Source organism: Ursus maritimus, unplaced genomic scaffold (genome assembly GCF_017311325.1).
Source record: "Ursus maritimus isolate PB19 unplaced genomic scaffold, ASM1731132v1 scaffold_10, whole genome shotgun sequence".
NCBI classification, from domain to species: Eukaryota; Metazoa; Chordata; class Mammalia; order Carnivora; family Ursidae; genus Ursus; species Ursus maritimus.
Window position 1 is genome coordinate 65,991,371 of NW_024423344.1, and position 64,563 is coordinate 66,055,933.

The 64,563-nt window shown below is 43.0% G+C and overlaps 1 protein-coding gene across 1 annotated transcript; it reads right to left on the reverse strand.

Annotated features, from left to right (window-relative positions):
• Positions 1-36,749: 36,749 nt before the first annotated feature.
• Positions 36,750-37,763, reverse strand: OXGR1 (oxoglutarate receptor 1). Its single transcript, XM_008685011.1, has one exon. The coding sequence runs from the start codon at positions 37,761-37,763 to the stop codon at positions 36,750-36,752; it is 1,014 nt and encodes a 337-aa protein (XP_008683233.1).
• Between the last annotated feature and the right edge of the window lie 26,800 nt (positions 37,764-64,563).

Sequence of the window (64,563 nt, forward strand, 5' to 3'; positions counted from 1 at the left end):
GATTCCATCCTGTCTTTGACTTTCAGTTACAAGTGTCACTTACTGATAGAAGAAAGACTGTGGGATATATTGGGAAGGAAAGGTGTTTAGTAACCAGTTAGATGTAAGAGTCTGGCATATAAAAGATCTGCATATTCACAAATGTGAGACTTTTTATCCTATAAATGACATTGAAATGAGATACTTGACACTACCTAGGGAGAATATGGTTGGGAGGAGTCCCAGACATGTACCTGGGAACATTCCAACATTTAAGGGCCAAGCATAGGAGCAAGAGTCAACAAAGGAGATAAGAAGGAGTAGCTCTGGGGGCGCCTGGGTGGCTCAGTTGGTTAAGTGTCAGCCTTCAGCTCAGGTCATGATCCCAGAGTCCTGGGATCCAGTCCTACATTGGGCTCTCTGCTTAGCGGGGAGTCTGCTTCTTCCTCTCCCTCTTCATGCCGCTCTGCCTACTTGTGCTCTCTCTCTCTCAAATAAATTAAATCTAAAAAAAAAAAAAAAAAAAAAAAGAATGAGTGGCCACAATGACGTAAAAGGGAAATCAGGAAAGTGTGATACCACAGAAGCCAAGGGGAAAAAGCATTTGAAGAAGGAGGGAATGTCTGACTGCATCAACTGTTACTTGGACATCAGGTAAGGCAAAAATAGAAAAGGAATATGGCAAAGTCGGGGTCATTAGGGATTGTAATGAGCCCTGTTAGTGAAGTCCCAGTGTGTAGTAAAGACAGGAACTCTGGACAACTCTTTCAATAATGTTTGCTTGGGGAGGTGCAGAAGATTAATAGATTGGTAGATTGTCAAGAGAGGATCCTATGGTTCTGTCTTATATTGTATGAAAGATTGGAGGCATTTTTGTTTCACATTAGAATGATCTGGTACAAACTGGAAAATAACGATGCAGGAGAAAGAAGGGATACTTACACGATGACGCTCTTGAGAAGGAGAGAGATGGTTGACATGTGGTCCACAGACGCGGAGACAGTTTATTCACTACCCTTGAAGGGAAGAGGCAGTGCTTAGGCTCATGGTGAATTTAGTGGAGGGAAGGGGAAGGAATTCCTATTTCATTGTTTCTAGTTTCTCTGAGAACTTCAGAGCAAGGTCATTTGTCCCAAGTGGAGGGGGAGGAGGGGAAGCAAGATGTTTGAGTAGAGAGGGCAATGTGTTAAAAAGTCGCTTTAGGGAATGGGAAAGAGACCCCTAGGGATCTCTAGTAAGATTAGCAAGCAGCATCGTACGCCCGTTTGAAATGTAGGAACGTGAATTAAAGTGAGACAAACACATGAAATTGTGTGCTTTGCTAAGCCAACGTTTGGCTACTCAGATGCAGGAATGGAATAAGTGGATATTTGGTTCCTCCAGTATTGGTATCGACCAGGCTGGTAGAGAGCTAGGGAATTAAAGGTGTTTGCAGAGAAGGTGGGAGCAATGGGGACGTGGTGGCTAGGGCCAGATAAATATCCAGTAAATGAATGAATGACTTAGGACAGTGAAAAATTTCAAAGTGGAAATATGCATCATTATTGAGTTACTAATGAACTCGATATCAATTTGCCTTTTCTACTGCCATTGCTACCGAACACGGGCAGTCTACACCCGGTGGCCTGATGCTTGGGTTCTCAACTGCCCCCTTGCTGCATGTGCTCGCCAAAGACGCACATGGTGTCTGGATGGCTTGGAGTAACCAAGGAGACCAAAATGATTCCTGCAAAAAGCTGGAGTGACAGTTTCAGGGTTGGAATCCTAGCTTCTTCCTAAAATGACTCTATAAATTACAGGTTTGCAGGCTCAGAAAGCCCATCACTAAAAGGTCTCAGAGCCAGAGTGTGGGAGTTGGGGAATAAGGGAGGCGAGAAGACAAAATTTAGAGAAGGTATCCGCGAATTGTTTCTTCAGCTTTCTGAGCCCACAGACAGAGGGAAGTCGGTCTGCGGCTCCTCGCAGGTTCTCCGTCTTCTTCCCTGTCCCACCGCCCAGGAACACTGGCTTAACTACAGCTCTCTTTTTGAAAACACCTTCTGGTGTGAAACGCGCGAGACTCCAGATTCCTGTCTATTCTAAAAATGCGTAGTGCCTTCTGCAATCGTCAGGAGCCTTTCATTACTCTCAACCGATAACTTTGTTTTCTGGGGCCCCTGGGTGGCACGGTCGTTAAGCGTCCGCCTTCGGCTCAGGGCGTGATCCTGGAATCCCGGGATCGAGCCCCACGTCAGGCTCCTCTCCTGGGAGCCTGCTGCTTCCTCTCCCACTCCCCCTGCTTGTGTTCCCTCTCTTACTGGCTCTCTCTGTCAAATAAATAAATAAAATCTTTAAAAAAAAAAACAACAACTTTGTTTTCTTTCCCCAACAAATGCCTCTTTGTTGTTGTTATTTCAAATGCCCTCTGCAGACAGGACACTCACAAATAAAAACAGCGAACACACAGGCACTTGTGTCTCTATTCAGAAGTATCATGAGTGAGAGGAGGGTGCCCGCTGCCTGGGGCCCCTTCTGGTTCCACTTAGCCTGACTGCTGAACTGGAACGTGCAGGTACCAGCTTCCCCCGGCGGCTCCGAGCGCGTGGCTGCGGAATGTCGGCTCCGGTTGGAGGGCTCAGAGCTGCCGCACGGATGCGTCTGCTGTTCCTGAGGAAATGGCACGTGAGGTGGGTGTTTTGAGTCCAAGAAAGAGAAGGCTAAAAGGTGCTTTAATTTACAGGCTGCCAGGATGTGAAAGCGTGGGGTTATTTTTTCCCCCTTAGAACGTTAGCTTTGAATGCATACAATGAAACGTGACGTCTTCGATGTAACGCAGGAAGTCCTTGCATTGGGCGCAAGAAAGCATCCCCTAACCATCAGTCCTGTGGCAGCTCTCAAATGGGCTACTTGATGTGGGAAACAAAGACAGAAGAAAAAGTATTAAATGTCCTCGCTACCTAGATCTAGCCCACTGACAAGTCCTTACAACAGGCCGAGCGACATTCCTCTAGGGTCTCAACTGCCTCCACATGGACACTTTGCTAAGGGCAAAAGACCATCCTAGCCCAACCTCCCCCCAACCCCACCCCCCAGGATCCTATAAGTCTACTTTAACATATAAAAAGTCCTTTAGACATTTCCTTTATCTCTACCCCCAGGATACATGTTGGCAATCAGCCCCCAAGCATAAGGCCCACCGATACACACCTGGAGGGGCTCCTGACGAAGGTTTTATTAGACGGTAATAAATGATCTTTTCCCAACAACAGCTAGTCCCCTCAAGGTCCTGGAAACCTTGCTTCCAAAACTTCTTTGAGACTTACACTATCCCTAACTCTGTCCCAACTTGAAAGTATATAATGGGCCACTCCTCATGACCCCAGTGCAGCTCTTTCTGCCCGCGGGTCCTGTCCCCGTAGTTTAATAAAACCACCTTTTTTGCACCAAAGACATTTCAAGAATTCTTTCTTGGCTGTCGGCCTCGAACCCTAACGTCTTTCCTACATCACTACCCAGTAGATTTGCAATGTCTCCATCTCTGGATATAACGTCCGTGTGCTTGATAAACTTAGCCCTTCGCCTTTCTGAGCGCAGGGAGTAGGGCCTCTTCCCAAGCCGAGTTCCACTGTGCTTGTCCGGCCTTTGGAAATGACTGCCCACCTCGGTCCATCCAGAATGACTTGTGCGTCCTCTTCTGGGAGGGGGAGACAGTGGGATGTATATTTACGGAGCACTTACCCTATATTCGGCACCACGGATGGGAACAGCGATTCTGAGGCAGGAGTCACCTGCTCGAGGGTTCTAGCCCGCCTCACTCCAGACACCAGCATCACCACCCCGCGCGCATTTCTGAAGCCTTGGAAATTCGTCGCCTCCTGCTTCTCAGAGACTCTCTCTGCCTGGCCGATTTGTTCCAGCTTGATGGCAGCTTTATTTAGGTGATAATCGAAGAGCCCTGCTGTTTTATGAGGCGGTAATCCAAGCCCTGTGTGGGTAACAATTCTTTTAGGTTGAGTGGTTTATCCGTCTGATAAAAAGAGGTAGATTATTGTTCTGAAAATCCAAAGTCTTCCTTTCATTCTTGCGTGAGATAAAGACACTTGCCTGTTTACTTTTAGCCGAGGCACCAGAGGGAGCCCCAAGCTGAGATGCGCAGGCCTGGCCGCCCAGCAGAGACCAGACACGGGACCGTTCTTCCTTCACTGTTCGCTGAGATTTGAGGAAATCACCTGCCGTTGTTGAGAACGGCTCCTTTTCCTTTTATTTGAACTTTTAAAGGGGTTCCAGGGCCATCAACTGCCTCATTTGGGGGTTGGGGGTACTGTCCCAGTTTTAGCACCAAAAGTCCTGCATTCCAGAAAACCCTGGTCCTGAGCAAACCAAGATGGTGAGGAACCCTAGTTAAAACCTCAGCCAGGGCAGGGGTGCCCCTGTATGGCTCAGTTGGTTAAGGGTCTCCCCCTGATTTCTGCTCAGATCGTGATCTCAGATTCGTGAGATCAGGCCCTGCGTTGGGCTCCGTGCTGAACATGGAGCCTGCTTAAGATGCTCTCTCTCCCTCTGCCCCTCCCCCACCCTTAAAAAAAAACAAACAAAAAACAAAACCTCAACTGGAAGAAAGGATAGAAAGACAGAAAGGACTGGGAAGCAGGAACTAAAGCAGATATTTGTTAAAAAATGATTTACCATCCCTAGTGGCATTTGAAGCCACTTGCCTGTTTTTTGCCTGGTGACAGAATGGGATCTTTTGAAGGCCCAGGAGAACAACCTAGAAGTCCATTAAATAGTAAAACGTGGAACCTCCATCACTGGACTATAAGACAGCCTTAGAAATCAGGACAGTAGATGTATATATGACCATGTTGAATAATTTCTGAGGTTGGAGCAAAAAAAAAAAGTCGAAATCTTCTGTACATGTTTACCATTTACGGAAGGGAGTACTGTCACACGGCTGTTGGCAGAAGCCCCCCCCCCGCGCCCCGCTCCTAAAGGATGCCCAAAGTTTTTTGCCACATGGGTCTTCCTAGCAGAGCTGTTTGCTTCCTCAAAGCCAGCAAGATAGCAAGAAACTCAAGCAAGATGAGTGACAGAACCTTACATAACATCATGCAATCTGGCTGGATTCAGTTTCCATTCTTTTTCACCGTTTAATTGTTTTCCAAGTGCGTTCATTACTTTTTTATTAAAATAAAACACATACACACACACACGCAAAACCAAAATTTCACTACCTAGTAAAGAGAATAAAATATCAGACAAGGGAGAAAGCATTTTGTTCACTTGGCAGTCATCGTAAGCCCAGGCTCCGGCGCTGTGTGAGCCCGGTGACAGCTCACTGCCCGTGCCTGGCCAAGGCTTACACGTAATTTCACCTGCACGTGAAAACTGAGGTGAGTCTTACGGCAACATTAAGACGTTGTAAAAAAACTCTTTCATATCTCTTAAAAACACTGTTACGGTATGTTGACTTGATTGGAGAGAGTATATCATAAGAAGTGGTCCATTCAGCATTAAAGAGCAAAGCAGGCCAGTTGCGTTTATAGTGCACGAGGACCCACGGGTGCGGGAATGTCCTAGGAAGCTCCCTAGAAAGCAAATGGTTCTTACCATCTCATAAATCCCCAAGTGGTCCACAGACCAGCAACACTGGCATCACCTGGGAGCTTTTTGGAGAATTCAGTTTCTCTTCCCACCCCAGACCTACTGAACCAGAATCTACATTTTAAAAAGATTCAAATGCAGAGCCCCTGGCGGGCTCAGCTGGTAGAGAATGCAACCCTTGATCTCTGGGTTGTGAGTTCAAACCCCACACTGGGTGTAGAGACCATTTCTAAAAAAATAAATAACTACATTAAAAAGATTTGAATGCATTCCTTCCAAGTTGGGAAGTTTTGAGCTAGACTATTCCGGGCTAGAGTACCGTACATTCCCAGAAAAACTCACCCGCGTCTTCTAGGAACGGTCCACACAGGAAAGCTTATTGCCGTATTGTTTATAGTGGCAAAAACCAAATAAACCCTGGAAAAAATAAAACTAACTGATCCTCTGTAGGGGGTTGAAAAATAAGTTGCAGCGTATTTATCAAAGGAACACTCTAAGAAGTTAAAATGAACAAACTATAGCCACATCTATCATGGACATATAGAGAGGTGGCTATATGGATAAATCCCAAAAAGATAACAAAACAAAAACATCCAAGTTCCAGGAAGTAATGTACAATATAAGATCGTCTACGTAAAGGTCAAATGCTTGGTGTGTGGACGCATATGTGGGTAAGTAAGTATCAGAATGACAAACACCAGGGGGGCCTGGGCGGTTCAGTTGGTTAAGCATCTGCCTTCAGCTCAGGTCATGATCCTGGGGTCCTGGGATCGGTCAGGCTCCCTGCTCAGTGGGGAGTCTGCTTCTCCCTCTCCCCCTGCTCTCTCTCACTCTCTCGTTCTCTCTCTCTCTCTCTCTCTCTCTCGTGCCTGCACACACTCTCTCTCTAATAAATAAACAAGATTAAAAAAAAAAAATGACAGACACCAAATTCAAGACAGAGGGCCTCATCTGAAGGCTCTTCCCCGTGCATGCTTCGTGCTGGGCGGTGCATACAGACATTTGTGACATTTTTCCTGCCTTTTTTATATATTCAAAGTATTTCATCATAAAAAAGAAACAAATACTCAGCTTTTCCAGATGATACAAAATTCTCCTTCAGAATGCGTATACTGATTTCTAATCCCACAAGCAGTGAATGGGGTCCCCATTACCCCACATCTCACCCAGTCGCGGTTGGTCAGACTTCTAATTTTTGGCCAATCTGTTAGGCAGGTGTGAAATAGCATGGTAGTGCTGCTTACCCTGCTTTTCTCCCTTTATAAGTGGGATGTGCTTATTGACCATGAGCTTTCCTGTTCTGTGAGTAGCAGCTCCGCGTCTCTTGCACATTTTCCTATTTATTTGTTTCTCCTTATTGATTTGTAAGAAAGACTAATTAAGAGCACTAGGAATGCAAGTTGTTGTCCTTGTTCTGTGTAAGTTGCAAGTAACTCTCAAGCTGGAGAGAGCACAGGCAAATGGGAGATGTGTAGTGGGATTCTCCACACAAATTGGGTCCCTTCTTAGGTTACCCCTCAATATCTGACAGTTTCAAGTACATGTCATTCTTCCTGCCTTTAAAAATATAATTAAAAAATCAATTAGCCAACTAAACGACAGGATTAGCAACTCTTTACATAGTTCTCCATGGTAACTTTATTTTAACTTGCAAAGCTTCCCAATAATGCTTATTTTTGCTGCCATAGTTAGAGGGAAAAGAAAAAAATAATAGTGACATAAATTAGCAAAATTCAAGATTTTCCCAGTCCGTTAAATTTGTATTAGTCTTTTTTTTTTTGGACTTTAAAAAATGACAATCTCTGGAAATTACTTAATGAAAGAAATTCTTTTTGTGTTTGATATAGTACTTGGGTAACTGTCACTGTTTATATCTGAAAAGAGAGACACATTGTCTTATGTAAACGGAAGGGAATCAATTTCTTCAGAATGCTAGAAAATCCTTGTGCTTAAACGATTACGAAATCTCATTTATGTGATGGATGTTCCTTAGAAAATTTTTGGTTGCAGTCCAAAGAGAGCTGTACTTCCATTTATAATGGGAAAGGTAGTATCGCCTTGGTGAGTGAGACCTATTGCTCTAAGTAATAATGTACTTTCTCTCAGACCCGGAGCGTAAATGGGATTTTTAAGCATTGCAAAACAGAAACCCCGCAGACACGTGCGACATTGCTCAAATCTGAGGTCTAACCCTGTCTCCAGGACTGGCTGTCTTGCTTCGGGATTTCAGGTATGTCTAAAGCCTTCAAGGACCGCAGATCACCAGATCAGTCATTCTCATTCTCCAATACCAAGGAGTGAGGCTTTCGTTTTGTTTGTTTATTGGTTTGTTTTGGTATCAGTATGAGTTCACAGCTTTAAACGTATTTCCTGGGTGTTCTGGAATGAATATATTCACACACACCCCCATTCGCATGTTGAAATCCTACCAGCTCGCAGGATGGGATTAGGCGGTGTGGCCCTTGGGAGGTGATTGGCCTTAGATAAGATTATGAGGGTGGGGCCCCCATGAATGACATTAGCCCTGCTCTCCTCCCTGTGAGGCACAGTCTGCAACCCAGGGGACGGTTCTCACCAGACCTGCTCACCCTGGCGTGGTGGATTTGGACTTGAAGCCTCCGGAGCCGTGAGAAATTTCTGTTTGTAACCACCTGGCCTACTTCGTATCTGCTAGAGTAACCAGAACATACTAAAACATTGTACTTACTAATGGTCGAATTTCCTCCTCTTTGGCCAGTAGGAACTAGTTCAGATAGGCTGATTTGGTGCAAAAAGACATTCCAGGCTCATTTTGTACATATTCTGGCCTAAGACCTAGGATAATTTTTTTCTCCCAAGATCCCTGATTCCTTTCACTACTTATGGATGACATTCTGGGCACTAATGGCATCATGGCACATGGGTCGGTCATTGTTTCTAAACTTTTCAGTGGAGATAGCAGAAAATAATATATATTTTTTCTTAAGTAAAAAATACAGCATAAATTTATAGTAATACTTCCGATTCAAATTCAGGCCTATAAAGTTTTCATCTAACCTCATTGATCTAGTATTGATATCTTCTGTCAACTCTGCTGAAAAGCTCACGTAATTACTTGTTTGATATTGTTCCTGAAACATACAGAAAAACAACAGAATCGTTACAGTAACATTTCCTCCGAAAGAATGATGGCTAAAAACAGCTTAAGGATTTTTTTCGCAGTGCTTTTTTCCTCAAGGTCTAGCCCACTAGGGCCAGACAATCAATTTATTGTTTTTTAAAGTCACTTGGAATAACTCTTCTCTGTGCGGTTTTGTCTCCAAATAGATATATAGCTAAGGTCATCCATTTAATTTTACTTTCAACTTTAAGTAATTACCTTTTCATTTATTTAAACATAATTCACATGGCTCCAAAGTAAAATCTACAATATGGGCTATATTCAAAGCAGACTCGTTGTCTCTTGCTCCTATTAAATCAGTCTGAACCTGGCCCTCATTATGGTCTTTTCAAAAGGCAGAACTTGTCACCCCTGCCTCCCACCCTTTCTGCTGAAAAACATTTCCTCACTGCTCCAATCACTTTACTGTGGTCAGCTGAGCTCTGCAGGAGTGAGCCCTGGCCTCCCCAACCTCATTCTCCACCCTTACTTCTGAGGCTCCAACTAAAATGGAATTGACTCCGAGCCTTGGAAGTACCAAAATCAGTAGCATTTTTGAGTTTTTATCAATTTCATGCCCCCGGTCTGAAACCCTATCACTGTCCACACTCTGTGTGTGTCTGTCTAGCTCCTGTTCACCCTCTGCTGTTAGGCTGTTTCTCGGTCCTCTTCAGCCTCTACCCAGATCAGAGTCCTCTTGAGTGTGCCTGTGGCATTCCACATAGGCAATATCCAACACCCTGGTGTACAAGCACCTGCCAACGTGTCTGTCTGTTCCACTGAAACGTAAGTTCTGTTAGGAGAGGGACTTTGTCTATTTGGTTCACGATTTTATCCCCAGAACTGAAAATCTTTTCTGAATCTAGGGCCTCCAGTAGTTCACATGGTTTCTTCATGAGTAGCTGGGAGTTTTTGTGCAGTCTACATGCTGCACAATCGTACATGGCAGACCTGCCTGGCACAAAGTATTCGCTCATTAAATAGCTGGTGAATTAATTTTGATTATCTTTAGTTTTGATATTTACTTAATCATAGCTTTATTGCTGATCCTCTTTTCCTTTAAAAATTTTCGTTGTACTGTTGCAGAGCGTCCTTGAACAGTTCCTCTGAAGATGATTGAACTACCATTTTCTAAACGAGAAGCTCAGGCTGGCAATATCACTTCATTTGGGAAGGCACACAACTCATTCCTCCTCACCAAGACGTCTTACCTGGTCTACCAAAGAGGGCATGTGCTTTTTATTTGAAACTTGACTCTATCATCAGTTCTTTCAAGGAATAAGTGGCTAGTATGGGATAGGACACAGCTGGAATCATTACTGTTTATTTCGAAGACAGCAATCCCTGAACTTCATCTACTCCAAAACTTAGAAGAATCTGGAAGCATGAAGTTTACAATCACTACCATGCAGTTTGACTGTTATTGTTCCTTTCATTAGAACACATCCTTGTGGCTAATCCACTTTGTGGAACTCAGAACCACCTCCTTCCTCCTCCCCCGAATGCCCGAGTGGTGCTCTGTCTCACACGNGGGGGGGGGGGGGGGGAAGACCCTCTTCACAGGTGGAGAACCTTTGGAATATCAAGGAAGTAAGCCATTTGAGCACAAAGCCTTTTTTTCTTCCACAGTGTTGACAGAATTGTCAAAATGCCTCTTTTGTTATGTCTTCAAAATATCAAGATATTTATTATGAATGCTCCCTCCCTCCTTCCATCACAACACAGCCCTGCACTCTAAGGAGAGCGCGATGCCCCGCACAGGCCATGGACTAGAGACAGAGCAGCTCTGCTGTCAGCCCGCGGCTGGGCCGGTTTTAGACCCTCTCTGAAGACACTTCAAATCTGGAGAGATTGCGCTGATGAAGTATTTTTAGAACTGTGTTCAAAGAACAGGAAGAAAGAATTTAAGTGTCATAGGAAAAGAATCTGGACTTAAATCCGTATCCTCTTCAAGAATTCTTTCCGAGGCTGGTTGGATTGCTTCCTGAAATATTTATATGAGCAAATATCTTGACTTACCATAAAGAAAGTCTGGGGATGACATAGTCAAACAAACTCGTCTCTAAAAGAAGATAAAAGCTCCCACTGGAAACTGAGGTGGCCAGCTGCCATTCAACATTTAGACCTGTTAACAGCAGTAAGTAAATATTGGTGAAAGCAATTTTTTCATTGACTCCAAGAACTGGGTAAATACATGATCATGGAAATAATTCTCCAAAGAGCAGAGTTATAAATTGGTGTTGCAAAGATAGAGGACAACTATTTCATTTGGTGCCTAAAGCAGGAACAAGCCTCTGAGGTTCTCTGGGAAGCGCACTTTTCTTTTTCTGCACTTAGCAGGTTTGTTTTTTTTTAAATAGCTTTATTAAAGTATAATCAACATACAATAAACTACACATATTTAATGTATATAATTTGATGAGTTTGAACATATCTATATACCCAAGAAACCATCACCACAATCAAGGTAATAGACATATCCAACACTGCCAAACTTTGCTTCTGTCCCTTTGGGGACTTTCTTGGGGGGGGGGGCGGGTTAAGAATACTTAGCCTGAGAGCTATACTTTTAAATTTTTAAGTGCATAATATCGATTGGTGACTTAGGTGCTATGTTGGACATCAGATCTCTAGAAGTATTTTGCATAACTGAAACTTTAGACCAATTGAACAACTCGTCATTTGCCCCTCTCCCTGGTCCCTGATAACCACCATTCTGGTCCGTGCATTGAGTTTATTAGTTTAGGTGCTTCCTGTAAGTGGAATCATACAGTATATGTCCTTCTATGACTGGCTTATGTCACTTAGCAAAATATCCTCCAGGTTCATTCACATTGTCACGGGTGGCTGTATTTCCTTTATTTTTAAGGCTGACTAATATTCCACATCTTCTTTATCCATTCATCTGTCGATGACCATTTTTAGTTGTTTCCATAACTTGGCTGTTGTGGATAGTGCATGACATGGGAGTGTAGATATCACTTAGAGATCCTGAGTTCAATTCTTTGGGGCGTATACCTAGGAGTAGAATTGCTGGATCATATTGTATTTACATTTTAAATTTTTTGAGGAACCTCCATACTGTTTTCCATAGTGGCTGTACTATTTTACATTCCCCAAAACAGTGCATTAGGGTTCCCTTTTCTCCACATCCTTACCAACACTTGTCTTTTCTTCTTTTTTTCATAATAATCATCCTAACTGGTGTGGGAGTGATATCTCATTGCGTTTTTGTTTTGCAATTCCCAGATAATGCGTGATATTGAGCATTTTTCATTGGCCATTTGTGTGTCTTCTTTGGGAAAATGTCTGCTCAATCCTTCTTCCATTTTTAAATTGGGTTACTTGGTTTTTTGCTACTGACTTGTATGAGTTCCTTACATATTTGGAGAATAACCCATTATGAGCTATACGGTTTGCAAGTATTTTCTCTCGTTCTCTTATTCCATAGGGTGGCCTTTCACTATGTTCATTGTTTTCCTTGCCATACAAAACTTTTTAGTTTGATGTAATTCCATTTGCCTATTTTTGCTTTTGTTGCTTGTGGTTTTGGTGCCATATACAAGAAATCATTGCCAAAACTGATATTATAAAAGATTTTTCCCTACATTTTCTCCTAGGATTTTTGTGGTTATGTCTAAGTCTTTAGTCCATTTTGAGTTGAGTTCTACATATGGTGTAAAATAAAGGTCTAATTTCATTCTTTTCCATTTGGATATCCAGGTTTTCCAACACCATTTCATAAAGACAACATCCTGTCCCATTGTTTCTTCTTGGCACTCTTGTCAAAGATCCATTGACTGTATATGTGTGGTTTCTGTCTGGGCTTTCTATTATGTTCCATTAATTCTGTGTCTATTTTTATACCAGCAACATACGTACATTTTCTATTACTATAGCTTTGTAATATAATTTGAAAACATTTGCAGTGGCGTCAAAGAGACTAAATACTTAGGAATAAATGTAACCATGGAGGTAAAAGGTCTATACAGTGAGAACCATAAAACATTGATGAAAGACATTGAAGAAGACACACATGAATGGAAAGATACCTCATATTAATGGGTTGGGGAAATTAATAGTGTTAAAATGTCCACGCTACCCCCCCGAAATCTACAGAATCAATGCAATCCCTATCTAAATGTATACTGCATTTCTCATAAAACAAGAAAAAGCAATCCTAAAATTCATGTGGACTCACAAAATACCCTGAACAGAGAGAGCAATTTTGAAGAAAAAAAAAACAAAGCTGTAGTCATCACACTTCCTGATTTCATTCGACATCTTTTAATTGGAGAGCTGTATCCATTTATGTTCGGAGGACTTATTGTTAGGGAAGGACTTACTATTACCATTCTGCTAGTTTTTTTCTATCTGATTTGTGGTGCTTTCATCCCTCCCTCTTTTCCTCTCCTGACATCTTCCTTTGTGATTTGTTGACATTTTTTATGTAGTGATATGCTTTGATACTTTTCTCTCTTTTTCTTTTGTATATCTACTATAGATATTTTCTTTGTAGTTACCAGGAAGCTTACATAAAACTCATAGTTACAAGTGTTTATTTTAAGCTGGTAACAACTTCAATTGCTTATGAAATCTCTACATGTTGGCCCTTCCCCTTGATGCTGTTGATGTCATACTTATAACTTTTTGTTATGTTATCGATGTCATACTTACATCTTTTTTTTTTTTTTAGTTCAAACACAGTGTCACATTCATTTCAGGTGTACAACATAGTGATTCAACAAGTCTGTACATTATGCTGTGTTCACCCCAAGCCTAGCCACCACCTGTCGCCATAAGACACTATTACAATACCATTGACCATATTCCCTATGCTGTCCCTTCTATCTCCCATACTTACATCTTTTATACTGTATATCCATCGGCAAATTTCTGTATTTGTGGTTATTTGTAATACTTTTATCTTTAAATTTGTATATTAGAGTTAAAAGTGGGTTGCATACTTCCATTATGGTATTTCGTATGTTTGTATATATTTGTCTTTACCAGTGAGGGTAATCTAAAGAGGAAATGGAAAACACAGATGGCGAACAAAGAAATGAAAACTGGTACCAATGTAAGTGAAATCTAAATCAAACATAAAAGGAATTCTAAAAACAGTAGCTGGACACAGGAATGTTGATTCTGCCTCCATTTGAGAGACTCTGGGTGTGCAGCGAGAGGAATTTATTGAAAGTGAACTTATCAGCATAAATGAGGAAAGTGGTTGTAATAAAAAGATAAAGCTGTCCCAGAGGAAGCAAAGCTGGAGAAAAAACTTCACATGAAAGGAATTCTCAGAGGTGTTTCATGACATTGAAGGCACAAAGAACACAATGTTGAAAGCAGATCCAAGTTTAGAAAGGAGGATGACAATTCAACAAGGCATCGGAAGGAGGCTTACTCCATGTTCTAAGTTCTACCACGAGAAGAAAGTAAGCACTCTTCAAACTACTCTTGATACATTTCTTACAAAGAAAACACTTTCAGTCTCAATGTTTCTGATGTTTTACAACTGACATAAGGGAGTTTTTAATGTTTCAACATAAATTTTTAAAGACCAAGGAACAATCACGATTTTTTCCTATTGATGATTCAAATCACTTTGTATGGTTTCAGCGGCTCTCTGCGAAGTGAGCGCTGCCTGTATTCAGAGGAACTGCAGAAGCTAGTGAGTGGATAGCAGACGTGGAGAGCTATAAACCCCAAACTGAGACGATTCACAATGCTGGACATCTTTTTTCACGATGGATGGCAAGGAAAAGGCTTTAAGGCTCTTTAGCTGGCTTACGAGTCCCACAGGGAAAAGCTAATGGCCTGAGAACAGGAAGGCGCAGGAAGAGGACCAGCTTTGGAGAACCAAGAACCTGAACTAAATATTGGCTCTTTCACTCATCTCTTCTCCAGCCTTGAGCACTCGTTCACTGACGCTTTTGCCTCATCTGTAAACTAAGGATGGTAAAAGCCACAGTACAGGATAGTTCCGTGTATAAAAAAAAAATGTGGGTATATACATGTAAAAACTATGGTAATAGTTCTCAGCGGATACTGCCAAGGACCCACAAACTGTTGCCATAGTTTCTATAACCGCAAAAAGAATCGAAACATAAGTTATACAAGTAAACCTCCAGTGGAGCATAGAGCCCTTTCCCACCCAACAAGGACAGGAAGCCATCATCTTTTACAGGCTTAGTCAACGTCAGGGACTTTTTTTTTTTTTTTTTAAGATTTTTATTTATTTATGTGACAGAGAGACAGCCAGCGAGAGAGGGAACACAAGCAGGGGGAGTGGGAGAGGAAGAAGCAGGCTCATAGCGGAGGAGCCTGATGTGGGACTCGATCCCGGAACGCCGGGATCACGCCCTGAGTCGAAGGCAGACGCTTTAACGACTGCGCCACCCAGGCGCCCCAACGTCAGGGACTTTGACAGAGAAGATCTTACTCAGTCAGTACAACAGCATAGCAAGGTGTGACAGAGACCACTTCCAAAGGCAGTCTGAATTTTCTCGTACAGACATTGCCAGCTCTGGGTGCTTACGGTTAGGCCAGTAGCTAGGTTAATCTATGGGGCACCTTGGATTTTCTAATAAAAATCACAGGTATTCCTGGGACGCTTGGGTGGCTAAGCGTCCGACCCTTGGTTTCGGCTCAGGACATGATCTCAGGGTTGTGAGATGGAGCCCCACGTCGGGCTCCATGCTCAGTGCAGAGTCTGCTTGTCCCTTTCCCTCTGTCCCTCCCCCTGCTCCCTGTCTCTCTCCCTCAAATAAACAAATTTAAAAAAAAAATTACAGGTATCCCAGAAAAAATTTTAAACTCTACAGTTTCTTTTCACATCTAATTATTTTCCTGATTCCACATTCATAGAAAACGTACCTTCGCTTCTCTGCTTCTCATTTTGTTTGAATACACTACGAAGAGAATCCAATTTTAATAACTAGTATTATGATGTGTTTACATATAACGAGGCTATCTCCATGTTCACACAGATGGTCTAGAATAACTAAACATCATTACAACCGGTTCTTATAAATGTGGAGCATCTCTACTAGTTTCTTTGATCTCTATCAATAAAATATTATTATTTTGATAGGCATTTTTATAAGAAAGTTGTATGCTACACTAGAAACTTGCTAGAATCATAAATTGTTCCTTTTTGTTCAGAGGAGAGTGGGGAGAAAGATTCTGATGGTGAGAATGTCGTCTCCTAGAGGTTGAATACGCAGATTCGGGTAGATCAGTAGTTGTGTTAGCTGGGATCGAAGAGTTGAGTGGATGCAGAATTGGCCTGGGAAAGAGCCCCAGGCCCTGCTCGTCTCTTCTTCTCATCTCCTATCATTTTTCCACACATTTTTCCTCTAACTCTCCTGAGTTACCAGTCCGTGTGCCTAAGGTATCGTGTTCTGACTTGTCTCTGTACCTCAAAGCAATGTAATAGTCCAAGAAAAAGATATGGCAGCCGCGGTCGTAGCAGAGTGGATGGACAGTATGAGTCGCAGAGAAGTGAAAGACCCAGACGAGCAGATCCTGTTACCTTGTGCTCCCCAGCTAAGTACTTCACCAGGACATAAAGACCCTTTGCTGTCTGGCCCCGCCTCTGTCTGCCTACCGTTCTCTCCCGCGGCCATGGGAACTGTGAACCTCAGGCACCCTCCGTGCCCTACAGGTGATGCTTGTTTTATATTCGCCTCCAGGTGGCTCTGCTTGACTGACTGTGCTCTCCTCCCCCGTCTTGCCTCCTTCATTTCCCAGAGCAAATGTGGCTATACATGAGCTTTCCTAAGAGAATCGAGCGTTTTTGCCTCATTGTTCAAAATAGTCTTTAAAATATTTCAGTTATGACATAACCGGGTAAAAAGAATAGTATTACTTTGTTCTTGGCACCAGATTTCCTGTTAGGGAAAGAACCATTTTTATTTAGGAAAATACACTGAAAAGCTGCAGCTGACAGAAAATAAGGCCTCAAGAGAACGGAGGAATGACACAGAGACAGATGCGAAAACTGTGACCCACAAAAAGCAATATGGAGCTGGGAGAGAAGCACGAGCCGAGAGGTTGCGGGACCTGCTGAAGAGATCAAGAGAATGGGGTGGAAGGTGGGAAAGCACGTCACCAGACTAAGCAGAGACATTTACAGAAAGAAGGATCTCGTATTCTATGTAAATTCATCTACCACCTGGTCATGAGATGCAATGTCCCCATGCTGTTAGTCCCACTTACCTCCAGTGAAAATCTCCTCTCTGGGGCTCCATGACGTGAGTGGAACTTTTAGAGCGTGAAGGAGACAGATCTGTGACCCATCGTGTGACCAAGACTGAGAGAAAGGCACAGAGATCAGAGAAAAAAGAGTTCTGAAGAAACTGGGTCACGAGGGTTGGCAAGGAAATTTTAAAATAGAAACAGAAATACCATCCTTCCCCCGTTCCAGATCCCTGCCTGAACCATATGCCCCGTGTGAACTGTATACCAGTCATTTTCCCCACCTGTAAAATTAGAGGGAGAAGCTAGAGGGTCCCTCAGGGCCCCTCCAGCTTTAATATTCTGTGAATCTAAACTTTCCACGGAGCTTCGGGAAACTAATAAAAGTTACATCCTATTGTAGAAAAATATTTGGTGCTCTGAATGAACTTGATTAGGCTCTAGAGATGACACAGATGATGACAGTCGTTTAACACCTGGGTGGGGGGGGGAAGCAAATTAAGAGAAGTATTCTCATGGTACCAAACAATGGCTTGTTCACATTCTTCTGCCAGTTGTATAGCGTCTGTTCTAAAAATTACAATGTGTTTTGAAATTACTACTTGAGTGCATACACAGTATGTGTCACACATTTATGTAATTATGTTATTAAAATGAAGTTTCCGGTATCTGTGGATACAAACATGCCAACATAAGCAAAAATATCAAATGCCCCATTCTCTCCAAACCCGGCAATTTAAAGGTGGTCAACATTGGCTGTCGAGGAGCGTTTGACGCTGAGGGCTTAGTCCAATCAATTGATTAAAATGCAATTATTTGGAAGGAAAATATTAAATTGTTCTTGTTTATCTGCCGGAGGCAATTATCTGATTGTGTTTAAGTAACTACAGTCCCAGAGAGCTCTCATGTGCGAGAACAAGCATGGGTCTGTCAGTCCTACCCTATTTCAATGATGACAGGTCTGTCTGTTTCGCAATGGAGATGCTGTTGTAATTTCTCAACGGAGCAGATATTGAGGTTATTAAGTCAATTCACCATTAGTCATGTTTTGACTGGATGCGTATGGAACCAGTGGGGTCCTGTACAGAGTTCCTTAGGAGCCATTATAAAATATTTGGCACCAGGAGTAGAAGTTAAGCCCATAGAATCTGGAGAAAGCCTGAGTTCAAGTGCTGAATTCCAGCACCTGTCGGTTGCATGATCTTAGTTGCTATCCATACTTCAATTTATTCTTGTGTAAAACCGAGCCTGTATAATAGCTCCTGACTCTTGAGTTTGTAGTTGGGATTCAGTGAATGAAGACAGAGGAAGTACGGGGAGCCATGACTAGGACGTAACAAGCACTATGTAGACGTAAGCTGTCATTTTGGTTAGATTTTGTCCTAAGGAGAGATTTAGAAAGAGTATTAATTAGGAAAGAGATACCCCTATCAGGGTAAAAATAAAGGATTTAAAGACAATATGATGTAATGGTAGGGTGGATACCAGTCATCTGCGTAAACAGAGGGGTGGGAAGCGACTGTGTATTTCTTGCCTACTTGATTCCAGACATTGGGCTAAGCACGTTACCCATGGCAACTTACACCAGCTCTCTAACATTCCAGAAATAGTTATTAATCTCACTGCCTTACAGGTGAAGGGATGGAGGGCTCACATCTTAGTACATGGGCGGTCATGATCAGAATCAGGTCTGCAGACTCAAGCCCTATGGTCTTGGTGCTGTAGGGAGGCACAGTTCTCTGATGGCACAGACGTTGGGGCCACTAAGGCCAACTGTCTGAAGCAGAAGTCTTTAAACTCTTTGGTCTCAGGACCACTCTCACTCATAAAAAAGTACTGAGGACTTCAAAGAGCTCTGATTCACATGGATTATATCTATCAATGTGATACTAGATATTAAAGCTGAAAAAGTTTTAAATTTATTTATTAACTTAAAAATGACAACAATAAACCTATCATATGTGAACATAAATAATGCACATTTCTGAAAGATAACTATATTGAGCAAAACAGAAAATATCTGTGAAAAGAGTGGCATTGTTTTATGGTTTTTGAAACCTCCTTAATATCTAAAGAATTCTCTGAAAGAAATGACTAGAAAATTTCAGGCCAATGCTCAAGTAAACACAGTAAGCAAAATGCCTGAATTCATTCATACTGTTAACTACTCCCATGACCTTTGGCAAGTTCCCTCATCTCTCTGTGCTTCAGTGCCATCTCTAAAATGGGGATAATAATAGTAATTTCTAATTTGTAGGGTTGTTGTAAGGACTAAATGAGTTAATATATGTAAAGTGTTTACAACCAAGCACTCTAAAAAATTTGCTGTCATCATCATAATCATTACCATCATCATTATTTTATGGTCTGATAGTTCCTCTTTTTTTTTTTTAATTTTATTTATTTATTTGACAGAGACAGCCAGCAAGAGAGGGAACATGAGCAGGGGGAGTGGGAGAGGAAGAAGCAGGCTCCTAGCAGAGGAGCCTGATGTGGGGCTCGATCCCAGAATGCTGGGATCACGCCCTGAGCCGAAGGCAGACGCTTAACGACTGCGCCACCCAGGCGCCCCGTGATGGTTCCTCTTAACTCTGATTTGCAATGTTTCCACTATTGTACATGCCAAGCTGAGCACACAGTAACGATGTAAGCACAAGGACTGCCTTTTCAGAAGAAAACTTAATCCACAAAATTTCTGCTCACTCGGGATGCTTCTGACATTCAAGGGAATTTTAGATGAGATCCCACTGAATTCTTTGGTCTGGAAACCATACCTGTCGCTAGAGATGAGAGTGTCTTCCAAAAGCTTCTCCTCGCTTCATCCATGTTTCCATCCCTAAAAACAAAAGATAAGAGCCGTCTCCATGTTGAAATATTATCGACATATGCTCTGTTATAATGTGTTATCTCCTTCTGTTTCATTTTTCATTCTCTTTTTCCTTTCCATGCTGCCACAGCTCCATGTAACCAAATAACTCACAAGATAACTTTTTATTCTTCCTTGACAATTTCTCCTTTGACTTCCATTTCCCTGCAGATTTAAAACAAATTAGTATCTGTTGGAAGAAACCAACCTTCCCTCAGCATCTCCTCTCCAGCCCACACTCTCTGCCCCATTCTTCGCCAGGCGGGTACAGCCTCGGGACACATCCTCGTCTTCTGATGCATCAATACTTAATAAGAGTTTGCTTGTAGCTCACACTGATTTCGGCAACCTTGGGATGTTTTCTACTTCAGCAGACACAGAAGGAATGTAGTTGGCACATGAAGTCATAGCATGACTTAGCAGTTCATTTTTATTGCAAAGCAGGATTCCAACCTGATATGCATTTCTTACATTCTGGAGAGAGACCCACAGACCCAAGATGAACACCTCCATCACCTCCAGCCACTCCCACCAGCATCAAGGCAAACAAGGACCATGAACCAACCGGAGGAAGGATTAGCCAGTTCGATGATCATCGCTTCATATCCCAGCGAGTTCAGCGCACAGATTCCTACTGTTCCCCCCCCAAAATCTCCGTATACACACCCCCCCACCTCTTCTGCTTCGGGGGTCCCCTGGAAGCATCCAAGCACAATGAATTAGGAAAGTGTTGGTTTTGTAAACCAATAGTACTGTAATGTTTAATAGCCACTTTCTGGATGAAAACCACTGATATCTACAAGCTAATCTACATTGCAAGGGAGGTTAGAAATTGTTCCACATCAGTGGGAAAATGCGCCCACGGAAATGCGCCTAATTTTGTCTATTTAATTCATTTTCCAAAAGGAGGATCGTATTTTATAGAAAGAGATTGTATTTTTAAAACGCATCCTCACTTCGCCTTTCCCAGCTGTCTTTGGCTAAGATAGCATTTTAAGCTTTTCATTTTTTCAGATAGTGAGGGTTTTCTCTGAGGCGCTTTTATTTCTAATAAGGTTTTCTATGCCCTCTAGTGGTGGTTTTGTTTCTGGCGTGGGAGACAAGGTACTGTGCAATTAGGGAGCACAATTCCGCCTGAGGGGGATTAAGGAGAATCTGCTGTGCGGTCATTGTAGTATTTGACGCGGTTTGGGGAGCGCCTTCAGAGAGAGGGAAATTCTAGAATGGCTTCACCTCACACTCCACAAAGACAGGCGCAAACTTCCAGTTTATTTTTTCCACCCTCTTTTCCTGGGCTCCCCAGCACAGGGCTGTGTAAAATTCTGCCTCTTTTGGACTGCGTTTGATAGTTTCTTATAAGAACTGGTTATTTCAGTTTGAACGTTGACAGGGAAGAGCCTATTTCTGTCCTTACATCCTGGCTACCAGAGAAGAAGCTTTAACATCCACGCCTCTGAGAAATGGAAAATGAATCGTGTCCGTCTTTAAGGCCACCGAGTACAGCCATATGGCATTTTGTGGGGCCCTCCTTCCTGTTTTCAAGTCCAGCCCACGAGGTGGGACGCAGGCTATGCTCATGCTCGGGCTTTCAAAGAGCCAAGGTGATCTGGAAAATCTGTGCTGAGATGTACCATCTGTGGCTGTGTGGTCAGAGGCAGATTTATTTTTCTAGGGCCTCCAGGCCCTCAGTGCGCCTTCTGTAAAATTTGATCCCTAGTAATTATTGGAAATGACACCAACTCTTCTTAATTAACCCCTCTGACATAAACAGAAGGTGTGCTTCCCCCGTGAGGTTCGTGCAGAGGGCTGCGCGTTGGGATGGAAAGGATTCCATTGCTCGGCCCTCTCCTTCCTTGTTCCCCGGGACTCAGAGGACTGAAATGCTGGGGTGGATTTGTTCAGGCTGGCGTTTCCCCTCGATCTGAGAAGCTGCTAGCCATTGCTTATCCAGTGAGAGAGGAAAGGGCCACTCCTAAATGGTAGGCTGGCGGGAGAGGCAGTAGAAGAAGTCGCAAATGTGTCCGAGGTAACTGAGGTGCGACCACCATCTTTTCCAAAATTCTTCCATCGTATTTTCAAGAGTACCGTGTTAAACGTTTATATTGTGAAATAGATCGCTCTCTCTTCTCTCTCTCTCTCACACACACACACATGCACACAGTTTACTTTTGAATAATGAGAAATCAAGGACCCCCCCCACCCTTATGAGGCAATGGCAATATTTTTTTTGCAAATTAGCATGTGTTTTTTCCTAACAATACTGTAAGAATTCACTTCACTCCATCTCCTCGCTGATACTTTGCGTTGTCCAACCTTTAAACACGTAGGCAATCTGCTGGGTGTGAAATGGCAGCTCTCTGCTGTCCAATTTTGCATTTCCCTGAATTCCGACAAGTTGAAACAGTTTTCCACATATCTGTCGGCCATTCATGCTACTTCCGGGCAATAGCTCTCTATGTATTTTTACTTATTGTTTCTACTGAAGTCTCTCTTTTATTCACTTGTAAGGACTTTTTTGTGTATTCTGGATATGTAGGGTCAGCTGTTTCTATAGCAAATATCTTCCAAGACAGCCTTTCAATGCATTTGAGACTTGTCTTTTGCTCTCTTTACGGTGCGTTTTGATGAATAGAAGCTCTTCATTTTTTATGTGGTTGAATTTATCCATTTATTTATGGTTTGTCACTTTGGTGACTTGTTTGAAAATCCTTCCGTTTTCAGATTTTTAAAGACAGACTCCTTCGCCTTCTAAAGCTCTACTGTATTCTCTTTCATATTCGTGGCAAGGAAAGCTGACTGCCTGCTGCCTCCCCTACCCCATGCCCCCTCCCCTTTCTGAGGAGAGTTACTGTGGGGAAGTAACTGTTCAGTCAGCAGTTAATTCATCTTTGCACAAAGATGGAGCCACATGACCCGCTCTTGACCATGGAATATGTGTAGAAGTGATGTGGCACTAAGAGGAGATGCGTGTGCCTTCTCTTTTTCTTCATCCACAAAGATGCGAGGACTCTGGGATACTGGGATTTGGTGAAGCCGCGGATGGAGGGAACAAATGAATCCCTCCACGTAGGTACATAGCCTGCCAGCCAGGAACACCTATGTTGGGCAGTCACTTGAGCAAGAAAAGGACCCGTGTAGTATTAACCACTACATTTGGGGGCTATTTTGTTTCCTCGGCTAGCATTACCCTTATCAGTATGGAAATCTGTATCTTGAAATGGGAAGCCCCCTTAACAAATTGTAGAATTGTATGGAAATCGGTATCTTGAAATGGGAAGCCCCCTTAACGAATTGTAGAATTGTATGGAAATCGGTATCTTGAAATGGGAAGCCCCCTTAACGAATTGTAGAATTGTATGGAAATCGGTATCTTGAAATGGGAAGCCCCCTTAACGAATTGTGGAATTTGCAGCATTGACATAATAGGTGGTAGGAGGCAGCAAGGAACATAATAAAGCAGGACGGGAATATGGAGAGCTCCATTCGGTGGAAGCATAAAGCTTTGCCTGCTGTCATTTTGAAAGCGTACCTGGTGCCTAGCAGATGTATAGATCTGCAAGCAGTAGTTGGAAGGAGCTGGAAATGCTAGTGTGTTGGTTTCTAGTCACTGCTTATATCAAAGCGTAAAAAAGAAGATGAGTCCCAGCAAGGAGGGGTTGGCTCAGAGCAGAGATGGAAAATTATGGAGAGAGTCCAGAAACTTGGCCGTGGCAAAACTCTTTCTGCACTCTAAACCGGGATAAAAAGTCCAAATGAGGGCTGCCAGGGTGGCTCAGTTGGTTAAGTGTCTGACTCTCGGTTTCGGCTCAGCTCATGATCTCATGAGTCGTGAGCTCAAGTCCCAAGTTGGGCTCATAGCTTAATGTGGAGTCTGTTTGAGATTCTCTCCCTCTGCCCTTCCCCTACTCCCTCTCTCTTTTTCTCAAATAAAGAAATCCTTTTTTGAAAAGTTAGCATAAAAAAGACTTTGAACTGCAAAGGTTCAATAGGGGTTCTTAGTTACACGAAGGGATTAGGCCTTGTGGCAAAGATCGCATTAAGGTTATTTCTTTCCAACTCGAGGTTATTTGATGACATAGCCTCAAGATACCTGTTATCGTACTAAGAGAGTCAACCATGGGAGGTGGGGAGCAGAAAGCAAAGCTACGCATCAGAGAATTCTACCCAGGGGAGAATTAATATGGTAATTCATACATGGGATTTACTGGAAGCAAATAGATGAGGAATCTGGTAACTATCTGTGGGAATTATCTTGCTAAATAAACTGAAGTCTGGTTTTAAAAAGCCTGTGACTATAACGTAGCTCTCATGCCTCCAAACTTGCCCCTGTAGGAAGCTGGCAGTGAAAACAGCTCCCTCAAGGAGGACATATTCCTCCATCCCATTTCAGATGGGGCCTTAGGGGAGTGGTTCTCCCAAAGTGTGGTCCCCAAACCAACAGCTTCACCATCACCCAGGAACCTGTTAGAAATGTAAATTACCCAGACTCGCTGAATCAGAAATTCTAGGGGTGGTGCGTAGCTATTTGTGCCACAGTAAGGCCTCCGGGGGATTCTGATGCTTGCTAAAGTTTGAAACCCTTGCCTCAGAGGAGAAACAATCAGGAAAAATGTCTGGGATGGTGGGGAATGGTGGAAAGGAAGTTTCCTCTAGAGAAGAGAATTGAGCCTAATCGAGGTAAAGAACACCACAGCTGCAGAAAAGGTCTTCCCATTGCCTGCATGGCAGGATTCCAACACCCCAGGACGATTGTCTTCTTTCTTACCCTTTTTCTGAAGGAGCTTTTGCACTGATATTATCTTTCATTTATTCTGTTTCTATGTATTGAGAGTGGGGATGGTTGCCAGACAACTAGTCTTTTAATTCCTACATAGCCAGATAATGAGGATCTACAATCAGACCATTTGGAGAGAACCGCGACCAGTTACTACTGATGGAATGTGAGGAAGGTGGTTAAGAAGGAGCCTCCCAGGCCCTGGGCAGCGGAGGCTTCATGAGATGAAAGGCCGTTGAGTCCATGAATCACTATGTGAACACAAGCGACCTTCTGACCAAGAACATCCACACTGATATTTCTTTTTTAGTGAATAATAAACTTCTCTTATTTTGAGACAATTTCTAGTTCTATTCCTTTCATCTTTACAAGTATGTTGCATTTTTTTATTTTTCCATAGGTTAGCAAGTTGCTTTAAGACTTAGATGTATGTGTCTCTTTAAAAGAACATACATTATGTTAAATGAAAGTGTAGTCTGAAAGTCTTATTTTTTTTAACTGAGATATTCAATCTTTTCACATTTATTGAAATTACTGAGACATTTGTATTTTTCTAAGTGGGGAGGGGTAGAAGGAAGGGAGAGAACGAATCTCAAGCATGTTCCACGCCCAGTGCAGAGCCCAATATGGGGCTCGATGCAGAATGTGATCTCATGACCCTGAGATCATGACCTGAGCCAAAATCAAGGGTTGGATGCTTAACCCACTGAGCCACCCAGGCGCCCCTCATCACTATTCTATGCAAAGCCCTCCTCTGTATGATCCATTTGTTTGCTTGTTAAGCAAACTTATGACCTAACTGCACAACTATTTTTGCTTCTTCCCCATTCTCTTTTCCATTTCCTTCTGAAACTCTGCTCCTGTGTATGCGGGGCTTCTCAGTCTTCACTCCAGATCTCTTTCTTACTTTTCGTTTTCTTGTTTCTTTGGGTTGCATTGCAGATATGTTTTTTCTTATCTCATTTCCAAATAATTAATGCTTCTTTTGCTGTGTCCAATCTCCTGTTTTACCAATCCATTAATATTTTTTATTGCAACTTGTATTTGTTATTTCTAGAAGTCTGTTTTTCTAAATTCGCTCAATCATCTTTTAGTCTTATTTTCATCACTCCTCTTCTCAAAGCTTTCTTAAATTTTTAACCAAAAAACCTTGACAGTCTGATTCTTCTATCCTCCAGCTTGGATGTAGTTCACCCATTGTGCCTTTTTGTCGGCATTTCTTGTGATTTCTTTTTAAATGGGTTTCTCATTTTCCTTGGAAACTTTACCACTAAGAATTCTTGGAGACTTAGGTTAAAGCCGTGTCCCCTCAGAGAGCTTTCCCATATGCTCTGCCAGTTGCCTGGTGGCACTACCCATCTGGAAATCACTTTAAGTGCAATTCTCCACTTGAACTTCAATTTTAACGTGCAGATAACAACAAATTTACATGAGGGCTTGATGCTGACTATGATTTCTCAGGGGCAGATTCGTTTTCCTTCTATCCAGTGTCAAAATAAATGCAGGCTATTTCACATGCTGCTCCCTTCTGCTTTGTAGCCTTATTTATCATTCTTCCTAAGTAGGCAGAATGGCAAGTAGGGCCCCGTTAATGTGCAGAGTTTTGCAAGATCTCCTATTGGAATCCCTACTTTTTTGAGTTTCTTACATTATGTCCGACCTCTTATAGTTAGAATGACCACGTGTCGTTCAAGACATTTTTAAGGATAAGAGTGGGTACTATTAATAATTAGACCAGGGCAACAGACACTAACGTTATCCTGAGTAAACTAGGATATGTGATTGCCCTACTCATCCCAACACAGATACCAAAACTTAGGCTGAAAACACCAGATACTATTTGGAAAATTGTTGCTTTTGCTGCTTGCTGACTTCTAGTTTCCCAGCTGTATATGTATTTTTACCCTTTGTGGATTCTTTAGTTTCCTACCAGTTCAGTAAGCATTTTTACAGGTGTTTATGAAAATATTTGATTTAGCCATTTTTGCTGTTTCCAACTGGAAGGTCGTGCAGTAGATTTAATTTAGCATGTTATCAACAACAGTCTTCTCCCTCATCTTCAAAGACAATACGAAGACTCACTTTAAGCGTGAATTTTCCATATTCAGAAACTGGTCAAGTAAGAATTGGGATGATAAGCAGATATTTCTTATTCTAAGAGGGGCTCATTTTTGTTGTTGTTCCATATATCATACCTTCTAGCATATTCCAAGGAGCAGGAAACACAGGTAAATGTGACTATGTGTTGGAGGAATTAAAATCTCACCAGCCAGCAGAAGGACATGGGCATGGAAGACTGGTAATCCAAATCCTGTGTAATAAAGAGCTCAAAATGCTTCATGAGTAGGAAAGTGTAGTTGTGGGCTGGCTATCTTAGGTTGGAGAGAGGTTCTCAAAGGCTAAACTTTCGGGGAGCCTGGGTGGCATAGTCAGCTGAGCATCCGACTCTCGGTTTCAGCTCAGGTCATGACAGGGGGTCCTAGGATTGAGCCGAGCATGGGCGCTGTGCTCAGCACAGAGTCTGCTTGAGATTCTCTCTCTCCCTCTGCCCCTCCCGCTCATCCTCTTTCTCTCTCAAATAAATAAATAAATCTTACAAAAAAAAAAAAGGCACTACACTTTAGCAGTGCCTTCATGAATGATTAAATTTTGAATAGGGACCTTAATATTGGCCTTGTTTTAATTCCTTAATATGAGTACTATCTGGGTTTGGAGGGGGAAAACAGCACTATTATTTAAACTTTCAAATGGGCTGTGTGAATCAGAAAATGTTTCGCAAGAAGTAGGGAGTTTGTTATTTGATACAGAGAGCATCATCTGTGGTGCGTATGTAGGTTTTTTTGGCTTTCATGGTGTAAGATTCAGATATTTATAATGCTGCCTCTGATAATGGGATATTACTAAGTATTTAATACCAAATACTGTGATATTGTTCCTCTCCTAGGTGGACTTAAAAACAGATAAATGGGGCATTTAACATGTACAATTAGCACCCTAAGATATTTCTGTGGATTTGCCATGTATTTATTTATTTATTTATTTATTTATTTATTTATTTATTTTTATCTTTTTTTTTACATTTTATTTTTTTATTTGACAGAGAGAGACAGCCAGCGAGAGAGGGAACACAAGCAGGGGGAGTGGGAAAGGAAGAAGCAGGCTCCCAGCGGAGGAGCCCGATGTGGGGCTCGATCCCAGAACGCCGGGATCACGCCCTGAGCCGAAGGCAGACGCTTAACAACTGAGCCACCCAGGCGCCCCTGGATTAGCCATTTAGAACACCCTGTAGAGTTACTGGTGAGAGTGATTTAGATAATTATACATGTTCCTGAAATAATCCCTCTGGATTGAGCTCTTCAGAACATAACTAGAATAATGACAAACTAGGATGCAAAATGAACGGGGTAAACATTTCACTGAGATCTGGTAAGTAAATGCAGCATAGCATAAATAAGCAGCCTACAAGGTACAGAGGAATAACGCCGTTAGTCTGCAAGATTGCAATATCTTTGAAAGCGGACTTGCTTACCACTAAGGTCTCTGTCTCTAGGGGATAGCACAGTCGCATAGAGGTTTAGAAGATGCTGGTGTGAGTTCACCTGAATACAGTTAAAACTGATATTGAGTCCTAAACATGCATTCCTCCATTCTAGAAATCCCTGCACTCAACGAGCAACAATATAAATAAAGAATAAAGAATTATGCATTTATGTTTTATTTTTATTATTTTTAAAATTTTTTTTATTATATTATGTTAGTCACCATACAGTACATCCCTGGTTTTTTTATGTAAAGTTCGATGATTCATTACTTGCGTATAACACCCAGTGCACCATGCAATACGTGCCCTCCTTACTACCCATCACCAGCCTATCCCATTCCCCCACCCCTCTCCCCTCTGAAGCCCTCAGTTTGTTTTTCAGAGTCCATCGTCTCTCATGCTTCATTCCCCCTTCTGATTACCCCCCCTTTCTTTATCCCTTTCTTCCCCTACCGATCTTCCTAGTTCTTATGTTCCATAGATGAGAGAAATCATAAGATAATTGTCTTTCTCTGCTTGACTTATTTCACTTAGCGTTATCTTTTTTAATGTTTGTGGAAGGCACTGTGATTCATGCAAAAAGCCACATCATTTAGAAACATTAAGGTAGTGTTGGAGAGCATTTCTAGAAAGAAAAACGATGTGCTCAGGCTATGAGCATATTTTTAAATCACAGAAAACAAATTATATGCTATTATGTAATCACATAACATCTACTCTTATATTATTTCATATCTAATCATAGAGACAAAATAAGAAAAAGGAAATAGAGCAACTCCAAGAAACTCAGTGGTTTAGATGCACTTAAAAGAAATCCCACTTTCCTAAAACCTCTGAAATGCACACAAAATTACAAAAATCAGAGAACGCTTCGCCTGCACTGAAATCAGGCAATAACTCTGACATCCTCTGACCAGCCTCTTAGACTTTCTTCTAGTTATCAAACAGTTAGAGTACACTGAAAGGACATGCCAGGAGAACTCCCAACTCCCCGTGCAAAGTCCGTGCCAAGCTGTGGGCCGTTAGCGAAGGGCATGGGGCCTAACCCCGTTCATCTCCCCCAGCTCCGTATCCAAGAGCTCTTTGTTGTTCTTTGAACGGTCATTCCTTTAGAACCTCCTGGTCTATTTCAAAGATGTCTCAGAGAGTATTAATTTATAGGTTTTTTGAAATCTTCTTATGCTCCCTACAGTGTTTCTGTTTCCTGGCCTGCTTTTTCCCTGTTTGTTCATTTTGGAGTCTCCGATTCTACTACAGGCTTTCATCGCTTGCCTTGTTATTTGTGGCTTTCCCCTCGTTCTGAAGAGTAAAATACTAAGAAGTGGGGTTGACAGGGGGGTCAACTAGTGGGCCGCACCGTGGGAGAGCAGGCTGAGCTCTGCCCCAACTGTTAGCATCTGGAATTTTCTCTCCTTTTATGTAAGTCAGGAGAGTGTAATGGTTCTCTGCCTGGTCTTTGAAGTCGGATTACCCGGGGGCATGAAGAAAGCAGAGAAAGAAAAGGGAGCCCAGTACAGGTGCTAATAAGTTATATCGGTTATTGGCATATTTCCGTTTCCATAGAGCGCATATGCACCAGCATTCTGCTAGGAAATGCAAGCCTGAGTAGCCAGTGGTGTCCGAGCCACGTGTTTCTATCGGATATTTCGGACCTCACTTTCACGCTGTCTTCAGTTTTATCTGTTGTCCCCAAGAACCTTCCTGGTTCAACCTCCCCAAAATGAAAACTTTGAGTTCTGGTGTGGAAAAGGGTCAGTGATTGGTTTGCGTGGCAGAAGGGAGAGTATCTAGAGAAGCCATTGTTTCGTACTCGGGCTTTACATCAAACCCCTTGCCCTCGGCCCCACTTACACCTTCTCCAGCCCTGAGCGGTCTGTGCCGCCGGAACACATTGGCCTGCCTGGGAGGCTCTGCGCGACCAGCTTCGTTCCCATTTGGCTTCCCCATTCGGCCATGGGCTTTCGGTCTCTGCATGCTCTCATATCTTTGTAGTGATGTCCCTGTTGCTATTTGAGTGTCATTTGAGAGGAGGAGATGAGGGGTTCCACCTCCACGTTTAGATTAAAATCTCCCGCAGTTCAGAAGCGTGAACAGCGGAAAGCGATCATGGGAGAGGCGGTAACATCGCACGTGGATGTTGCTCCCTCCCCGGCGCTGATTCTAGCCGAACAGAAGTGAGACACCGTTAGCAACAACAGGACTGGACAGCACGTACGATCCAATGTCTTCAGGCTGGGCCCGTAGACAGAGCAACACCGCGAGCCCCACAGTCACCCCGGATCCCTGTCCGGGCGTAGTTTCCTAACTGTGGTGCAGAGGTCAGAAGTCTAAGCAGAGGACAGCAGTCCTGTGGTCCCACTGAGCTAAGGAGGTGGGGGCCAGAGTTTGGCACTGCTGAAGCGTCTGCAATATTTGGAGCAGAGCACCCAGGATGACGAAATCATGGGGAGCATAGGGGCAGAAATACATGGAGATTTCCTGTGGTTCCTGGGCCAAGGGCTGGGTTTGCAGGGAGAGATCACTTGAGAGTCACCAGAAAGAGGCTGTCCAGGCATCAGAGAAACTAATGCTCGAGCAGTGCTAAGGGACATTGCCAGGCTGGCCCAGCCAGGGGTGAAAAATCTCACTAACTCACGACTCATCTCACTGAGACAGCACAGAACTGTATCTTAGTAGTAAAGACCATGCCCCAAAGTAAGGTCGATTCTAAACATGCTTTGAAAAAAACCCTAAAGCCAAGTGTGGACAAGACCAGAAGAGAAACAGAATTTGCCATTTGGGTCCCGCTGGATGAGAAGTATGTGGAAAACATCCTGGGCTTTTCACAAATCTGTTCCTTAAAAAATTGTAAGACCAAGTCAACACAATTTTAAAGCGATTAGCAAGTAATTGATGTGTCTACCAGAGACAAGCCAACAATCTTCAGGGGATTAGAGTCTCCACAATGATGTATTCAGAATGTCCTATCCTCAGTTAAAAAAAAAAAAATGATTAGACATGTAAAACAGAAAAATGTGTCTCACAGCCAAGAAAAAAAGCAATTAGAAACTAGCCTCGGGGCACCTGGGTGGCTCAGCTGGTTCTACATCTGACTCTTGATTTTGACTCAGGTCATAATCTCAGGGTTGTGAGATTAAATCCCGAGATGGGCTCTGTGCTTAGCGTGGAGTCTGCTTGTCCCTCTCCCTCTGCTCTTCCCCACACTCATGCATGCTCTTGCTCTCACTCTCCCTCTCTCATTCTCTCAAATAAATAAATAAAAATATTTTATCATTATTTTTTATTTATTATTAAGGAAGGGAGGGAGGGAGGGTGGAAGGAAAGAAGGAAGAAAGGAAGGAGAAAGAAAGAAAAAGAAAGAAAGAAAGAAAGAAAGAAAGAAAGGGAAAGAAGAAAGCTAATGAATCATCGAACTTTACATCAGAAACCAGGGATGTACTGTATGGTGACTAACATAATATAATAAAAAAAAATTTAAAAAAGAAAGAGAAAGAAAGAAAGAAAGAAAGAAAGAAAGAAAGAAAGAAAGAAAGAAAGAAGGAAAAAAGAAACTAGCTTCGAGGTCAGTTTACATTGTTACTATTGTTATGTTAGTCAGTTGGTCTTTAAAAAAATACTGTGGTCAACTACATAACAGCCTTCCAAACATGTCCTTGTCCTAATCCCAGGAACCTGTAAATATGCTACATTACAAAGAAAAAGGGACTTGGGGGATGTGATTCAGTTATGGATTTTGAGATGAGATTATCCTGAGTTATCTGGCTGGGCCCAATGTAATTGCAAGAGTTACAATAAAAAGAGGGAGGAGAGTCAGAGTTGGACAGAGGAGACGGACAGCTAGCACAGGTCAGAGAGATTCCAAGATGTTGTGCTACTGGCTTTGAAGAGGGAAGGAGGGGCCATAAGCCAAGGAATGCAGGTGGCCTGCATCTAGAATCTGGGAAATGCAAGGAAATGTCTTCCCATCTAGAGCCTCCAGAAGTAAGGCAGGACTACCAGCTTCTCGATGTTAGCCCAGTGAAGCTGATTTTGGACTTCTCACCCCTGAAAGAGAGTAAATTTGTGTTCTTTTAAGCCACTAAATTTGTCATAATCTATTACAGCTTCCAGAGGAAAGTAATACAAAGCAGATGCTAGATTTAACAGAGAAAGATGTTAAAGGAGCTATTTAAATATGTTTAAAGAGTTAAAGGAAAATGATTTATTTAGTGAATGAGAGGAAACTTCAGAAGGGAAGTGGAATTAAATAGAAATTTTACTATTGAAAAGTAAAATAACTGAAATAAAAACCTCTCAGGGAAGCCCCTTTGATTCCTTCAAATGCAATTTCTGTCATTCAAGCAAAGATTAATGGACATGCAAGGAGACAAGGTCCCATGAACGATGAACATGGGCAAAATGGCGGGCAATAGAAGCAGGCCCAATGGTCATATGATATTGGAGTAAACAGACAAGGACTTTAAAATAACTGATTATTCAGTTCTAGAAAATATAGGGAAAGGGACAAAGTAGAGCAAAAGAAAAAAAAAAAAACACCTCACGTAAGTGGTAGAATAAAGATAACCAAAAGTGCATTGCCTTAATTAAAAAATACAATATCTGAAATTAGGAATTCAATGCATGGGTTTCATAGCAGATTGTATACAGTACAAGCCAGGATTAATGAAGGATAAATAGAAAATACTCAGACAGAAGCGTGGAGAGGGAAATAGCCTTGAAAGAGAACAGATCAATGTGCATAATAATTTATTTTCTTCCTAGGAACTCAGTCACGGAAAGGGCTCTCCCCCTTCAGGGACTTTTGCCTTGCTGGCCCTGTATCCTTTGATATCATCTGGACTCATTGTATCCTAGCAGGTAGATTAACCGAACGGTGCTGCTGGGTAGAATTTAAGAATGAAATTAGAACAGGAAGTGTACATTTAGCTTCAAGTGCTACATGGCCTCGTGGCTACTAACGTCTTGTTCTACCTCTTCTCCGGGCATTGCAGGGGAAAGTTAAACTGCCCTGCCCCAATCCAAGAGGACACACAAAGGCACTAAGGTGGGTTTCTAGAAGAATGGCAGCAGTAAGGCAAGCTCGTTGCCCAAGGATGCAGCTCTAACCCTGTGGATCATAGGCATGGCTGTTAACCCCGGAGAGTTAAAGAGCAGGAGTTTGGCCCGTATAGAAAGGAGACACGGACACTCCCAAGGAGGGAGCCCTGCAAGGTCAGCTTACGGATCTCCTTTCATTCCTGACTTGTGCCTCCCAAAGGGGGAGGAGCTAAGTCTGATCATTGCGCCTGCGCTCAGAGTGGACGGGGAAAGGACGGTTGATGGATGAAAGATATTTACAGAAAAGCCATAATGAACAAAAGCGGAAGAGTAGTAGAATTTTAAAAGTCACCGTGTGAAAGCCCTACTGGGTCCAGACAAGAATTAGCAATGACTGATAAACTGTGAAGGGCCAGGGAGGTTGGAGATCTTTATGAGATGAAAATCAGGTTGATACATCCCGAAAGCCCTGCTCGGTCATTCAATGGAGGGCGGTCAGACACGCAGCTCCTGGGGCGGACTACTGTTTCGGTGGAAAGAAAACAAAGGAGGAAGGAGAGGAGGGAGGGAAAGAAGGAGGAAGGGAAAAGAGAGAGAGGGAACGGGGGAGAGAGGGTGGAAGAAAAGAATCTGCATTTAATCTAACCTCCAGCTCTGCCTTTGAATTTCCACCACATACAGCGCATGGAGGGGCATGGCGAACAGCAAAATGGAATTAAGACAGCCAAACCCACAGTCAGGAAAATTCCACAGGAAGAATGATGCAATTTCTTCAGTATATAGATGACAATAAATAAAGGAAAGGGGAACTCTAATGGATTAACAGAAATTTAATAGACCTCTCAACCACATGGGATGCATGGGCCTTATTTGGACCCTAATTTGAAAAAAAGTAAATAATAACAACTATAAAATGACATGTTGGAGGTAACCAAGGGAAAGAAAATAAGGATTGGATATTAGATACTATTAAGGATTCATTTTTTATTTTGTGTTTGTTTTCTGTTTTTTGAAAGAGATCAATGTTGGAGCATTTATAGGTGAAACTACTGCATTTTCTAGGATTTGCTTTTATATATTCTAGCAAAAAAAACATGGAGAGGGATAGATGAGACAAGGATAAGTTGTTAATTGTTGGTGAAATTCAGTCATGGATACGTGGGGTCATTTTGGTACTTTCTCTAATTTTGTGACTATATAAATTTCCACGATATACAGATAAAAACAGAGTGGAGGGGTTACTATGTCTCCAAAATTTGGAACAATTTTTTTCCAGATTTCCTGCCTTCACTTGCAATGGGCCTAACTTGAACTTGGAGTCCTTACCATGGTGAACAGCCCCAGCAGCTCCCTGTCTGGCCGACAGTCAGAACTCTGCTCTTTTGTCCTATACTTTCTTGGCCTACAACTACGAGGCAAAGTCATTGGGGTCCCATTCTAGTCTCAGAAGAATCATCAATCTCTTTTTTTGGCTTCCATTCCAAACACAATTAGCCCAGAACTCTACTTTGGAAAATAAAACTGACCCTTCGAATCCAATTTAGCTTGGATATTTGTGATGATATTCTATGGGCAGAACCCTGGAGGGCAGACAGTCATCTGCACGGGACCCTGAATTCAGGGGGCAGGTCAGGTATAAGAGAATTAACAACACAGCTGAATGAGGGAAGGTATTTTGAGGATAAAAGAAAATTATGCATGTTCCCAAATTAAGATCAGTTATCCAGGGTAATAGAAAGGTTAATAATTTGAGAAAGTGGGATTAAGTATCAGAGCAAGGTCCCTAAGAGAGCAGAAGAAGGGCCAAAGGCACAGCGGAAGAATTCGTAAATCAGAAAGAGAACTGGGTTATTGTTCTGTACATGGGTGGGAAGAAGAAAAGGAAAACAAAATTTACAGGGACAAGTTGAGATAGACATAAGGGAGGTTGAGTGGCTTTTTTCTGGTGGGCAAAATCTTTCAAGTAAGAAAGAATAGAGACAGAGGGAAAGGAAAGGGGTTTACATCCAGGGTTAGAACAGCGTTGGTATCAAGACTAACCTGGCCACACTTGGGTGAGCGCCCTGGAGCTGGCCTGGGCATTTGGGAGACGGGAGAGGAGAGTTACCCAGTCTCCAGGTTTGCAGTGGACCTCAGGGTGCTACTCCATGCTGTGCAGTCAGCATACGTGAGCAAGCCCAGCCCTATGGTCAAACAGCTCATTCCTTATCCTATAGAAAGGCCTGGAGAGAATGTCTCAGAAGGTGGTTGGTGTAGACAATGCCATCATCCAGAAACGTCCATGTGCGGAACCATTGGCTTCCCTCTTTCCTCCCCCTTCATGCTTGGCACAGGTTCCCAGGGAATGTCCTCACTTAGGTCTAAAGTTCTAGAAGCACCTGCAAGTCACAAAGTATTCCTATGGTACTCATTCTTCTGTTTTAACCATCTAGTCCAACCGGATTCTAAAACTGATTCTTAAAGTTATTTTTGTTCCCTAAACACAGAGAACGTAAGCTTCATGTAAATAGGATGGTGGTAAAGCTGTGTTTTCAAAGAAAAATATTACCAGCTTATTCAGTGATTTTAAATTAGTTTATTAATTGTATCAACACATTGACTAAGGTTTTAAATATCCAGACTAGGCATTTTCTCAAATATTTACACTTAGTGATAATTAACCACACACATAACTCAAAAATAGCTTTAGCTGTTACAATAAATAGATAACATATTTTCAAGAGTGTCACAAAAGAGAAAGGTATTTAAAGAGAATTGGTGTTTCCTGGGATAGTTTTCCACAGAAATCGAAACATTGTTAGATTACTTAATACCCAAAATATACGTGATATTTAAAAGTACTTCTGTTTCCCCAAAACAGGTCCATCCTTCCTTTTCTGGGATGTGTTGATAATCACTAATACCACTTGATAATTTTTCTCAATTCAGTAACAACTTTCAAAATGATCTACAAAGTAAAGACATAATGCCCCCAATATCTTACGGGTATGTCGGCCATCTGCATCAACATCTTTGAATTGTCTCAGGTATATCGTACCGGAAGGCTTGAATCTATAAAACTGACGAAAGCCTAGTGAGAAACACAGTTTAATGATCTCAAAGCAAAGTTTGAAGAAAAAAGAAAGTCTTAGAGACATGAAATGAAAACAAAGAGAATACTGAGAAAGAGAAAAATAATGCCTTGGAGAGTCTAAGGGTTCAGTACAGACAGGCCCGCGTACGAAGGAACATGAAACCCAAAGTGAGAAGAGTGTCTTACTCCAGTCTTGGCACCTAACTTAACTGGGGCAAGTGCGGGAACTTTCAATCTTATAAAACTACTGAAATTAGTAGTTTTATTTATACAGAGTAAGTTGGTGAGACTAGATGTTTTTCAAGGTGTCCCTGAGTTCCAACAGCTTCGATTCCACATGTGAATCCTCTACTGATAAGCGTGTATCCCATTCTTACATTGACCCTTGGGAAGATCTCAACAAACGGGCTGCCTGGAATCCCTGGTAGCCCTGTCCTGGCTTTGGCACGTAATTACCTAAACATACCATATTTACCGAGAGCCATCGAGGGAGCTAATCTGGACTTCTTAGAAGTTCAAGTCTCTGCAAGCTCTTCTTGGTTAACTAGCTGAAGTATGTCAAGGGTTGTTTGAGGAACTGATGTTTTTTGCTTGCTCTGGGTCTCCACTTGCTTTACATCTCACCATCGAGCAGATGGCCTGCTGGAAGTTGTCACTGACCACCACGTACAGTAGGAGGTTACCAAAGGTGTTCAGGGCAGCCAAGGGTCTAGAAACGATGTAGGCTTCGTGGATCTGATTCTCGACAGAGCAGCTGATGGAAAGCAGGCGAGATTCGATCCGGATGACCCTCAAGATGTGGAAGGGTAAAAAGCGTATGTAAAACACAAGGAGTAGCAGAATGGTTAGCCTTCTAGCTTTCTGCTTCAGGCCGCTGTGATTGTGAGGTCCTTGCGTTAGGGTGTAGATGATCATCGTATAGCAAAGAGTCACTATCACCAGGGGAAGGCAGAATGTAATGGCCGTCAAAATTAGATTGTACCATTTGATGGCGGTGAGGTCATCCGAACTGGTGAGGTCAAGGCAGGCGGATCTGTTGGTCCCGGTGGTTGACGTGATCAGGAAGGTCATGGGAATGACGGCCACCAGTGAAACGATCCACACCATAGCGCAGGCCACCACGGCCCATCGAGTTTTGTGAATGGAAAAGCAGCTCATGGGGTGAATGATCACGAAGTATCGGAAAACGCTAAAGCAGGTGAGGAAGAGGATGCTGCTATATAGGTTGAAATGGAAGCCGAAGCGGATAAACTTGCACATGAAATCCCCAAAGACCCAGTTTTCGCCGCTGGCGTAGTAGTGAATCAGGAAAGGGAAGCTGGTCAGATACAGCAGGTCCGTGCAGGCCAGGTTCAGCATGATGACGGTGCTGCCTTTCCAGGGCCGCATTTTGAAAATGTAAGTGGAAATTGCTACTGCATTCCCTGGAAAGCCCACCAGGAAGATGACGCTATAAATAACAGGGAGGTAGTGCCTCTTGAGTGGGACTTTTTCATCAGTGCAATTTCCGAACTGCGCTGCATAATCGGGGAAGTCAGAAACATTTGCAAAATTGTCTAGTGGCTCATTCATGGCTGTCTCCTTTCATCTTGCAGGAAAACAAGAGTTCGGTTTGGCAATTCAAATTGACTTCGAGATAACTCGCTGATAAAGGAAAATAGAAAACATTAATGATGGGGTAATGAAAACAATGATCTTCTTTTAAATGAAAATTGCTCTAAGATCCTAAATTTGCCACTTCTTTCTCTTTAATCTCAAAGAGACCCCATGGAGAAGAGATTGAATTTCTAAGAAAACTATTGTGAGGCAAGACATCTAATAATAATATAAATGTTAAATTACCACCAGAATTAAAATGAAGGATTGGAAAAAATAAATGCACTTAGCTGTGGAAAACAATTTGGCAAGGTTGCTCTTTGGGGAAGCCATAGGGTGTCACCATTCGAGACTTCACCACAAGACCCACCATTAATCAAGGGTGAGGCACTTCAACCATCGTGTTACCTCTAAACTTCACAAGATGCTGAGAAGTGTTTCTTCTTATCTTTATTTTACAGAAGAAACAAAGACTGAGGGAGCTTTCGCATCCTGTCCCTGGGAAGGCATCTAGGAGCAAAGCCAGGGTTCGAACCCGTGTTAGTCTGATTTAGAAGCCATCCTCTATTCTGCCTTACCTCACTGGGCTGCCTCTCCATCCTGATTCCCCCAAAGATGTGATGGAACGTGAAATGGGAAGACATGAAAAGACAGAATACCAGCTATTTTTTAAATGCAGATTTCGTGCCTCGCACCATCATATGTATGGTAGATTTCATTTTCAAATGTCAGCTCTTCCAACCTATTTTACTAGCTCACATAATTTGTTCATGGGAGGGCGTGTGTGTTTGCCGGGGGGAGGAAGAGCTGCAGATTCATGCAGCGTTAAGAGCTTTGGGCTCTGTTGCCAGCCTGCCTGACCTCGATTCTCAGTTTAGCCGCTGAGAACCTGTGTGTCCCTGAGCACGTTGCTGAAGCCCTCCAGGGCTGGGAACAGTGGGACTTTAACTTCCTTCTTACTTATCAGTGTTTTCTAAAATTTTGTCAGTGAATTTCTGCAATGAGAAAAGCATGAAGATTATTTAAAAGAAGAATTACTTACAATGAGCTTTTTATTCGGATGTAAATAGATGTTGGTAAAATGCATCCACTTACACATTTATGGAGCGCCCACTGTGTATTAATTAGGCACTCCGCCAGCTCTTAGGGATACAAAATGAATAACACACACAGATGTACAAGCCACTATCACATCTACTGGGGGAGATGGACACGGACATAATTTTAACAAAATATAACCCTACCACATGGAGCTGTCAATATATTTTTTTAAAAAGCAAGAAAAACACTTGGAACACTACTGGGCGCATGATAAGTGCTCAATAAATGTTGGGTAGTTGTTAATCACTAAGCCCTTTGATAGACGAACGGCAGGAAGATACTGAGATCAAAAAGAAGTATGGGACTAGCTACCTGGGGGTCGGGGGAGGGCGCTAAAGGAAGGTCATTAGGAAGGAACATTTAAGCTGAAGGTAGCGATAGGAAGGGAAAGGCATGCCGGGCAAAGGGAATAGCATGTGCAAAGCCACTGACATATGAAGACTTCAGAAGGCTCAGGGGAGCTCTGAGTAGCTCAGCATGGCTGCTACATTAGGGAGCAGTGGGAGATGAAGCTGGAAAGAAAACGTAGCTGATAATGAAGATAAAACACCTCCTGTGGACTGAGCTCTGCTACCCTGAGTGTCTTACATGTAAAAACTCATTCAATCCTCACAGCAGCCCGGCGAGGTAGTTTTGCGATCACGCCCATTTTACAGAGGAAACTGCGGCACTGAGAAGCAGTGACTTGCTCAAGGTCACCCTGCGAGTTAGGAGTGAACCAAGAGACAGACTAGGGCAGTCTGTGAGCAGAGCTAGGCTGCCTCTCACAATGCGTAGGCAAGAACTGAAGTTAGTACCCTACAAGAACGAGGCTGAATTAGACTTTATCCCAGAAGGGCTAAGTAAATCGAACATCATAAATTGTGGGATGCGGGGCTCAATCGTCAATGACGATGGTACGCACCTCTTTGGGTTGAGGGAGGTTAATTGAGTTAATATGTTAATACACAGCAAATGTTTTGAAGGATGCCTGGCACATATAACGGCTATATCATGGTCGGCCATCATTATGACTATGACCTGGCCCCGAAATCTACACTTGCACACTGTCCCTCAGTGTAGTAAAGAGGTGTATTTCAGACTGGCCCAACTTAACCAATCTGAAACGGGTAGAATCCTCCCCTGTTCATTGGCCCTGAATATACTCTTCCAGCTCGCACTTCGGGTGCTGGTCAGGATGCCTTTAAACATTGATGACTTTTATTCCATATGAATTGGGGAACGACTAGCCTAGGGAGTTGGAACATGCCACTGGGCAGCCATTAGGCTCGCCCCGGGGAGAGGCCAGGGCTCGCTGGGACGGTGTATCACAGACGGAAAGCAAACGCTTCCCTCCTTGTCGAGTTAATGTACTCTCCCTGGACACACTATTCCTAGAACCATTACCTACACAGTACTGGAGGTGATAGGAGTCAGGTCCTGCTGACCAGCGAGGGTGTTCTGAGCCCAGGAAACTGCAGCTGAGAGCCTTTTCTTTGGCCAGGTTATTTAAATGGGCTCATGGGCAGGTATTTAAACCTGAAAGAAAGGGGTCATGGTCAGAGAGTCCCTGAGGCAACACTTCCAGAAGTCACTTCTTAGTAAGTCCTGATTCAAGGCCCCACTGCTTGTCTGTCAACTCCCTGAAAGCAGACAGATGGAATCACCGCATACCCCAAGGGCCAACTCAGAGAAAGTGCTCAGTATACATTTGCTGGGGGCAAAAAAAAAAAAAAAAAGAAAAAGAACAGTGAGTAACGTCAGCAAAATTTTATCTTGGGCTGAAGGGTTAATGAAGTGGCAAATGTTATGTTTTTAAAGTTTGCTTCTTTAACCACTTTTAAAGTAAGAAGCACAATTAAAATTTCCCTCGTTGCCAAATAAACCCCTGGCCCTGGTATGGGGCCATTTTAAATAATAATCATATCAGGAAAAGACAGGTTGTAGGTAGAAACAACCACCTTACTGTTTTGAAAAACAACAGTTCAACTGGGGATTTAATGAAGACTGACCAGTTGTAAGGGAGGAGGGGTTGGCTAAGAAATTTAACCCCTCTTCCACAAGCTTCAGCAAAAGAATGGTCTGAGTTTACAAAATATGGGTCAAGTTTAGAACAACGGACAGAACTGGTCAGGGATGTGAACAAGCAGAACGAGGCAGGTGCTGGAGTCCTGTGCAATTCACGGCCACCACCCAGATGTCCGCCAAGGACTCATTTACATTCAACGGACAGTAAAGAAAGATGTGAGGTGTTCCCTACTTTTTGTTACAACAGTGGATCTCAATCATAGGGAGGTTACTGACCACCTAGAACTAACCGACCCTTCATAAACTAGAAATAATGATCTATGAAGTTTCAACGTAACTGGATACATATATTTGAACTAAGCTAGGTAACACACAAGTAAAAGCAAGCACCAATGATTTGGGATAGTTTGATATTTTTGTAAAGATAAAAACCACATCATTTTGGCTCTATTTTTTTTCTCTGAAATTGGGACGAGATTGTGATTATTTGAGGCTAGTGGCAGGACACCAGTGTTTGGGGATCACGCAGCTTGGGGACCGCTATCTTAAACGCCAACTTGCCCATGAACCTCACAGACTGGGTACCAAGCTTCTGCAGGTATGGAAGACAGGACCAGAAATAGCTTCTGTTCAAGTGGCAATATATACTACTGCGTGTCCAATGCATACTCTGGCCCATTTAGTGGGAAAAAATGGGATTAATGATGGAATGTGATTTTTCTAGGGTATCTGTTAATTTTGTAGTAAGCTCTTAATCTAACTTCCCTGACCCTCTTCCCTCCCAGCACACACCCTATGTTTTTCTGGTGCTATTCCAAGGCTGAGTTAACATTCATTCTTTCTTCTTCTCAAGCCACCAGTGGACCAGGGACATATAAACTTGTAACCCTGCACCTCTTGCATTCCTTCAGAGTCCTTGGAAACTGCGGCTGGGGTTGCAAGAAGAACAGTAAATAGACATTTCATTCATAAAAATCCATCTTCGTTTCCTCCTCTGCATATATGTAAACTGATTTGATTTCGCACTAGTGGAAAACAGACCTATTCTTAATCTAGGCAAATCTGAGAGGTGCGTGAATGCTGTCCTCCCAGAATTTGAAGGAATCTCTCTCCCTAACCCTTCCTTCAATCCCAGCTTTCAAATAAGAATATGCCACTCAGTCACCCTAAAGACTGTTAGTACTTGCCCTGTTGATGGGGCCCAAAGCTATGATTTCAGCGATTTGATCTTTAAATAAAATCTATGAAAGTTCTCTTGGGAAAAATACATGTATGGGCACACAGAAATTTTACATACCATTTGGAGGTTTAGAGACAGTACTAACTTGTTCATTAAATCTATAGTGACAAAACAAGACCAAAAAAAAAAAAAAAAGAGAAGAAAGAAAGAAAGAAAGAACGAAAGAAAGAACAAAAGAAAGAAAGAAAGAAAGAGAAAAAAAGAAAGGCATTTGGGGAGGGGGGTGTTCCTTTACTTTTCGGGGACACTGTGGGGCAGTGTCTTTGGACTTTGCTAGCACCAGGGAGATGCAGTAAGAGCTAAGAATGTATCCGGAAGTCAGAATAAATCAGTGTCAGAGACGAAAGCTCTCGGTCCCCAAATTAACCGCCCCTCCCCCCAAAGACACCCATGCTTGGTCCTGAAAAAGGCACAAGATGGGCCTGGCAGTCCGGAACTTCTTCAGGCCTCCGTCAGATAAACCTCTGGCCATCTTAGGCTTTCTTTTTACCCTGTGGGGATGCGGGGTGCTCCTGCTGCCTCCGAGAGAGAAGTCAGGGGCCCCTGCTCTGTCCGCGCCCCTGTCCTGCCACAGAGACATGCCCGAGGCTCTGTTCCCCAGGCTCAGGGCGCCCCGCTTCCCTCCCGGATCAGCGCAGGACCCCCGCACCCGGCTCCCTCCGGCCCTCCGGCCGCTCCCGGATCCGATCTCCGCTCACCTGGCACCCGGTGCGCGGCCGCCGTGTGCCCCGAGTGGCCGTCGGAGCGCGGCTGCGCCCTGGCGGCGGGACAGTAGGAGCCCAGGTCGCGCGCACCGCCCCTGCCCCTGCCCCTGCCCCTCCCACCCCTCTGAGCCCCGCGGCAGGTGCGTGCTCCTCGTCCCGCCCCAGCAGACAGCCCGCAGCATCCTCCCTCGCCCGCTTGGAGGCCGATCAGGGACAGCAGCTTCCACTCCCGGGAGCTGTGGACATCCTCCATGCCGGCTGGTCGCGAGCCTGCACAAAGGGAGTATTTGCAGAGGTGGGCTCTTGCCCCAGGAGGGTTGGGGTCCTCTTGCCTGGCTCCAGAACTATCAGCACCATCCACAGGTCAGGGCCTTTTATGAGCTTCGAATGGAAGCAACTTCTATCTGACCCTCTAAATTAAAGACTTCCACTGAAGTGTCTTTTCACTGTATCCAATTACAGGCCTGTCCTCCACCACTCTGCAAAGTCGTTTAAAAATAGTTTGTAACTGTGTAAGAAGAGCATTTGTCTGGATCTCCAGATCTAGGTCGAAGCCCTCTTGCCATAGGACTTGGGAGGAGCCTCTTCCCTTCTCTGAAACTCAGCCACATCATCCAAGGTAACAGGGCTCTGAGTCATTGGACTCTATGGTCCCTTTCAGCATTAAAGACAAGTTTTCTGTATTGCCCAACGGAGAAGAGTGGAGAAAGTGCCTTCTGCGCTCTGCTGTGACTGAGCATAGAATGCCCATCTGTACTTCCATGTTGGTGGGCAGTATAAGGACCAGTCCATCCTGTGGGCATGCAAGTCAGCTTGAGCAAGAATGGCAAATTGGGCATTCCAGAGCCCAGGTGAGAAGACTCCCCCTAGCTGACTGTTGGGACAGTACTATAGTAGGATTTTAAATTGTATGCTTATGAGTATTATTATTTGAGGTCCAGCCTTTCCAGGGAAATACCTTGCATTAGGAGAAAAATTATCCTCCAGTTTTACTGTTTTAAATTGTTTCCTCAATCCCTCATTTGGAACTAGTTGACTCTATTTCGTGCCAAAGCGCCCACACATTCATTCATCAGACATTTGCTGCTTGATTATTCTGTATCAGGCACTGAGGAGATAAGGAGGAATAAGACATGATCTCTGCCTTCTAGGAACTCGCGTCCTCGAAAAAATATAAACAATTACTGTAAAGAGTGATTAGTGTTGACACTGGTAGTTAGGGTGCATAATCCAGGTAGAAGAGAAACAGAGGTCAGGAAAAGCTTCCTGGAGTAAAACGACATTTGAACATTTTTCCATGATGAATGGAATTTCCAGGTAGAGAGGAAATGGCTGAAAGAAATTATTCAAGAACAAATGTTAAGTCCTAAAATCTTAAATGTGCAAGGAACATTTTAAAATATCCAGTTCTGGGAATATAAAATGGTGCAGCCACTATAAAAACAACAGTATAATGGTTCCTCAAAAAATTAAAAATAGAATTGCCATGTGACCCAGCAATTCTACTTCTGGGGAAATGCCCAAAAGGATTGAAAGTAGAGATTCAAAGAGATATTTGTACACCTAGAAACAATTCATAGCAACATTAGTCACATAACCAAAATGTGAAAACCACCCAAATGCGGTATGTACAGATCATGGAAGATAATTCAGCTTTAGAAAGGAAGGCGCTTCTGACACAGGCTACACCATGGATGAACCCTGAGGATATGATGGTAAGTAAAAAAAAAAAAAACAAAAAAACAAAAAACAGTCACAAAAGGACAAATACTGTGTGGTTCTGCTTGTATGAGGTACTTAGACTAGTCAGATTCATGGAGACAAAAAATAGCCATCACTTTATCAGAAAACAATGTGTTATAACCTGACACTCTAAATTGGTTCTATCACAAAGATGATTATTATGATCTGTCTTTTCTTTTAATGTTTACCTGTAAATATAACTTCTTACTACAATTCAAAATTCTCACCTATAAGGTAGTCACTTTCAGGAAAAAAAAATACTAACCAATACGGATCTTAATCATTCTCCGAATAAAAAGAATGACAACTTATATACCTTGAAAACCACTTGCATTAGAAAATGATGTCACTAATTTAGACTGTGTTTAAGCTTCAAATTTAGGTCCTTTAGCAACCCAAGTCAAAGACATATAAGGTGAAATTCAACTTCCGTTTAAAATTGGTCTCTTGCCCAGATTCAGAAATGCACTTTCTTCTTTTAAATAAACAGTCAATAGAACAGGATTCCAGCACTTATGCTCACGGCTCTGTGAGCAACCAGGCACTACCTGTAATGGTGCTACGATTGCCCCTTCGAGGCAGAGGATGGGACTTATCTTCGTGAAGATCTGGATACTCAGAATTTCTCCAGTTAACAAATACTGACATCTTAAAGCCTCCTGCTCCAAAAAGCTCCATGAAATTCTGCAGAGAAGGCAGATTCAACTATCATTCTCCAGAGAGCCATTAATTATCAAGTGGGAGGCTGGCAGCGGGGAGGAGTTCTCATCTTAGCTCTTACTCAGTTGAGTGAGAAAGGGACAAATGGTTGGTGACAATACAGACCATTTCATTTCTTTCTCCCCTGGTTATCCTGACCCAAACGTCAATGATCATGTTTCCAGATAGTGTTTCCACTATGACTGAACGTATCATTCCAGACCATTCATTCGTATTAACCATGTGTTTTATTTTCTATATCCTGATGCTTTGACATTTGGGGCTTTGCTGACCTGGGAGAGATGCCTTTCCCAGGGTTAGCCAATTTCTAGAGAGAGTAAACTCACCATAGAGTGTACTTTCAAATGCAGACCAGTCAGTCCAGAGCTCATCTCCCCAACCTACTTCCTTTGTCAGGCTCTCACAGTCTGGGCCACGATCCCTCTGCCCTAATCGTCCCAAGACCAGGTACCAGGCAAAGAGACACAGCCCCTGTGCCCCAGAGCCCACTGAAATTATTCCAACTAGCCAGTCCTAAGTCCACTTTCCCTGCCTTGTCTGTTCCTTCCCACAGAAACTGCAATAAATTTTCCCCTCTTCTTCTGTCTCTTGGCCAACCCCCGTGATTGCCTGCGTGTCCTAACCCCTGGTATGGTATGCTCCCTCCTCTTGGAGTCCGTGAGGATACCAAACTATCTTCTCAATCATCTCTAGATCTGTTGACCTCGCCATACCCGAATAATAACAAACCTATATTTTGAACACCCTTTGTAGCCTTGTCAGACATTTTTGTAACTTCAGCCACAATATAGCTCTTGGTATGAGAGCAGTATTCTCATGAGGTTAATTGTCTTGATTAAAAACATTGTTTTCTAGTGCCTTTAAAAATGGATTGCTCGGTGAAAATGCACTGTTTAAATAAAGCAAGTTTTTGATCCGTGCTCTCCTAGGCAACAAATTCAATCATTGTGATGCCTTCCAGATTCCTGCAATATTTTTCTGATGAAGAAGACATTATGGTGTAATGGACAGAAGCCCAGAAGTCTGAAGCCTGAATTTAATGTTTAGAAAGCAACTCAATTAGCTGGGAAAAGAAATTCCTTTTGTAGGCTTCCATCTAGGAAAAGCAGAGGTTGGACCAGACACTTTCTATGGCCAGTTCCAGATTAAAGGGATTTTAGTTGTGAAAACCTAGGAGCAGCCCAAAGCTTTGTTTCTTAGAAAAGTAGGTATGTATTGCTATGCCAACGTGAGTGAACATCGTTTGATGATTTTTACGTGTTTTCAAAATGATGTGTTGTTGTGAACACTTCTTTGGAAAAAGTTTTTCTGGGAAATATGCAACTGTTGGGAAAGAGATTGATTAGATTATCTTTAGATCGAATCTCAGTAAAATTTGGAAGATGAGTTAGATACATAGCAGGATCTTCTACGTGGATACGGAGCCAAGCCGTTAACATAGCTAGACTGTTGGCCAGAGCGAAGGATGGGATTGCCCCTGTGCTCAGGAGGAGTTTTAATGTGAAGTATGGTGACCAGTGGAAACAGGGAGAAATGGAGATTAGAGACAAAGAAAAGCAGTATAGAAAAGTCAGAGAAGAAAACAAGCCATCATCAAGAAATTGAGCTCTTTGCCTCTTCTGGTCCCCGTATCTCCTGACCATGCCTACGCTATGACTCAGAAAGCCATTGCAAGACTTAGAGATAAGACAAGGCCAATAAAACACTAGCTACTTTATGAGTCTCTTTGTCCAGAAGTACTTTTTTTTCCCTGTATACTTGCTGCACTTGAATTCTGTACCATATTATCCAGCATTTATTCATTTTTAAATTGTTTACTAGTTTAATAAACTGTAATTGTTTCATTAACTCGAGTCTTGCCTAAGTCAACAGGATTGTCTCCGTCTTGTTGGAGGGGAGTTTATATTCTCCTCTTTGGAGCTTAAACAGCATGTTGTATAGATCCATAGTAGGCAATAACAATTGCCTATTGTTCTGGCAGTTACTACCATAACCACGAATCTGATTCCAAGCAGTTTCCCACTGGTGTCTGGCCAATCAGTTGAGCATATGAAAACAACAGAGGGAGAGAGTGGCCAAGAATTGAACAGAATGCAAACTAAGCTGAAAGATTGAATGGGGCGAGGACACCATCACCAGGGACCGGAGAACCACTGTAGTCACGTGCTAGGGGCTGCCCCTAGTTTGTGCAATGTGCAGAAGAGTAGGGAGGAGAGAAATAAGGCTGGAGTTTGAAGGCTGACATGTTTAAAGGGGAAGTCTTTAGTTATTCTTCCTTTAGGCTAGAGGTAACCTAAGCATTAGTGTAGACTGAGGGATTTAAAAAGCCAAAGGAGAAGAAAAGATTGGAGAGAGATAATTAGTGGAGAGAAGATCTGATCACAGCGGGGAGGTATTTCTCGGCAAATAATAAACGTGTTCGAATCCTGGCTCCTACCCTTACAAGCTGCATAACTTCTCTCTTGAAATCTCATTTTGTTCATTTGTCGAACTGGGATAACATGAATATTGTAAGACCTAAATGAGATAACAGATAGAAGTCATTAGCACAGTGGAAGCTTTCATAAAATAGTAGCGATTATTAAGTCAGGAGCACAAATGGAAAGGAGAAAGGCCACCAATTCCTCTGAGATAGAAAAGGGGGATAGGGGAAAATCTGCATGAACTTGAGGTGAAATTCCATCATTTCTGAGTCCAGAGGTTCTTGACTCTGGCAGAATATCAGAATAGATGGGGGAGCTTTCAGAAATATCAGTGCTTTCCTCCTACCCCAGACCAATTAAATCAGAAACTCTGAAGGTGGGCATGACTACTGGTATTTTTTTTTTAAAAGCTCTCCTGGTTCACTATACAAAGTTGAAAACTGTTTGGATAAATTTCATTTCTCAAGTTTGACTATACATTTTTGAAGTAAATACTTCAAAAATTTTTAAGAATGCTGATGGCAGCCATGGAAGAATCTCAAAAACATTGTGTTGAGGGGCAGCTGGGTGGCTCTGTCAGTTAGGTGTCTGCCTTCATCTCAGGTCATGATCTAGGGGTCCTGGGATCAAGCCCTGCATGGGGCTCCCTGCTCAGTGGGGAGTCTGCTTCTCCCTCTCTCTGCCTCTCCTCCATCCTCCCCCCTCCCACTCATGCTCTCTCTCTGTCAAATAAATAAGTAAATCTTTAAAAACAAAACAAAACAAAATTATATTGAGCAAAGGAAGCCAGAAACAAAGTGACTCACTTTGTATGATGCCATCGTGATTCCACTGAGATCGAGCAAAACAAAAAACAAAACCAAAAAATCTATGAGGATAAAAGTTAGAATAGTGTTTGCTTCTGGGAGGGGAGGAGGGATGGCCAGAATGAACAACTGAAAACCTTCTAGGTTGATGTAAATGTCCTGTATCTTGACTAGGGTGTTGGTTACTGAGCTAAATACATTTGCTCAAAATCATTGAACTGTATGCTTAAAATCTGTGAATTTTACTGCATGTATTTATACCTATAGATCTAATTACACAGGCAGTGGGGAGCCATTAGAGTAGGGAAGTGTTATTTTAAATGTGTTTAGCACCTAATTAGCCACTAGTGTTTCTGATGAGCAGGCATTTAGTTCAAATCTCTTATCAGCAAGTTTCTACGATGTAAAAAGGATGTCCCAGGACACGGTTGGGAGAAAGGAACCAACTTACTGTTTTCTGTTTAGAGATTTAACCTGTCATATTTCATATATTATTTACATATCATTATAGTTAGTATATACTATCTTTTGGTTATTTATTCAGATTTTCATCTTCTGGCATTTACTTCTGTGGTTAAGGTTTTAGTTCCTCGTTTTGTTCTTTGTAACTTTGAAACGATGGAAAGAACGTTGGGCCAGAATCACGCCAGAGTTCCTTAAGCTATCTTCTCGTTTTCCTAAAGATAAGCAGATTCAGGGGCCAGCGCCAAGTCTCTCGCCAGGAAGAGGAAGCTTAAGGATACCAGCATATCGCACAAACACGATCTCGGTCTTTACACCTAAGAGGGAACGCCCCCACCCACCTGTGCGCACACACCCAGAGACTCAGCATATTTAGAACCCCCTGACGCTCTGTGCTCTGTGGACCCACCCACAACGCGACGTGTGGCTTTTGGGAGCCCCAGTGGCGCTACCAACCACCAGCGCAAGATGGTCAGTGTGAAGCAAACAGAAGAAAATGGTCCCGGCCCTGCTTTTACCCTGTGTAGCCCCCCCTTTTTCCATGCGCCCTGTGCACACAACATTAGTCACACTTACACCCTAAGGGAAGTTCCGAGATTCAAATTCCTCGGCGCTGAAGTAATGGCCGTTTGCGTGATCTACGGCAGCCAATGGTGACTGCGTTAACTGCACCCCCGCTAAAAAGATAGTCTGTTACCAGAGATCCCATTGCCTTCCTACCTCCGCTCGGATTTCTCCTGTTTCAAGAGACTCTCTAGGGAACATTAGGCCATCGTGAGCTGTTGAAATTCATCTCGCTCCGGGCTAGTGTCTTCTCCCACTCTCCGCTCCCAGCAACCCCATTGAGCAACATTGTCTTATTTTCTTTGTCAGGCTTCTGCTTTCGGAAACACACATAACAGGCTTCCGTCGTTTCTTTATTATAGCATTTTCAGTTTCTTCCTTTTGACCTTTTGATATTGCTTTCATGATTAATTTTTTTCTAGGGCCCTGTTGACACAACAGACCTCTGTACTAACCTATTAACCTTTGAAAAATCAAAGTTAAAATCTGATTTGAGTGAGAAACCCAAAATAGTTTCCAACTAGCCTGGGCTTTATGAACAATAAGCCAGACGCGTTCATCTCGCTGATGGACGGGCTCTGCACGCGGAGGAGCTGGTGAGTAAGAGGAGCGTGAAAGGAGATGGGATGTAAAGATAGCATCGTGTTTAATCTTAGAGCCGCTCATCTTAGTCCTCACTTTTAGAAAAAAAGAAAAACACACTTTTAGAAAAAAAGAAAAGCTGTTGCTTCCTTCCTCCGGCTTTTCATAGACGGTCCTCGGGGGTCTGCCCCTTCCGCTGCGCGCGCTGATGTGTGATTGCCAGGTGAGACCGGGAAGCTCTTTCTCGTTCCGCCCTTCCAGATTATACCAGATTGACGCTTCATGAAATTGGGAAGAAAAAAAAAAAATCTGAATCCCCTTTCATTGTAAATCCTGCTTTAATCCCAAAGGTGAGTTTCACTGTGTCCGGACTTTTGTGACATCCTCGCCGCCGCCAGTGATAATCGTGGAGACAGGCATGCTCCGTTTGGTTAGTCTCCACTTTGAGAACAATGCCTCACTCATCTCTAGCCCATCTTCAAAAGTGGTCTGTGCCTGGCCTTTGCCACCCCCCTCACCCCCCTGTCCACGGGAAACATACTGATCACTGGTCCCGTGTGGTTTTGCATGGCTTTTGGGTCTCCAGAGGGGACCTTTCTGTTTTATTTTATTTTTAACTCGGGGCAAATGGATCACCAGAATCTTAAAGTGCTATTCTTTGAATAGATACATCTAAATTTGGTAATTTTATTGCATATTTGTTTGAAGAGGCAATATTGCCGCTCTGTTCCCTCGTAATTGCGTTCGAACCTGCCTTGTTTTATTCAGTGTCTGTTCATTCTCCAGGGACGCGGATCGGGGAGGGGCAGGGGCGGGGCGGGGAGCCTGTGACGCCCCCGGCCAGGGCTGGAAGCCTCCCGTCCTGAGGAGCAACCTTGCAGAGCAATGATGACCAAAGAGCCCCTCCAGGGAAGCCTTCTTATCATCTGTGCACCTCGCGGCTTCAGTCACTTGCCGTTTGAAGGCTGAGCGCTTGAGTGGTGTTCCTTCCTGACAATGTCACCTGAAGGGGACATTGACAGAAGGCTCTTTTCTGCATGACCAACCCGTGCACTTATGAGACCTTGAGCGGGGTCAGCTATGTCATTGGCAGGGTCTCTTACAGAATGAATATGGGGGGCTTCTCGTTTAATAAGGAGGAGAGTGCTCCCTTCGGCAGAACGTGTACGTGCTAACGTTGGGCTGATACAGAGAAGATTAGCACGGCTCCTGCGCCAGGACCACCAGGATGGCGCGCAAAGTTGTGAGGCGTTCCGCAAAAAAAAAAAAAAAAAAAAAAAGGAAAAAAATGCCTTTAAAGCTATTAAATTATAAAGCTTTTTCCTTTCTTCTGCGGTCTCTTTTTGATTTATCATGGTATTTGGGGTTTTTTATTTGCTATTTAATGGCATTCTAAATCAAGAAAAATCAACGTTTTAAATGATTAACATTAAATTTACCATCCATCTTTATATGGTGTAATACCAGTTTTAAATGCAAATAGAGGAGCGTTCAACTCGTATATAGCATCCTCAGAATGACACAAGCCATATTTCGGAGCTCATACGTGTATGTGTATTTTGAGTTCATCGCAACAGTGGACACACTGCACAAAAGGAATTCAGCTTTTCATAGCACACATTCCACCAACTCTATTTTCAGTTTACTGAAGAGTAAGGAAAGGCTGAAAGGAAAATAAACCATCACCCTATCTTTTCCTTTCTTTCTATGTCATTATTTTCAGAATCATTGGCCGATTCAAGAAAATAACACAAGTAAAAAAATGGTGTGATGGGGCTCCTTGTGTTCATTAGACAGCCATTGTCTTTCTCTGGGTCTGAAGCAAGTTCTGGTTTGAACAGAAAGCATAGCCTAGAGGGGTTGTCAATAACCCCTCTTACCCAGTCATAGACCCACCAGAACGCTTGGCTATTTGTAAATGCCATTTGTAAATCGGGCCGCAAGGAACAGCACTGCACGTGCACATGGCGTGGAACTTCTCTGTCCACACACACGCTCCATTGTCCCATCCTATTTCCCTCACAAAACACAAGTTCAAAGATGCATCCTTAAGGATTTCAAGACAGCAGCCGCACAGCATTAAGCCAAACGAGGGGCCCTTTGGAACGTGGAATGGGGCTACTGCATAGGCCGCATACGCCTGAAGTCAGCCCTGGCCTTGAATCAGGAAATGACTTGGCGACCGACTTGGGTTCAACCCTGGAAAAGTTATCAAAGTCGAGAATATTTTCAGAAGCGCCAGTTAGGAAGAAACATGTAAGTCGCTTTCTTACGTGTGTAGACCACCAGAGATCTCAAAATCTGGTTATCTTTGAATGAGCTCATTGGGATGGCTTTCCACCACCTCTGGCTCCCTGTTCTATGCCACAGAATAATTTCATAAACTGTGAAGGAGACGGAGGACCTCTGGCCTCTGGTACAGCTTCAGTCTCTGAATGACCGCAGACACATAAGCTCCTCCTCTTCCTGAGGCTCCAGGCGGCAGAGCCAACCCCTCTCGTTCATTCTGCCTCATTCCTTCTCAGGGCCTTGGCTGATGATGTCTTTTGGACAAGGCGTGTGTGATTTATTGAAGGCTTTGGTTCTGGGGGGACTTACCTGCAACGGCTGACCCTCTAGCCACAAAGGGACCATGTGTAGACAATGAGGCCTTGAGAGACAAAAGAGGGACTGTGAAAAAAAGACCTTTGTCCAAGGAGTCATATAATCATCCCGCAGCATTGTACACACACACACACACACACACACACACACACACACACACGTGGGACAGCGTGGGAACCGTAACACGGCTTTCTTCCTCAAGGACTGACAGAGCGTGTTATCTCTTTGTCACGGACATTTTTAAAGTTGGCTCTATGCTCAAGTCAAGTTTTGTCTTATGAAATTACTGACGACAGGGAGGATACTCGGACTTTGCAAATAATCCGTTTTCCTCAGACGTATCAGGACATTTGCCAACCACTCCTTACATCTTTAACTTCTCTCAGAGAGCAAACCTGTTGCATGTCAATAGAAATCACCATGGGGGCACCTGCACAAGTTTTTCTAGGTTTCTCCTTGTGGCCTGTGGAGGGCTTCAGAAAACACCCTCACCCCGTGTCATTGTCCTTCGAGCAAGGAATGAGAGTTTTTCTGTTGTATCCAGGGGCCTGGGGTGCGGGGCTCCCGCAGGGTCAGAGCAACAGCGACCATCCTTCCTCTCCCTGACCTTGGGCACTGACCTCAGCCCCGCGTGTCTGCAGGGATAAACAAAGACCAGTTTGGACCTGCCTTTGCTCTTGCTCTCAGTCTCTCTCTTTGACCCTCTGCTCTTACTCTCAGTCTCTCTCTGTGGCCTATCCTTCAGCCACAGCAATGTGCCAGAGGCCTTGTGCCTGAAGCCGATCGTGTGGAATGGCAGGGCTGAGTCTAGAACACTGTAGAAAGGTGGTGTGTCCTTGTGCCTCGCAAATCCTCCTTGAGGAACCTCTCCAGGCACCCAGAACTCACCGTGACTGTGTTCCCATCAATCAGCCCGAACAGGCACAGACGGGAACCGAGAGCCTTCTGAAGAATATTCTGGTGGGGAACAGGGCAGCCACTCTATTCGAAATAATAAAAACCACAGTTCAGAGTTTGGCTTTGCATATTTCTAAACAGATAACCTTAGACCAGTTATTTAACTCTGGAGGCTTTTGTTTTCTCAAGAGTCAATTAGAGACGGAAGTACCTCCTTGCCTACACCACGGTTTAGAGATTGAACAAGGTTTAAAACCGCACATGTGATAAGACACCTTAAGAAACTGTTAAAGTCCATTGCAATGTCTGGCATTACTATCAGGTGCCTAAAGCCATGCCAGGCAACGTGGAATAAAAGGTAACTTCGATTGCATGCGTATCTGAAATCAGCTCACAGTCTGGTTGGGAGGCAAGGCTCTGTATGCCGTACACACACGCTTTCAGATCTCCACGTTATGCGTTGCTAATGACAAAGGACGTTCTGTCTGCGAAGGCGATTCTACGATTATTTCCATTGTACGTATGAGGTAATGAGATGCAATGACCCTGCATGACGTTTGAAGGTCGCATGCATCGCTGCAGGACAACGGCAAACCCAAAATATGAAACCTACCAAGTCTAAGTCCAGACTCCAAACTTCACCTTGACATCATGCCATGTCCTTTGATTGGTATTAAATATTTAGTCCGGGCAATAATTAAGCAGACTTAGTTATGGAAGAGATCAATGTGATAATCCTCTCAAAGACCCTCCGTATCTCTCCCTCAGAGCCCTACCTCTAGCTTTACGATAAGCTACACTAATAGCCTGACCGTAAAAACTAAGCCTTCTTAATGTGCTCTCCTTCTGAAAGTTCTCAAAATCTGCCAGGTTAGTTAAAATGTGGAGCTTTTGATGAAGGCCTTTATGGGACGCTCAGACCTCAGCTTCTGATGCTGGTGGAGAGGGGGTCTTCAGGAAATTGCCAGGCATGTCCCGTAGGTGCCAGAGCTGTGCTCACACGTGCATATTTACTCGTATATTTTATTAGGACTGCTTCATTGTGCCCTCTTGCTTCAAAGTGCTGAACTGGAGCATAGTTCCTTTGAAACAATATTGGTGGCATGCATAATGAAATAGACTTGAATAGCATTTCTGGCTCTTGAGGGAGTCAAGAGTGTATGTCAGATCATAAAGAACAATTTGATCCCACCAGCATAGCACAATTACTAATAAAGAACAGGTCTTAGTGAGAAGACTGACCTGGAGCAGAATGCGACAAACTTAAGAGCCACCCCATATTCCCTCTTCAGATATCTGGGAGCACTCACTGTTTCCTGAAACCTCACTTATGTCTTCTGATTCCTCCTTCCGAAAGGAATAACATTTTGATGCGACTATTCCTAATTCTAACCCTGCTAATGACTATCTTACGTTCATTTTGGCTCTGTCTCCCCCACACTGCCACATGAAACACAGAAGCCATCTTCTAAGGGCTTAGAAGAGCAATGTTAAAACTCCAGAGATCTCCTGATATAAGAAAACGGGGTATTTTTCCCTGAATGACTTTTTTTTCCATGAGTTTTCTTCCTGAGTGTTCATTCAACGTTAAGTGTTGACGAGTGTGGTCTATTCAATCAGGCCCCCAGCACACTCTATTGAACGCCAGTCCTTGCACCTGAGCTTGGTGTTTGAGTGACTCCTTACTGACGGACCTTCACCAGTAGAGATTTTAGAGATCTCTTGGAGATCTGCTCCCTCAGAACCAGGCATCCCAGTGGGAGGACACAAAATCAGACGATGTTGGAGCACTTTCTTCGGTGAGTTTCCAAGAGCTGGGGAACAAGTGGGCGTTGACAGCCAGGGATGTGGTCAGGGAACCCATGGCGGCCCGCAGAAGCCAGATGCCCTGCGGCTGCAGCCGCGTGATGCATGCTGGGTTCCAGATGTATGTGCTCCTCAGGAACAAGCCTTGGACTAAGACAAGCCTTTTAAGGATCTGATGAGGAACCCCAGGTCAGCCCCAGGATACCTAAATGCCAGTGTTTTCTGGAAGTTCTAAGCACAGTGAGATGCAGAAGAATCATCACACACGTAATTATTGGTCAGAGTTGGCCTCCCCTACTAGGCTGTAAGTCTGTGTCTTGTCGGTCACTCTTTGCCTTGTGCCCGGTACAGGCTCTGGCATACGGTAGCCATTCAGCAAGCTGGACTTATTTCAGGAGGTGTATGTCTTTAGGGACCAAGCTACAGGATCTGACCTGGTGAGGCATCCTCAAGACCCAGCCATTGCCCCGCAATATACACAATATATTAGCAAACCCCAGTTTTTCATGCTGCCCCTCTTGTTGGGGACGACTGTTGTGAATTCCGAGCATCAACATGCTCCAGGAAAACCGAGATGAATCTCTATTTCTGTAGCCTCCTTCAAGTTGAGAAAACTTGGTCCAGACGTTTCTTAGAATGAGTCCCAATTTATTTTCATTTTAAAATGTAGGTCATTAACCTAAATGGTAGAGAGCAAAGCAGATGACCAATGACCCTTGGTCATTGGGAGATGTGCTGTGTGTCCGAGAGCAATAAAAATTTCCAACCCAGACAAGTTAGAGGCAGCAGAGGCACCTTCTCAAAGAGCTGAAGTAGCCCTGTGATTTCAATGTTGGCATTGTTGACGTTTCCTATAGAACATTCTTTTTGTTTTAAATTGACTGCTGTTTTTCACCTCAAGTTCAATTTGTTCGCAGGGAGGCTGAAAAGGTAAGGATCGAAGTTAATTTGTATATTTTGGGGAGTTACTGCAAATGCAGCATCTTTTGACTGGATGAATTTGTGGGGGTTACACAGGGGTCCTCCCCGCCTCCAGATGCTGGGGCTTTAAACTGTCATGAGAGCTGACATTTTATCGTGCTGTTATGTCTCCAAAAAAAAGGTAGGCATGCCATAAATTCCCTCAGAAAATCAGGCAACTTTTCCTTTGTTTCAACTCATGTGGAAAATACTAAACATATGAAGAGACATCTTAAGTGGTGGGGTTTTTCTGCAAGTAGGAAGCTAAGCCAAGTAGATGCATTTCACATATAACCTCCCAACACCCCATGAGGCCCCGTTGTATTATTCTCCATCTCATATGAGTGGAAATGAGCATCATAGAAATTTTTCGTCTTGTCCAAGGTCTCCCAGGCTGTACCTGTTATTAGTTTAGAACCTCTGAGCCCCACACAGTGTTCTCCATTTGGCTTTGTGAAGTGGGGACTCCAAGAACCTCAGTTCTCCTCACCTGCCCACAGGCAGTCCTGAGGGGAGGCTGAGGGCTGCACGAGGAAGACAGGACATGAGCTAGTTTTCTGGGACTGCCATAAGCTACCACAGATGGGATGACTTACAAGAGAAACTTACTCACTCTTGGTTCTGGATCCTAAAAGTCTGAAACCAAAGTATCAGCAGGACCATGCTCTCTCTGATGGTGGTAGAAGAGAATCCGTTCCAAGCCCTTGTCTTGGCATCTGGTGTTTCTGGCAGTTCTTGGCGTTTCTTGGCTTGTAGAGTCATCACCCCAATTCCACACATCACCACACACACGGCCATCTCCCCTCTGTGTGTCCGTCTTCACATGGCGCTCTCTTTGTGTGTCTGACTCTGCGTCTCTCCTTTTCCTATAAGGACACGAGTCACATTGGATTAAGAAGCCACCATAATCCACTATGATCTTATCTAATCCTACACCTTCACTACATCTGCAAAAACCCTCTTTCCAAATGAAGTCATATTCAAAACACTAAGGGTCGGGACTTCAGTATATCTTTTGGGGAATGAACTCTACCCACCCAGAACTATTCTTTTTCTTTGTTTTTGTTCTTCCTGTGACATCCACTCACAAGGCAGCTGTGGTCCCAGCAGAGTTCATCGAACTGGCTGAGGCAGGTCGTCTCCAGCAACTTTCTTCTCTGAGGAGCCAGTACCACCACCGACCAGTCCTTCAGCCCAGAGGTCTGAATCTCATCTCTGAAGGGCCCTCCTCAACGTTTCCAGATCCCTTCCTTATTCACTGTTCCCTCAGCTGTGATATTTGTAACTGCCATCTGCCATTGCTGCCCCTGTTAAACATTGAAGTACTTCTTTTTAAAAAAGATTTTACTTATTTGAGAGAGAGAATAAGCAGAGTGAGGGGCAAGGGAGAGGGAGAAGCAGACTCCCCGCAGAGCAGAGAGCCCATTGAGGGACTCGATCCCAGGACCCTGGGATCATGACCTGAGCTGAGGGCAGACGCTTAACTGGCTGAGCCACCCAGGCTTTCTTACTCTTTCTTGTAGTTAATCGCCTTTTATTCAGTCAACAATTCTTTCTATTAAATTCTCTCTGTTAAAATATTGATCTCCTGACTGGATCCTGATAGGTGGGCAGTGGACTGGGAACTCATACCTCAGGCAGCGTGGTGTCATGTTTACACAGCTGAGCTGTGTCTTAGGAGAAAGCACTGGAACTTTTACCAATCCTCAACTTTGCACTGTTCCTGTGAAATGGCATGGATAAAAGTCCCCCATCCTACCTAGTTTTGAAGCCGGTATAGGTCAAATGAACCGAAGAATCTTCTGGTCTCTAAATGTCTCCAAGCAGTGAATAGCACCACTGACATCCCACTTCTACTTACCACCATCAATCCACCGCCTGGTCGTCACTAGGGCTGTTTGCAAGTACCCCATTTTCATCTTCTGCTGGGAGCATGGTAGCATGGCTCTTGCCTACCTCTTTTGAAGTTAACTGTGGCTCTGACTTTCTCGGACCAACGAAATGTGAAAGGAAGTGGCCCGTGTCATTTTCAAGTAAAGCTTTAGGAGCCAATGCATGACCACATCTTCCCCTCTCCTGTCAGTCATGGGAGCACATGTCAAAACAGAACTTCCACCTGTGACTGTCCCTGAGTGACTACGATGAGCAGGGCACCCAGTTACCCTGAGCTGCACATGTAGCATGAGGGGGAAATGAATGTTTGGTGGACCATTTGTTCCGGCAGCATACGGAGCCTGTCCTGATTAGTACACACAGACGCCCATGTCCAGGGGCAGTCTCTCAGGCTCATACATTTTTAATAGTTTATTCATTTGCCTCCTGGGACATTACGCTTCCCTGGTATTCCTTCACCCTCGTTTGCTTCTCCTTTTTTTGCAGCTTTGCTGGATCCTTCTGCCATTCTGTCCTGCAAACTCTGAAATGCGCCAGGGCTCACTCCAGGCATCTCTTCTCTAACCACACTCTCTCCCTAGAAAATCCCATTCAGTCCCACAGAATTAATTCACATCTGTCCGGAAATTGACCCTCATTACCTAATGTGTATAACAAACTACCTATTAATCGTCTCCATCATGATGTCTTGTGGACCACTCTGCATTCCAGATACCCAACAGAAATTCTGATTCTGCTGCACTCCTGCAAAATCTTCTCCATCTCATTATCATACCGTCCAATTGCTCAGACCTCGAACCCCGAACTCATGATTCTACTCTTTCTACCTTCTCTCCCAGGTGCCCGCCCAACCTACCAGTAGGTCTTGTTGGCTCCAATTCCAAAATGCTTACCAAATCTGATCCCTGATCACCACTCCACCCACCTGTGTCTGAGCCCCCACCCCCGACATCTAGCAGGCTTCCATGACCTCTTAATCAGTGTTTCTGTTTTCACTCTTAATCCCCAACAGACAGCAGACATCATGCTCTTTTTAAAATATGAATTTTGTCATATTGCTCTCCTCCTTCAGAAACCTCCAATGGCTTTCTGCTACACCTAGAATAAAATCAAATTCCTGTAGAAAGAGTGAATTATGAACCCCACATTTACTCATGCAAAAAATGTAGCTGAAGCTGGAAGTCACATGCCTTCTTTCAGAATTTAATAAGAAATCTTAAGAGAACGGAAAGAAGACAAACTATTGAACTGGCATCACTTGTTGCTAGATAATTAAGAGGAAAATATAGCTAAATAGATACATACTAGTTGCCCACAAATGTAAGTGACATCTCTGCTTATTCTTGGTCTTCCTGGGTGAGCGTCCATCTATTTGCTGAGGAGGTCAAAGAGCTCACCTGTTATCTTGAAAGGGTTCTTAACAATGCCAGGACTCTGTTGACATGTGTCCTTGAGACTAAAAATGTCTACTATAGGAAATCACATTTGTAAGATCATTTCGTTGTTCCAAAAAAAAAAAAAAAAAGAAAGCCATGTTTGTTCACCTGAAGCTGTTAACTGATTTTGTCGTGGGAGATAGATTTTGCCCACCAGTCTTGTGATAATTATTTTACTCTGACCTCTCCCCTCTATCTCTAGGGAAACCGACTCCTGTAAAAGGGCTATAGAAGATTCTTTTAAACCTAGAAAGAAATCGAAGAAGCATTACTTCCTTGTAATAATTTGTAAGTAATAATAAAGTCTCTTAAATTAAGCTGGCATCAAAGCACACTATTTTGTGTCCTAATCATTACCGGTATCCCATGCCTTGGCTCACAAGGCCACGTGGGATCGGACCATTATCTACCTCATTCACTACCTCCATGCACCCTGGCTTTGTTGATGTTTCTAGACCACAGCAAGCTCATTTCAAATGTAAGCCCTTTAGGTTTGTTGATCGTTCTCTCTGGAATTCGTTTGGCCTGATCTTCCCATGACTCGTGGTACTCAACAGGTGGTTTTGGTTCAAATGACACCTCCTCCAGGAAGTCTTCCCCTATCTCTCTATCTAACCTTTCCCCCACCCAGGCCCATCAAGTCACTTTCTCATTATCTTGCTTCTTTTCTTTATCTTATTTATTACATGAAACTATGTTGTTACTTACTTATTTGTCTTCTCCCATTAACATCCAAATCCCATAAAAGCAAGGACCTCATCTGTCTCATTCATCAGTTTCTCCCTCACATCATGAACTTAGTGTCGCCTATGGTGGATCACATAAAAGATTGTGGAATGACTGAGTAAATGTTTATAACTTCAAAAGCATTTTAACAGATAGTAATAGCAGTCTTATACTACATGTCTCGGGGAATTAGGGCCAAGGACAAGTTTATAATAAGAAAATCTCCTGGTTCAGGCAATGTTTTAGCACGTATCTTTAGCAGGCTACAGCTGTAAGTCGGTTTAGCTGATGTGCATGTTTTATAAAAAAAAAAAAAGAAGACCACTAAAAATCATCTGCATTGAATGAATTAGCAAGCACTCAGTCCACACTTCCCAGGTTGGCAGGTGAGTCTTGCTGCTGTACATTAGGGATGTTAGACTGAGCTGGTGTAGGACATATGTGCAGTTTATTGAACTGATTAGGGTTCTTTAAAGTCTTCCTGCTAAGGAACTTCTCAGGATGTCTGTCTGTAGGTCCAGAACTGCACCCGAGTGAAATCTGACAGACGCAGAAGATTGTGGTCTCCCCCACCGGCTTTAGCTAGGTCAGCAGCTCTGACTCGGGGTGTGGGCAGGATTCACACCTTCAACAGAACCAGGGTTGAGTAAAGGACACATAAACCCAGGCTGCTGTTAGGCCCTTGGATATGGATGCATGAGTCAGACTCCAAGCAACTAGTTGTAGAGAACGTTGGGATAGTCCTTCTGTATGAGAATTCATGTTGCTTGTTCTTACTAGCAGAGCTTCAAAGATGGCTGCATGGAAGAGTAAAAAGAACGCTTGATTTCGATTTTTGTAGAAGGCCGTGAAGATTATCTGTTCTTCAGAAAGCTGGTGGGAGGGCTCCTGCGTGGCTCCGTTGGTTAAGCGGCCAACTCTAGATTCCGGCTCAGGTCACGATGTCAGCATCCTGGGATGGAGCCCCACATTGGGCTCCATGGAGTCTTCTTGAGATTCTCTCTCTCCCCCTGCCCCTCCCTCTGCTTGCACTCTCTCTCTCTCTCTCTCTCTCCCTCTCTCAAATAAATAGATAAACAAATCTTAAAAAAATATAAATAAAACTTGGTAGGATACACTTGTACAAACTTTTTGGCAGGTGTTTTTGGTTATTACAATGACAATATTGAAAATGGTCTTTTAGCCCGTTTGTATTTTCTGTTTCGATTTCTCCCTGTGCCATTAGAACATCATTTTTGCTAGAAATTTATCTTTTTCATTGAGGTTTTCAAGGTTATGGCAATTTAGCTATATAATATATACATATAATATATAGATAGTATTCTATATGTTGTATATGTTTTTATTTATACACACATATATACATATATGTAAAATATTCTAGATGTGTGTGTATACGTCAAGTGGGTATCTATATGTATTATACATATTTAAAGTGATGTGTATAATGTAGAATTTCTGTAATGTTTTAGTTTTAGTTATGTCTCTCCTTTGATTCTGCGTTTTACGAGCTGTATCTTCTCTCAAACTTACACCTGTCTCCTGGCATCAGCGGGCTGGCCAGAATGCGCCAGGGAACTGGCAACCTGTGCTTAGCCGAGCATTCCATCCGGGGTTATTTTTGCTTGCCTTTTAAAAAGTTTTGCTAATTGTTATATTTTGACTAGCCATTGATAAATACCCCCCAAATAAAAAAAAAACCATTTCCGATGGACAAAGCCTTGAGTGCTAGGGTGTTTTAGGCATGGCTTTCTCTCACTGACGGGCCCTGCCCGCAGATACCTGCTTCTTTCTCCCATTTGAAATTGACCTTAACTAGAACCGGACAACAAACTCACATACTTTGGTATTTCACCATGAAACTCTTTACAAATTGATCAAAATCATTTCATAGGTAAAGCAAAAAATAGCAAAACACCAAGTGCTTCACTTCTCTGCTTTCCTGCAAATACCGTGCACGTTGGAGTAACCTTGGTGGGTCAGCTAACTGTTTGAGCTTCTGCTTGGAGCACATTAAAATTTGGTGTTTGAGTTTTTTGATGGGAAAAGTGTGTTCTTGAGAGGCTCTCTCTCTCTCTCTTTCTTTTTTTACCTGAAACAGATTTAAAGTCACCTTAGTATAAAATGGCATCACTGTTTGCCCTCTTCTATCAGTTTAGTATTTCAAAGTGGTTCTGAAAATGACCTGAATCATTCCATTAGGTAAAAGGAGACATGGAATTCTGCTAATTTTATTTATGCATATGTTTAATAAAAATGCCCCCCAAACATTACCTACATTGTTGACCTTTTAAAAAAAGTGTTGACAAGACACTGATCTATTTCCCTGTGAGTCTATGTACCCCCAGCATAGCTCTGCCCCCAGGGTATGTGAACCTCTGTTCTATTTTATTTTTTTAAAAAAGATTTATTTATTATTTTTGAGAGAGAGAGAAAAAGAGTGCTCACATGCACTTGGGAAGGGGCAGAAGGAGAGAGAAACCCAAGCGGACACAGGACTCCATCTCATGACCCCAAGATCATGACCTGAGCCAAAACCAGAAGTCAGTGGCTTAACGGACTGTGCCACCCAGACATCCCAATGAGCCTCTGTTTTAAAACAACAAAGATGTGTAGGCTAAATCTGTACTAACCTTGGGTAGTTCTTTCTGTTATTGTGGTAATAGTTCTCAATTTTTCCCCCCTCTTAATGTAGGGGACAAAATATTCTAATAAATTCTTGATTCATGCCATGTTTCAATTCTCAAAACACTATTGCAGTGGTTTTCTGTATTAGGTGAAGTTTCCATTAATGTGATTCAAATGATGCCAGTTAACATAGGCTAGTCTTGAGGCTGTGTTTGTGTTTAAGATAAGATTTTTTTTCAAGATTTATTTATTTATTTATTTGACAGAGATAGAGACAGCCAGCGAGAGAGGGAACACAAGCAGGGGGAGTGGGAGAGGAAGAAGCAGGCTTCCAGCGGATGAGCCTATTGTGGGGCTTGATCCCAGAACACCAGGATCAGGCCCTGAGCCGAAGGCAGACACTTAAGGACTGAGCCAGCCAGGCGCCCCTGAGATAAGATTTAATATCTGTTCATCTTGAGAATATAAAACTACTTTAAAATTATAAAAACCATTCACTTGAAATTCTAAAAGACAGAACCCTATCTTCATGCAAAAACATGACTTTCTATTTTTTCTCTTGATCTTTTTCAGGATATCCACTGACCAGTAAAAAGAAAACAAGTTGTCAAACTTTTAGAACAGCAAAACATTTTTCTGGTTTTGTATTTGCAAGAAGGTTTATGAATTTTAGGATTGCCTGCAGATTAATTTTGCTTTCATGTTGAGTCTGATGAAATATGTAACATTTCTGGAGTTCTTTGTTTCATTTATTTCACCCCCACGTGTGCTCCAGATAATCTGGATTAACATGAAACATTTGATAACACTATTTAAATAAGATAATAATGCTGAAAACTCCTAGAGTCCTTACTATGTTTTAGGGACCATGCCAAACACTTGCACATATTAGTTCATCTAATCCTCATGACAATGCTGTGTGGTAAATATTATTATCTTTAACCCTACTTTATAGATTAAAAAAACTGAGCCACAGAGAAATTCAGTTGCCTGCCCAAGGTGACAGCTGTTAATTGGCACAGCTGGGATTCGAACCCAGACTCTGCAGCTCTAAGAGTCCACACGTCTAATCAGGGTTCTACATCGCCATGGTTGACTGTGATACAGGTTTGTTGTATATTTGTTTGTTTTGTGTCTTTCTAGAACTGGAAGTGGAAATTTGCTCTACATGGTACCAAAACAGCTGGTAAATTCATATTTTTCAATTTTAAGTAATCTTAGAAATGTGGGATCCTCTAGGCAATTCCTTGAGCTGCTCACCCATTTTGGTTAGAATTTCCTATAGTCACTGAAATAGTGAATAGCATATGGTAGACAGTAAAAATACACAACACTTTAAAAATAAAATTATTATGGCCAGTCAGGAATTAGATCCGTTCTTATTGGACAGTGTTGTCTTGACCTGACTGTAGAGTTTCAAAAACTCTGAAAGAAAAAAAGAAAAAAAGAAAAAAAGAAAAAAAAAAAAAAAAAA

Coding starts and splice junctions, on each gene's coding strand:
- OXGR1 (XM_008685011.1), bottom strand. CDS start 37,763: ATGAATGAGCCACTAGACAATTTTGCAAATGTTTCTGACTTCCCCGAT.